General features: G+C 51.9%; 1 protein-coding gene and 1 non-coding gene across 2 annotated transcripts; both read left to right on the top strand.

Moving 5' to 3' along the window:
* Positions 1–245: 245 nt before the first annotated feature.
* Positions 246–318, top strand: TRNAF-GAA. Its single transcript has one exon. It is a non-coding gene; the product is annotated as a tRNA-Phe (tRNA).
* A 13,616-nt stretch (positions 319–13,934) lies between these two features.
* On the top strand, positions 13,935–58,031 carry LOC123358220 (polyunsaturated fatty acid lipoxygenase ALOX15B-like). The gene is made up of 14 exons (XM_045000884.1): positions 13,935–14,684; positions 37,299–37,503; positions 44,189–44,273; positions 44,451–44,573; positions 45,816–45,919; positions 46,369–46,541; positions 46,843–46,986; positions 47,514–47,717; positions 48,086–48,172; positions 52,020–52,189; positions 55,315–55,436; positions 55,939–56,039; positions 56,612–56,782; positions 57,852–58,031. Exons 1-14 carry the CDS (start codon positions 13,935–13,937, stop codon positions 58,029–58,031), a joined length of 2,619 nt encoding a protein of 872 aa, XP_044856819.1.
* The last annotated feature ends 12,934 nt before the right edge of the window (positions 58,032–70,965 follow it).

Below are 70,965 nucleotides of genomic sequence, written 5' to 3'. Positions count from 1 at the left end.
AGTCGGAGACAGACAGCGTTAGGATGTTAACCCCAGGCCCTTTGTTCAAAGGTCGCTTCTCTCGCCTTTCCCCCATGAACTGAAGCATAGCATTTGAGAGAGCCAGAGACTAGTTGATGACGTTTCCAAGGGCTAAAATAGCAAGGGAGGGCCGTCTTGCATTGGCCATTGTTGACTGGAGAGATGGTTTATGGAGAATAAACTTCAAGGTGAGAAGCAGCAGCCCAAAAAGGCCTCCTGTAGGTGCTGAAGTAGCTCAGTTGGGAGAGCATTAGACTGAAGATCTAAAGGTCCCTGGTTCCATCCCAGGCTTCAGCAGGCTGTTTCATCTCTCTTCCTGCAGCAGTGGGCTCTTTCCTGGAAGCACAGCACTGCCTTTACTCAATGCAAGTCCCTCATTTTGGGCTTCACTGCAGGAAAAGGCAGCATTGGCTTCTGCACCCAGTTGGCCCACCGGACCTTTCTTTCTTCTCTTGCTGTTTCTCAGCAATGGGAAGAAAAAGAAGCTCCCCTTCAAGCTAGAGTCACAAAGGTGATGTAAGGACGACTTCCTGATCTCTGGCTCCAGTCCTCTGTTCTTCCAGCTGACCCATCAAAGAGCTGCTGCCAGTTTCTCCAGGTTTGCCCATCAGTGTGTGCCAGGGTGAGCACCACCAAAGTGCAGGGAATTTGAGGGCAGGGCAGGGCAGGGCAGTGCACTGAAATGGAGTTTCTGTAGTGTAGTGGTTATCACATTTGCCTAACCTGCATCAAGCCGGCTAGGCAGAACTGACACCAACTTGTCTGGGGTGTTCCCTTTAAGCAGAGCACAACTTTGAAATACGGGCAGCACAGAACCAATATTCATAATGTCAACTACAAAAATGATACACATCTAGAGATAGCATCATTATAATCAGCCAATCAGAACCTCTCCATAGACCCCTTACACAACAATCTTTCTACAATATTGGCTGCAAATATAGAACAGCGGTCGCAACGGTGATCTATACAGTTAAAGATTATGTCAATAACGTCACAGGAGGTGACACGGCATCAGTGAGTCTGATACGGGAATACTGCCTCCAGTTTTGGTGTCCTTCTTTGAAAAAGATGTTGTGAAATTAGAGCTGGGGCAGCAAAGAGCCACCAAATGTTCTGAGGGCTGGAGAAAAATGCCTTCTAGTGAGCTATTGAAAGAGCTCAACCTGTCCAGCTTATCAAAAGAAGATTGAAAGGTGACTTCACTGAAGTGTTGAAGGGCCTTAATGGAGAGAAAATATTGGGTATTAAAGGGCTCTTGAATCAAGCAGAGAAAAGCATAACAAGACCCAATGGCTGGAAGGTGAAAAGAGACAAATTCATATTACAAATAAGGCTCAAATATTCAACAGGGAGGATGATTCACCACAGGAACAAGCTACCAAGGAAAGTGGTGGATTCTCCATCTCCTGATGTCATTTCATGAAGACTAGATGCCTTTCTGGAATGTGTTTGCCCCCAAAGTAGCTCTTGTGTCCTACAGGAGGCCTGTGATATGCAGGGGGTCAGATTAGATGCTCTAATGGTCTCTTCTGGCCATAAAGTCGACTAATTTCTGAAAAACTGAGTGCAGCATTGGGAGCAGCGTCTGATGTTTCCCTGTCTAGCCGGCTTGCTGCCTAGAACGAACGCTCCTTGAGTGGGGTGATCCACAGGGAGTAGCTCAAACCTCCACAGTGCCTGGCCAGGGGCAGGACATTAGCCCAGCAAGGGAGGGGTGTGGCAGTGACATCACAAAGGCCTTTTGCAGGACCTCAGACTATTGGTCCAAGGTGGTGGGGAGGTGGTGACCTCACAGAGAGATGCTGACATCAGCCAGGCAGGAGAGGGGCGAGGGGCCAGGGAAACCTCAGAGACCCCTGTGGCTTTGCTGCAGCAAGTCTCCTTCTCCAGGTCTCTCTCTGAGGACTGAGAGAGTATTCGGGTTCACGGACGTGAGCGCCAGGAGGAGCCTCTTTTGAGTTTTCTCCTTTCCTTTTAGTGATTTTGCTAGAAAACAGCCGTCCCTGTTTAGAAGGTAAGAGCCTTCTCAAGGGAAGGGGTGTCATGGGATGTCACTTTTCGGATGCCGGTGGCACCCCACACTGTAAGGAAGTTCCCGCCCCCTGCTCTGTGTTCGCAGTGCCGGAGAGCAGCATCCCACGGCAGTGATTTGCTCCTGGCTGCCGAAGCAGAGCAGCAGGCTCAGCTGCCAAAACTTCCTGGAGCTATGAAAGGGGAGAGGCCCAGCCTCTTTAGCAGGAATGCAGGGCAGGTGAGTTCACGGCGGGCATTGTGGGATACTGGCGGAGGCCAGTTATGGTGATTTAAAGACCAGCAGCATTTACACTGGCACTCTGTCACTGTAAGTTTGCTGCAAAAAGATTTAGGTCTCTCATCGAAGTGGTTTTCTTTTGTCACCAAAATAGGGCAGTTTTGTCACCAGACGTGGCATTGCAGTGTGTACACCAGCCACACCAAGCTGCCGACCGAGGGAGCGTTGTGTGTTCTTCACACACCTGAGCAATATATTTCTGCTGAAACAACTTTGTAGTGCAGACCTGGCCAAAGATTCACTCACACACACAGCTTGCAAGGAAAACGTCACCTGCTCCTCTGCTTTGCAGAATCCAAACACAAGAAAAGCTTGTCAGGTCCTGGTGGAGATGGCAGGGAGTCAGGTGTGGGCAGACACTATATCTTACACTCAGGCAGGCACCGTGGCTTAGCTGGCTAAAGCACCTACCTTGTAAACAGGTGATCCTGGGTTCAACTCCCAGTGGTGGCTTTTGGGGCACCTGGTATTGGCTACTGTCAGAGAACAAGATTCAGAGCGAGATGGGCCTTTGGTCTAGCCTAGTGTGGTTTTTCTCATGGTTTAAATTACACTCATGGGCACTGATAATAGAGTTACTGAAAGTTTGGGAGTTAGGCACTGATAGATCAGTGGTCCAAGCCCCTTGTAGACACCCCCCGCCCTCTGGGACAGGGGCAGGTCTGAGCTCTCGCACCAACTGCTCATTGTGGCTGCCAGAACCTGTGAGTGGCTCATTTCGTTTGCACCCTGGGTTGAGTCCTGCTTTGTGCACCGTGTCTGAGAATGAAAATCCTAAACCCCCCTTTGAAATGACGAATGCAGCAGGACGTGTCATTGTCCCTGCCCCAAAGCAGACAGACCAATGGAGAAATGCCGTCGAGTCCAAGGTAATACTTCACTGCGGTTTTACCATTTCCACTTGCTAAACTCCCTCCTATCTGCCCAGCCCAGGTGTCCTCTGCCTCAGCTGCTGCTCCCGGCCTGCTCTAGAGTCAAACATGCAGGGCCCCCAGGGGAACAGAGGCTGGGACAGGGCAGCAGCCTGGGCTGGACTGGGCAGATGCTGGGAGTTCTCGTTCCCTGAGAACTGGCCTGGCTCCCTTCTCAACAGCAAACAAATCAATTCCACGCCCCCTCCCCAGAAAAACCAGCCTGCAGCCAAGGGCAGCAGGGGACGATTCCCTCGAGTTCCCACCGAGGCAGGAGAGAACCCAGGGCCTTTCTAGCAGAGCTTATGGAACCGACGTGGGGAAACCAGCCTTTAATAACAGGCAGTTCACGTTTAAGCTCAGTGTTTTTAACAATTTTTACAACCTTAAATCACCCTTCAGTCGCAGTGTCACTATCCATAACATTGCTTCAGCCTTATAGGTTCCCAAGTGCAAAACTCAACATCTCTTCAAACACAAGAGAGTGCAGATCAGTCCGTGTTCAGAGTCATCCCACATAAAAGAATCATGTTGCGGTACATATTGGCCTCAGCATGTGGCCGTTGCCTTTCCCTCCGCTCTGTTAAAAGGTTTGGTATTTTGCACAGAAACTTTCTTCCCTCAGGAGAGACCTGGGAACCGAGGCTGCCAGACAAACACCTTTAAGAGGAGGCGTAACCTGTCAAAAAATGATCTCCCTCCTTCGGTTCAGTGACCGCCTCAAATGTTACTTATCCCGGCAGAGCCGGAGGATTGAAAGCAGCTACATCAAATCCCTGTGTAGCTAGCAGGAATGAACACAAACACTCCCTGGTATCTGAAGAGATGTTTAGTTTTACCCTTGGTAAACTAGAAGTCTAAAGGGAAGGAAGGTGGTGCCATAATAAAGAGTGAAACACAAAACAATTATCATAGTTATGCCCATAGTGACTGCAAAATATTTCTATATTCTTCTTCTTATCATCAGTGTATTATTTTCTCTGGCGTCTATACATTGACTATGCCTTGACCAAGAAATTTGAATCCTGATAAAATAATTGACTACCCCTGGTTAAGGCAATGGACTTGATACCCACTCGGGCGTCTCTACCCAGGTTCAGGTACTAACAACAGTGGCTGCCTTTTAGCCATAGCTTTTAATCAGGGCAATACATTGATCCCGTGAAATCATTTCCCAGCCGGAGTCCATTGCCCACATTCCTTAGTGCATTGGGCCACCATGTGGACGTTTCATTTCCCTCCTCGATTTCACACAGAGACACAATTTCCTTTGCACAGATCCATGAACAGCAAAACCTCCGTGTGTCTCTTGTCTGAGCCAGGGCATTCGATTCCATTGAAACCTTCTCTCCTGCAATGGCAATGGTCATGCAGACGGGACGAGGCCACCTTCACCTCTGACAGTGAGATATTGGATCAGCTCTTTCTTTACGCTGCTGCTGTTAGTCCATGAAACATCAGGGATGGATGCAAGGCTGAGTTCATGCACCAACCCCCTGAAACATTTCAGTGCCCCAGAGAAATCCTGACTCCGGCTATTGGCATGATCTGGTGGAGATTCGAGTAGGAACGGGACAGTCTGAATTGTCAGTGTGGGGAATGAACAACAATCTATAGCAATGTCGTTATCCACAAACACACTCTAATCATGCTCCAGCCGGAAGGGAAATGGGCAGGAACCCTTGTTGTTCAGCCATGGACACACTTACACTAATGCACAGCCAGGAGTGTGCTGGGGGAGCTGGTCTGAGCAATGTGAAGTGACAATTCAGTGAGAACAGAATCATTGTGTAGTGAAGCACCTATATACCGAGTAGTTGTGGCTGAGTGGTTAAGGCGATGGACTAGAAATCCATTGGGGTCTGCCCAGGCAAGTTTGAATCCTGCCAACTACGGAAACATCAGTGTATTGTCACTGCTCTTGTTGTAGTGCCTGAGCATCCACAGAGCCAGACCTGGTCTCACTCTGAGGCTGTCTACACTTAAAATGCTGCTGTGACACTGCTATAGCACTGTGGAGTAGACAGTTGCTACAGTGAGTGGAGGGGTTTTCCATCCCTGTAATAGCTACATTGACAGAACAATCTGTCCTTTCATTTAGCACTATCTAACCATGGTTTAGGGCAGCTTAATTATACTGATTCCAGGGTTTTTCACACCCTGAAAGACGTACTTCTTAGAGGGGTTATCCCATCACCCTCCCATTCCCTGGTCCTTCTCGCATGACCTGAGAGCAGCAATACCCGCAGTTCAAGAAGTGCAAACAATTCAATGTTTATTGGGGTGAACTTCCAGCAAGCAATGATTCCAATTTCCTTCCTCGGTATCGCCCTTCCCAGCTCTCACACCACAGGGGCTTGTCTGTGTCCCTGTTCCCATTCCCTCCTCCTATTCCCCCCCCTTAGCAAAACATAACTCCAATTCCCCTACCCCCATTCCCATTCCCCCCCTTACTTCCTGATTGACTGCAGACTATATAGTAAAACTGGAGTTCTGCTTAGCTATACCTTAACCAATCATTTTACTGAAATGTAACTAACCAATCCCAACATATTGTAACATGCTTATCTAACCAGTTATACCCCACCACCTGAATTGCTTTACACCCAACAAATTAATTATACAGCAGCCAGAAACAATCACAGAATCAGACACAGATTATACAGACAAGCAACAGGAAAGTGGAGACTACAGTGATAGAACAACAAAGAAATGAAGATTTCAGACCCCAGCTATTGATAAGTGAGTTGTTGCCAGACAGGATGCTATCATCGTAGAGGTTGTGGATGCTGGTTGCTTAACTGTCTGGCCCCCAGGGCAGGATTTTGAGGGTCTCAGAATGCCAGCACCCATCTTTTGTTCGCTTAAAACGTGAGCAGGGAGATTCCAACACTGCAGAACTCATGGAACTCCAGGAAACGTGTAACTTTAGGTCCGGATGAGTGTGCCTAAAAATCAGCTGTGCTGGAGAAGGTCTCTAGGAGTTGAAAGAGATGTGCCATCTTGGCCTCCCTAAAGAGTATCATCAAATATTAATGAAAACTAGGGTTGATAAGTCACATTCTTTGTAGCGTTAGGCTTGTGGACTGGTCCAAAGTGCCAGTTTTAAGACTCTCAGTTTTTTTTCCTCTCTCTTGGGTGTTCTGGTTTCTGCATAGAGACGTGGTTTCAAATCCCACTCCTGACATGACCATTTTCTTTTATCTGGAGAAAATGGCCTCACTTCAATCTCCTTTGCAACAATAGGACACCATTTGTTTAGCTTTTCTATTCCAGTAGTTGTGAGAGAAGTTCCAAACTAGGGGGAAACAGGGCCTTTTCTCTCGACCGATCAATTTTTGTCTTCCTTCATTCCAAGCCATTTTCTCAGATACAGCCGTATTTCCCACACTTTTTTGTTCAGCGTTCTTTGCTTTTATGAAATTTTAGGGTCATCATTTAATTGCCACACACCTGTACTTATGAAGTGAAGTGAAACACAATATTTTTTTGGATATTCTTGCAGAAGAGTTTTGCTTTCTGACCTGGAATTGAACAGGGGCTACCCAAGGGGGACAATGCAACTCCCTTTTCTTGCCTCATCCGAAAAAACATACATTCCTGATGCCCTGTTTCCTTTCCCTTTTTAGGGTAAATTGACACTTCTCAGAAGTAGAATCCTTTACAAAACCACTCAAAAGCTCAGCAGTGTCGTAAGCAATGGCTTCCGGAAACGTGCCCAGCTTTTCTTTAATTTGGTGACACGGGTCCAGGCAAGGGACTGGATACAGGCCTGGATCAGAATCTTCGTTACCAGAGCTATAATTTCTATTTAAAAAGAGCTATTTTTCTGCTGCTATTAGATTTCCAACGTTGATTTCATTTTATACACATTTTGAGCATCTATTAAGGATAAATTGAACAAAAATACCACTTCTCTTTCCTCAACATCTGCATCATGAAGGGGAGCATTCCGAATAGGAAAGATCTTCTGTGGGGCATGGGTTACAAAAATGCTTTGGGAACCAAATACATGGGCATTTTGCCAAGTTAAAAATCACTTAATGTGGAATTCTCTCCCCAAATCATCTGAGAAAATACTGACTTAAATAATTGAACTACACTGTGATCATATGCACTTCCCTCAGTTAGTTGGGGTTCTGCTGTTGTTCACCATTTCCGAATAGAGATTTTAAATCACTGCAATTCCAGAGCAGGTTGCATCTGATTATTTAGAATCAGGACAAGAGATTCTCCCATCACATTCTCCTCTGATCCATTCAAAGCAGCTTCACTCAGCACTCTCTCAATAGTCAGTTATGTTATTTACAAAATTGTAAGTATCCCAGCATCCCCATAATGGGGGACAAAACAGTCCTCTTGCCAGAAGTGGCTTTACCAATAGATGAAACCTGGAATTTAAACGCCAAATAATCACACTATGTTTGGGATCCATTCAAATTCCCCTTCCAGGTCTTTGACACTTTCAGCTCCAGTCATAGCGACTCTGATATAGGAGGAAAGAAATCAAAGCATCACCTCCAAGCACAGACAGCTGAGAACTCTTCCTCATATGACATTCTGAGAAGTGGAGGGATAGAATGTGATGAAAATAAACTCTGCACAGAGAAGCCAAAATGTAACAGTTCTGGAGTGAGGGGGAAGGAGGGAATCTCTGAACCACCCCATCTCCTTCCAGTGTCACAGAGGCTGAAATGACACTTTTTTCCCCTGCTCCTCTTTATTTAACTATAACATGAAAAATTCCCAATGTAACTGCTCTTTAGCACAACCCAGAGCAACGTGAGAACAACTGGCAAGGATTCAATCTGTATCACTGGCGACTCTAACAATAACTTTGCAATAGGAGGAAAGGTATAAATGTGACGCTCCCTGGTTCCTCATAGGAAGGGCACACTCCAGTTACTTGTGGGATAATTGAGTTGATAGAAAGGACAAATGGGCCCACCTCAAAAGAAGGCAAACTACAAAAGGCATAAATGGGCCACTCATCTGGCCAAGCTGAGGGATAACAGTGCTGCAAACAGTTCAAACAGATTAAAAAAGTTATTATGTGGGAATCAGGAAAAGTATGAAAGAAAAAAAATTGATAGCCCTAGAGGGTTTTATGGTGTTCATTGCCCTTGCAGATTCTCTGATGGCTAATATGAGCTGAGTGCCAAGAGAAGGTTTTCCCACACTCACGGCATTCGTAGGGCCTCTCCCCTGTGTGGATCCTCTGATGAACAGAAAGGGTTGATGTTTGAGTGAAGGTTTTCCCACACTCACTGCATTTGTAGGGCCGGTCCCCTGTGTGGATTCTCTGATGAACAGAAAGGGCTGATCTACGATTGAAGGTTTTCCCACACTCACGGCATTCGTAGGGCCTGTCCCCCGTGTGGATTCTCTGATGTTCAGAAAGGTTTGATCTTTGAGTGAAGCTTTTCCCACACTCACGGCATTCGTAGGGCCTTTCCCCCGTGTGGATTCTCTGATGTTGAGAAAGGGCTGAGCTGCTAGTGAAGCTTTTCCCACACTCACTGCATTCGTAGGGCCTCTCCCCTGTGTGGATTCTCTGATGTTTAGAAACGTCTGAGCTGCGACTGAAGGTTTTCCCACACTCACGGCATTCGTAGGGCCTGTCCCCTGTGTGGATTCTCTGATGAACAGAAAGGTTTGATCTGCAATTGAAGGTTTTCCCACACTCACGGCATTCGTAGGGCCTGTCCCCCATGTGGATTCTCTGATGTCTAAAAAGGGCTGAGCTGCTAGTGAAGGTTTTCCCACACTCACGGCATTCATAGGGCCTTTCCCCCGTGTGGATTCTCTGATGTTTAGAAAGGTCTGATCGGCGATTGAAGGTTTTCCCACACTCACAGCATTCGTAGGGCCTGTCCCCTGTGTGGATTCTCTGATGAACAGAAAGGGCTGATCTGCGATTGAAGGTTTTCCCACACTCACGGCATTCATAGGGCCTGTCCCCTGTGTGGATTCTCTGATGTCTAGAAAAGGCTGATATGCGATTGAAGCTTTTCCCACACTCACGGCATTCGTAGGGCCTGTCCCCTGTGTGGATTCTCTGATGTTCAGAAAGGTCTGATCTGCGATTGAAGGTTTTCCCACACTCACGGCATTCGTAGGGCCTGTCCCCTGTGTGGATTCTCTGATGAACAGAAAGGGCTGATCTGCGATTGAAGGTTTTCCCACACTCACGGCATTCGTAGGGCCTGTCCCCTGTGTGGATTCTCTGATGAACAGAAAGGGCTGATCTGCGATTGAAGGTTTTCCCACACTCACGGCATTCGTAGGGCCTGTCCCTTGTGTGGATTCTCTGATGATTAAGAAGGGCTGAGTAGTCACATAAGTTTTTTCCACACTCTGTGCATGTATTTTTTCTCTTTCCAATGATGATTTCCTGCTTTGTTGTGGTTTCCTTGAGGTCCTTCTGAGTTCCCTGAGAGGAAATACGTTTACCCATTTTCACCCCCGGCTGGTTTCCTTGTTCTCTTTCTGGTCTGTGCTGAATCTCACAGGAGTTTTCCTCCTCATGACTCCTGGACACATTGCTTTTTGATCTTTGCAATAATGCTCTGTGCTTATCCACTTGCTGAACATTTTTCTGCTGAGAATTCTGCTCCTCTTTCTCACATGCCATTGCATCACCTGCGGTGAAAAAGACAGAAACATCAAACAGGGATGAAAAGTGAAAAGCCAAAACAACCTAAGTGCTGGAGGGAGGTCAAATAAAAATCACAAACTGAACTCCCCCATACTCTTCCCCAAAATAGGAGAGAGGAGGGGATCAATTTGGCTTTCAAATCCCATCCAAATTCTCAGGGGGAAGGGAGGAAGCTACTGCCTGGTGTCTGCTAGAATCTATGTGAAGCCATGAGCTATAATTACCCTGAGAATATGACCCCTGCTGGCAACAATAATGAACTGAGAGACCTCTCAAGGGCTTGGTAGGGCATCCCAGATGTTTCCTTCAGGCACTTTCACACTCAGAGTTGGTTTAATGTTTCCTCACCTCTGCAGGAAGATCTCAGGGTCTGTTTTCCCTCTGAACCCTGCAGGTCTGAGACCCACGGCTCTTCCCCTTGTTCCAGCTGGGAGATCACATCAGGTTTGGAAAATGGAAACCCTGCTCAGATGAAAGAAAACAAAGGAGTTCCGTTGATTTCATAAAACTTTGTCATAAAAAAACATTCTATTAATTTAACTTTAATACTTAGTGTGACCCAGTGTGCCTGGGCTAGTCCTCACTGAAAATGCCAAGACCAGGGCAGGCTGAAAAAGGGAGAGCAGAGGCTCCCCAAACTGGTGGTTAACATGGAAGTTAAACTCACCAACCAGTCACCAACTGTGCTTCTGATCCCCCACACTGGTTATCGAGAAACTGAAAAAAGAAATCACACGGTCCCCTTTATTGCATTCCAGTTCTCTGACTCCCAATCAGCACCTAGGTCCAGCACAGTGAGAGGTTATTTAAAAACTCTACTCACATAAACAAAGTGTTCTTCTGACCCCAGAGTCAGCCACATTACCAGGTCAGTATAGGTTTGGATCTTACTCAAAATACTACGATGCCAGCCAATCATTGGCATCTAAACTAAAGGTTTATAAGCAAAAAAGCATCTAAACTAAAGGTTTATTATAAAAGAAAAAGAAAAAGGGAGTTGTTAAATGGGAAAGCAGTCAGACACATTCAGAAATCTATACATCTGGTTCTTAGCAGTATTGGTGAGTTTCTGGCTTGAAAGGCTCTCTGGTACACATCCACATTATTCAGTCCTTTGTTCAAGCCTTCAGTTTGTAGAGAAGTTGCTCCAGAGGTAGGAAGAGGAATTGAAGACAAAATGGAGATGATGCAGCTGCCCTTTATATTCCTTTTGCCAAGTGGCTTCTACTTCCTATGTCCCAAACACAAGCTTCACAGCACATGGCATGGAAAAGCCTTGGAGTTCTCAGTACACAGTGCGATACAGCCTGGCCAGAGGGCAGCAGGAGAGGGTTAGCAGGGAGCCTTATTCCCTGCAGAGGGAAGAAAGTTTGCTATAGATTAACTAGAGCACCTGAAGCCAATTAGAGCCCCAGCAGTCAGTCACCTGATAAAGACCCTTGCTCCAATCAGTCAGGGAAGGAGTTGGAGCAGAGGGGATTGGTATTGGAGCAGAGAACAGTTTGAAGGGAAGCAGAGGAAAGTTTGGAGAAGTGCTGCAGTGGGCTAAGAAGTCCAAGACCCTAGGTAAGGGGCACCTGGCTTGTACAGAGGGAGGGCAGGAAGCCCCCACAAGCTGAAGGGTAGGAGCGGGAAGTAGCCCAGGGGAAGGAACCATCAGTTCAAGTGGTTCACCACTATCCTCAGGGCCACTGGGCTGGGACCTGGAGTAGAGGGCGGGCCCAGGTCCCTCCCTCTCCACTCCCCTCCTCAAGGACACTACTGGGGTAATTAAAATACCGATTCACAGGCAAGCAATGGCGCCCTGAACCTTCCCCAAAGAAGAGAGAGCGCGAGACCCAGCATAACATTACCGGCAATTTGCCACACGTGGTGTCAGGAGTGGGATCTGCGCGCTGGGGACTTAGACCAGGGTTAGGCAAAACCCTCCTATCCTTAAGATGGACGACGTGGTCAAGGCCCTTATACAAGCCACCGCGGCCCAGCAGGAGACTGCCCGAGTCCAAGCAACCGCCCAACAGGAGGTGACTAGAATGCAGCAGGACCAATCATCTGTTGATGAGTCAGGCTGCTCAAGACCAAGCCCTGCTGAAAGACCTGGTGAACCAGATGAAGGCCCTTATGGAGCAGAATCGCAACTGTGAAGGGACCCGGACCTTACGGGCTAGCCATTGCCTACAGAAAATGACACGGGAGGATGATGTGGAGGCAAACCTCCTGACTTTTGAAAGAGCAGCCCTGCGGGAGGCCTGGCCCTGAGATCAGTGGTCTGGTATCCTTGCCCCATTCCTGTGTGGGAAAGCCCAGAAGGTCAATTACGATATGGCTGCAGAGGCTGCAGCAGATTATTCCCAGCTGAAGGCAGAGATCCTGGCCAGGTTCGGAGTAACGACATTGCGAGCCCAGAGGTTCCATGAGTGGCGGTATACGGAGGACAAGACACCCCGATCACAATTGTTTGACCTGATACACCTGACCCTGAGGCCCTTAGCTCTGAGAAGATGATGGAGGTTCTGGTATTGGACCGGTATATGACGGGGCTACCACCAGGTCTCAGGTTGGCCAGAATGATCCCTCTACCTATGATGAGTTGGTCTCCCTCATGGAAAGACAGCTGGCAGCCCGCGAACTGTTCCAGACCCCAGGCAGGGAGTCATGGCAATCCAGGAAGCCAACCCCAAACCCAAGGCCCCGGGCTTTCGAGAACTATAGGAGAACTGTAAATGGGAGGAAAGACACCGAGGAATGGCTCGAGGCCAGGAAGGGACCTTGGGGGTTTGGGAAGAGAGGTGGGGGGCCGGCCAAACAGTCCCAGGCAGAGGTGACAACCGGAATATGTGGGCGGTGTTATGAGTGTGGGGAATTGGGGCATATACCAGCCCAATGCCCCAACAAGGAAGAACCTATGCAGTGTAATCTGGGGAATTACGGGGAGCAATGTGGCCTAATCGGTCTGGTAGGGGTCACAATGACCTCATATGGATATACCAGACCAGTAAAAATGAATGGTATAAAGACCATAGCATTAATAGATTCCGGGAGTGCTGTCACGCTGGTCTCAGGGAAGTTGGTGGGAACAGACCAACTAACCCGGGCCAAAAACACAGGGGTAACGTGCATACATGGCACTGTGAATTTTTACCCTACAATCCCGGTGCAGATTGAGATCCAGGGGAATACTACCAGGGTTTCTGCAGGGGTGGTCCCCAAGCTCCCCTACCCTGTTTTAATTGGTAGACTTCCCCGGGTTTAAGAGCTTACTTACCCCAATAGAGCCAGGGGAGGGTAGCAACCCCCAGGCTGAGACGGAGGCACCTACAAATAGCATCAGCCCAATGTTTGCCAAATTTGCTCCAGGGTTATTCTCATCCTCTGGGAAACCCCGAAAGTCTAGGTGAGAACGAAGGGCAGATAAAAGATTAGGGACCAGGATTCTAGCAGAGAATCAAAAAACTTCCCTTGTGGGTAAGCGAACCCGCTCAGGAGAGCAGGAGATAATTCAGGCCAAGGAAGACTCGGAGGCGGTTCCTAGCCCAAGTGGGAGCACCCCAGGGGGAAGAGTAGAAATAGGCCCCCTAGAATTAGGTCAGTTGGGTACTGCACGTGAGACTTTTGGGCAGGACCAGACCGATGATCTGTTATATGCAAACGTGAGGGAGGAGGTAGCGGAAGTAAATGGTGTGCCTGTGGAAGGAAAGATCAAAGGCCCAAGGCCATATTATGTGCTCAAACGCGATCTTTTGTACAGAATAGAGCAAATTCGAGGGGAAGAAGTAGAGCAACTCTTAGTCCCACGGAAACACATAAGGGCAGTACTAGAGTTAGCTCACAGCCATCTATTTGGGGGACATCTAAGGGTAGACAAGACACTGGATAGAATCCTAAGGAGGTTTTATTGGCCAGGGATACGAGCAGAAGTCCAGCGTTATTGTGCCTCCAGCCCTGAATTCCAGTTGCATAGCCCCGACCTCACTTGCGGGCCCCATTAGTACCTTTGCCTATTATTGACGTCCCTTTCGAGAGGATAGCCATGGACATAGTGGGCCCATTAGAAAAATCGGCACGGGACCACCGAAACGCACTAGTCATCCTTGACTATGCCACGCGGTATCCAGAGGCCATTCCTTTAAGAAACCCCACATCCAAGGCAATAGCAAAGGAACTACTACAGGTATTCACCAGAGTGGGCATCCCTAAGGAGATCCTGACAGACCAAGGAACCCCGTTCATGTCAAAGCTAATGAAAGACTTATGTGCCCTGCTCCGCATCCAGGCCATACAGACCTCAGTCTACCATCCACAAACAGATGGACTGGTCGAGCGATTTAATCGTACCCTTAAAAGTATGATCCGGAAGGTGGTAGCACAGGATGGAAAAGACTGGGATACCCTTCTACCGTATTTAATGTTCGCTATACGGGAAGTCCCCCAGGCGTCCACGGGTTTTTCTCCCTTTGAACTATTATATGGACACCACCCATGCGGGATATTAGATATCGCCAAGGAAGACTGGGAGGAACAACCCAACCCAGGAAAGAATGTCATTGAGCACATGACACAGATGAGAGAGCGAATAACTCGAGTAACTCCGATAGTACGGGAACATTTGGAAAAAGCACAAGAGGCCCAGCGGACATATTACAACTGTCGGGCGAAAGAACGGAGATTTCAGCCAGGGGAACGGGTGATGGTGTTAGTGCCGACAGCAGAAAGCAAACTTCTAGTCAGCTGGCACGGACCATATGAGATAGTGGAGGCCATTGGGGAAGTGAACTATAAGGTTAGACAACCAGACCACCGAAAGCCAGAGCAAATCTACCAATTCAACTTACTGAAGCCCTGGCATGAATGAGAGACGTGTCTGGTCATTCGAGGAGCTCCACCCTCAGACAGACGACCCACGGAGACAGGTAAAGATATCTCCAGAATTAACCCCAGAACAACGAACAGAGGTCATTGAAATGATCCACCGGAACCAGGACGTATTCTGTACATAACCGGGATGAACGACACTAGTCCAACATCATATTGTCACCAGCCCCAGAGTAAGGGTGACGATAAGACCACATCGAATACCGGACGCTAAAAGGGAAGAAATTAGGATGGAAGTGAAGAAGATGCTGGAACTCGGGGTCATTGAAGAATCCCACAGTCAGTGGTCCAGTCCGATCGTCCTAGTCCCCAAGCCTGATGGCACCCTGAGGTTTTGTAACGACTTCCGGAAATTGAATGAAGTATCTCACTTCAATGCCTACCCGATACCACGCACTGACGAGCTAGTTGATCAGTTAGGCAAGGCCTGATACCTAATCACTCTGGATCTGACCAAAGGACATTGGCAAATTCCCCTGGCCAAGGATGCCAAGGAAAAGACTGCCTTCTCTACACCCGATGGCCTGTTTCAATACACTGTCCTCCCTTTTGGACTCCATGGGGCCCCTGCAACATTCCAACGACTTATGGATAAGTTACTACGACCCCGTGCCAAGTATGCCGCCGCCTAGCTAGACGACATAGTCATCCATAGCCCTGACTGGGAAATGCACCTAGGAAAAGTAGAAGCAGTGCTGGACGCCCTGCGAAAGGCTGGTCTCACTGCTAACCCTCTCAAGTGCGTGATAGGACTAGCTGAGGCCAGATACCTCGGGCATGTAGTAGGGAGAGGTTTGGTAAAACCCCAATGGAACAAAGTGGAGGCAATACAAGGTTGGCCTCGACCAATCCGCAAACAGCAGGTCAGAACGTTTTTAGGGATAGTAGGATTCTATCGGAGATTCATCCCTCATTTTGCCACAAGAGCAGGGCCACTGATGGATCTGATAAAAGCTCGAGGCCCCGAGATAGTTAAGTGGACTGATGCAACTGAAGAAGCATTTGTAGATTTACGGACAGCCCTATGCTGCCATCCAGTACTCATAGCCCCAGACTTCGAGAAGGAATTCATCCTACAAACGGATGCCTCGGAGGTGGGGCTCGGTGCCGTCCTTTCCCAGATGGTAGGGGAGGAGGAGCACCCCATCTTGTACCTCAGCCGGAAGCTCCTCCCCAGGGAACAAAAGTACGCTGTTGTCGAAAAGGAATGTCTGGCGATAAAATGGGCTATGGAGACTCTCCGCTACTATCTCCTGGGGCGGCGGTTTACCCTCGTGACAGACCATGCCCCCCTCCAGTGGATGCACAGGAACAAGGAGAGGAACGCTAGAGTGATGAGGTGGTTCCTCTCTCTGCAGCCTTTCCATTTCCGGGTCCAGCATAGGGCTGGAAGCCAACATGGCAACACTGATGGCCTATCGCGACTGCACTGCCTCTCATCCCAAGAAGCCCAACCCCTTGGTGTTCAGCTGGGGGGGGGATATGTGATACAGCATGGCCAGAGGGCAGCAGGAGAGTGTTAGCAGGGAACCTTATTCCCTACAAGGGGAGGAAGGTTTGCTATAGATTAACTAGAGCACCTGAAGCCAATTAGAGCACCAGCAGTCAGTCAGGTGATAAAAAAACCCTGCTTCAGTCAGACAGTGTGGGAGTTGGAGCAGGAAGGTTTGGTTGGAGCAGAGAGCAGTTTGAAGGAGTTGGAGCAGAGAACAGTTTTGAAGAGAGACAAAAGGAAAGTTTGGAGGAGTGCTGCGGTGGGCTGAGAAATCCAAAAACCCTAGGTAAGGGGCACCTGGCTTGTGTAGAAGGAGGGCAAGAAGCCCCTCCACAAGCTGAAGGGCAGGAGAGGGAAGTAGCCCAGGGGAAGGAACTGCCAGTTCAAGTGGTTCACCACTAACCTCAGGGCCCCTGGGTTGGGACCTGGAGAAGAGGGCGGGCCCAGGTCCCTCCCTCTCCACTCCCCTCCTCAAGGACACTAGTGGGGTAATTAAAATACCGATTCAGAGGCAAGCAATGGTGCCCTGAACCTTCCCCAAAGAAGAGAAAGCGCGAGACCCAGCATAACAGTACCGGCAATTTGCCACAGTATTTATAATAATATAATAATAATATAAAGTGTCTCTCAATTCCATACAGTGTCACTTAATAAACCAGTCAATTCCCAGGACCGGTTCCTCAGGTGTTTGAAGATGCCGAACACCTTGCTTGTGAGGGACTATAATACCCATATATATGTTGGGAACACATAGACATTTAACAAAGTTCTAGCCTTTCCATTGGCTCTTTTGCTCAGGTGCCCAATACTTTTTTCGTTTTTTTTAAACCCTGTTGGCTTGTTAACCCTTTAGAGGTAGAGCAAGCAGAGAACTCGCACCAACAGGGATTTTACAGCCAACTGGCTGGCTGGGTGTTTATAAAAGGGAGATCCCTCCCCTCCCCTCCCCTTCATTTATCACTGTATGGCTTGTTAGGTACCATTTGAAAAGACATAATCTACTGTTTATCCTCCTGTTAAACTGTGTAGCAACATTGTATGTAAAGTGATGAGATTTTACGGTATGATATTACTGAAAAAGCTGCAGCCCTAACCTTAAATTCCTCAGAGACAGCAAGGCAAACAGCTGGTCAAATAGCCATTCTCCACCATGGGGAAGGTGTGAAAAAGACATTTACATTCCATCACAGGGACACTTGAAGCTCGTATCTATGACAGCCTGTCACCATGACTCAGCTGAGAACTGAAGTGGTTTCTAGTACAAAGGACTGAATTATAAAAAGAGGTGAGGAAAATGCATGAGACTCTCTCTCTCTCTCCCCCTTTTCCCTCTGTTCATGACAACTCCTGAAGAACTGAATGTGGGCGGCAGGGGCAGGTGAGGGGGAGTCCTGGCTGAAAGGAAAACCAGCCTGTCTCAGCAGATGGTGAGAGAAACATTTGTTTTAAATCCCTTTTAGCTTGTTAAGTTAAACATTAGTTTGTGTTTTATCTTTGCATTTCTTTCATAAACAATTCTGACTTTTATGCCTCATTACTTATAGTCACTTCAAATCTTTTTTTTCAGTAGTTAATTTTGTTTCCTTTTTTTTAAATCAAACCAGTGTGTTTGGATTAAAGTGTGTTGGAAACTCCATTTGGAATAACAAGGCTGGTGCATGTCATTTTCCACTGATGAAACAACAGATTTCATATGAGCTCCCATTGTTCAGTAGTGTGCTAGACAGTGCAAGATGCACATTTCTGGGGGAAGTCTGGGACCAGAGAATTTTCTGGGGTTCTCCTGTGGGGCACTGTAATTTGTGAGTCACTGTCTAGCAGCACTCAATACTGTGTAGCTGGGAGCGAGTTACATGCTGGAGACTGAGTGTGAACTGCCCAGGAGTGGCTGCTCTCACAGTAGAGCAGTGTAAAAGGCACCCCGCCTGGGGAACTGAGGGGACACAGCTGTTAACAGTCCAGATTGTACTGTGCTTAATGTCACAGACACTCAATTTCAAAGAGTCTCCTAAAACACACAGAAAGTAAATCCATGTTCCAGAAATCGAAGTCTCCCTGGCACTGCTTCTTGCTGACAGATGTGTCCAGAGACAAAGACAGAGTCCTGGGGAAGCTGGGAACATAAGCGTGGGGCTCAGTGGAGAACGGGAACAGGAAAGGCAGGGATATTATTGAATGCAGGATCTCAGCAGTACTAGATGTCAGGATAACACATATTGCAGCCCATTGGCAAACATAATCCCAAATATACATATAAAATGATGGGGTCTAAATTAGTTATTTCCATTGATTTATACAAGGGCACTAAGATATTCTCTGTATTACCGTCTATCCCTTTCTAAATAATTCCTAACATCCTGTTTGCTTTTTTGACTTCCGCTGCACACTGCTGGATGTCTTCAGAGAACTATCCACAATGACAAAAAGATCTTTTTCCTGATGCCTCATCTCCATCTTGTTTTCAATCCTGCTTCTTACCTCTGGAGGAACTTTGCTACAAACTGAAGCTCTCAACAAAGGACTGACTGACCCATCCCTGAGGAGGATGTACTCCAGAGACTTGATTTGACCCTGCAATTTACTCCATCACTGCTACAAGCCTGAACTAAGAACTTTGCCATTACTGCATGTAATTGATTCCATTTAACCAATTCTAGCTCTCATCTCTATGTTTTTCCTTTGATGAATAAACCTTTAGATTCTAAAGGATTGGCAACAGCGTGATTTGTGGGTAAGATCTGATTTGTTCATTGACCCGGGTCTGGGGTTTGATTCTTTGGGATCGAGAGAACCTTTTTCTTTTATTGGGGTGTTGGTTCATCCCATTCATCAGTGCACTGGTGGTGATACTGGAAGACTGGAGTGTCTAAGGGAATTGCTTGTGTGACTTGTGGTTAACCAGTGGGGTGAAACCAAAGTCCTCTTTGTCTGGCTGGTTTGGTTTGCCTTAGAGGTGGAAAAATCCCAGCCTTGGGCTGTAACTGCTCTGTTTTAAGCGATTTGTCACTCTCAATTGGGTCCCACCAGAACCGCATCATCACAAGTATCATCTGCAAACTTTGCCACCTCACTGTTTACCCCTTTCTCCAGATCATTTATGAATATGTTGAATAGGATTGGTCCTAGGACTGACCCTTGGGGAACATCACTAGTTACTCCTCTCCATTCTGAAAATTTACCATTTATTCCTACCCTTTGTTCCCTGTCTTTTAACCAGATCTTCCCTCTTATCCCATAACATAATTTATGTAAGAGCCTTTGGTGAGGGACCTTCTCAAATGCTTTCTGGAAATCTAAGTACACTATGTCCACTGGATCCCCCTTGTCCACATGTTTGTTGACACCTTCAAAGAACTCTAATAGATTAGTAAGACATGATTTCCCTTTACAGAAACCATATTGACTTTTGTTCAACAATTTTTGTTCTTCTATGTGCCTGACAATTTTATTCCTTTACTACTGTTTCAACTAATTTGCCTGGTACAGACGTTAGACTTACCAGTCTGCAACTGCCAGGATCGCCTCTAGAGCCCTTTTTAAATATTGGCGTTACATTAGCAATCTTCCAGTCATTGGGTACAGAAACCGATTTAAAGGACAGGTTACAAACCATAGCTAATAGTTCCCCAATTTCACATTTGAGTTCCTTCAGAACTCTTGGTAAATACCATCTGGTTCCGGTGACTTGTTACAGTTAAGTTTATCAAGTAGTTCCAAAACCCCCTCTAGTCACACTTCAATCTGTGGCAATTTCTCAGATTTGTCACCCACAAATCTCACCAACATCCTCAGCCATGAAGACTGAAGCAAAGAATCCATTTAGTTTCTCCACAATGACTTTATCGTCTTTAAGGGCTCCTTTTGTATCTCAATCGTCCAGTGGTCCCACTGGTTGTTTAGCAGGCTTCCTGTTTTGTTATTACCTTTTGAGGTTTTTGGCTAGCCCCTTCTTCAAACTCCTCTTTGGCTTTTCTAATTACATTTTTACACTTAATTTGGTAGTGTTTATGCTCCTTTCTATGTACCTCACTAGGATTTGACTTCCACTTTTTAGAAGATGCCTTTTTATCTCTCACTGCTTCTTTTACATGGTCATTAAGCCACGGTGACTCTTTTTTAGTTCTTTTGCTGTGTTTTTTAATTTGGGGTATATATTTAAGTTGGGCCTCTCATATTGTGTTTTTGAAAAGTGTCCATGCAGCTTGCAGGGATTTCACTCTAGTCATTGTACCTTTTAATTTCTGTTTAACTAACCCCCTCATTTTTGCATAGTTCCCCTTCCTGAAATTAAATGCCAGTGTTGAGCTGTTTTTCCCACCACAGGAATGTTATATGTTGTTATATTATGGTCACTATTTCCAAGTGGTCATGTTACAGTTAGCCCTTGGACTAGATCCTGCGCTCCACTCAGCACTAAATCGAGAGTTGCTTCTCCCATTGCGGGTTCTTACCACCAGCTGCTCCAAGAAACAGTCATTTAAAGTATCCAGAAATTTTGTCTCTGCATTTTGTCCTGAGGTGACATGTACCCAGTCAATATGGGGATAATTGAAATCTCCCACTATTATGGAGTTCTTTATTTTGATAGCCTCTCTAATCTCCCTTCGCATTTCATCCTCACTGTCACTGTCTTTGACAGGTGGTCGATAACAGATCCCTATTATTATATTCTTATTAGAGCATGGAATTACTATCCATAGAGATTCTATGGAACATGCGGTTTCATTTAAGATTTTTACTTCATTTGAGTTTACATTTTCTTAAACATACAGTGCCACTCCCCCCCCCCCCCCCCCGAGGATGACCTGCTCTGTCCTTCCGATATATTTTGTACCCTGGAATGATTGTGTCCCATCGATTGTCCTCACTCCACCAGGTTTCTGTGATGCCTATTATGTCAATATCCTCCTTTGACACGAGGCACTCTAATTCACCCATCCTATTATTTAGACTTCTAGCATTTGTGTACAAGCACTTTAAAAACTCGTCACTGTTTATTTGTCTGCCCTTTTCTGATGTGTCAGATTCTTGTGTGTGTGAATGCTTCTTGTCTGATCTGGCCCCTACTTTATCCTCTTCCAGCCTCTCTGCCTGACTAGAACTAGAAAATCTCTATCACTAGACTCTCCTCTAAGACAAGTCTCTGTCCGATCCACGAGCTCCTCTGCAGCCATTGACTTTCCTCCATCTTAGTTTAAAAACTGCTCTGCAACCTTTTTAATGTTAAGTGCCAGCAGTCTGGTTCCACTTTGGTTTAGGTGGAGCCCATCCTTCCTGTATAGGCTCACCCATCCCCAAAGTTTCCCCAGTTCCTAATCAATCTAAACACCTCCTCTCTACACCATCATCTCATCCATTCATTCATTGAGACACTGAAGCTCTGCCTGCCTACCTGGCCCTGTGCATGGAACTGGAAGCATTTCTGAGAATGCCACCATAGAGGTCCCAGATTTCAGTCTCTTTCCTCGCAGACTAAATTTGGCCTCCAGTACGTCTCACCTACCGTTCCTTATGTCATTGGTGCCTACATGTACCACGACCACCGGCTCCTCCCCAGCACTACACATAAATCTATCTAGATGCCTCAAGAAATCAGCAACCTTTGCACCAGGGAGACAAGTCACCATACGGTTCTCCCGGTCATCACAAACCCAGCTATCCTTGTTTCTAATGATCAAATCTCCCATTACTAACAGCTGCCTTTTCTTAATGACTGGGGTTCCCTCCCCTGGCAAGGTAACCTCAGTGCAAGAGGTTACCCCAACACCATCTGGGAGGAGGGTCCCAACTATGGGAAGGTTTCCCTCTGCTCCCATTGACAGTTCTCCTTCCCTGGGCCTTTCATCCTCCTCATCAGCGCAGTGGCTGTCTGACCAGAGGTGGGAGAAATCTACAAGTGTCCTGGAAAGCCTCATCAACATACTTCTCTGCCTCCTTTAGCATCTCCAGTTCCATCACCCTGGCCTCCAAAGCCTCCACGCGGTCTCTGAGGGCCAGGAGCTCCTTGCACCGAATGCACACGTAAGCCACCCGCCCACAGGGCAGGTAATCATACATGCTACATTGAGAGCAATAAACAGGATAGCAATAAACAGGATAGCCCCCACTCAGCTGCTGGGCTTCTGCCTGCATTCTCTCTTACAGCTACCTAGGTTAACAACAGGGGTTTTGTTTCAACCAAGAAGTTTGTATTATAGCTTAAATGTTTTAAAGAATGGCAAGAGTACCTCGCCCCCTTCCCACTCCCCTTCCAAACTCCCTCACAAAACTCCCCATTAGCAGCCCTGTTTGAAAAGCTCCCTGGTCACTTGCTCACTGCTTTCCAAAGCACTCCCCTATCACATACCCCACTGCCCCCAGCCCCTGCTTGAGCCACTCAGGGTAGGGGGCTGGGAGCACCCCCAGTACCCCAGCCCACCCTCCCAGCCCCCAGACCTGACTCCTGCATCCCCTCCCCATAAGGAGCCCTCACACCCCATGCTCTGACTCCTGCACCACCCCCCCACATCCTCAACCGCACCCTGAGCACCAAATGGGAGCTCCTGCACACCCCCCTCTACACTGCCACCTGCACCCCTCACACCACATGGGAGCTGCCCCAAGTAAGCACTTCACACCCCAACCTCCTGCCCCAACCCTGAGCCCCCTCCTGCATCCTAAAACCTGGCCAGACCCTGCACCCCCAATCCCCAGCTGCTCCTGCACCCCAACTCCCTCCCAGACCCTGCACCCCCAGCCCTGACTCCTGCCCCCTGAACACCCTGCCCTCCCTGACTCCTGCACCCCCTCACACCCCCAGCCCTTACTCCTTCACCCCTCTCAAACACACCCCAGTTCCCTGCCCTCCCTGATTCCTGCAACCACCCATAACCACTTATCCCCCACCCCCTGCCCATCACACACCCCCAGCCCTGACTCCTGACTCCTGCCCCCCTCCCAGAAGCCTCCTGCCCACCCTGACTCCTGCCCTCCCACATCCTCACCTGCATTGCTCGAATGAAACAGGAGCTGCTCAGGTAAGTGCTCCACACCCCAACCCCCTGCCCCCTCCCACACCCTAACTCCTGGCCAGACCCTGCACGCCAACATTTTTAATTTTTAATAAAGGGCTCTTATCCAAAGCGCTTTACAATAGTTAGCTAACAGTACAAACAATATATGGAAAGATCATTAAGTGGTGCACCAAGACTCTCAGCGATTTTCAAGTGGTCTGTGGAAAAAATCGGTTAGACAACAAAAACAATCAAGGTACCTCACTTTATTTTCATTTACTTCCTATTACTTATAAGAGGAGGAGGAAGGAAAAAAAGAATGAAAAATGGGGGTGGGAGGGAAATGAGAGAATGTTCTTTTTCTTGCCTATGTCCCCAGGAGGGACCCCTAAAATGGAGCTGAGCACAGGGCCCAACTAACGCTAAATCCGCCACTGAGCTTCCTTCTCTGGATACCCCCAGCCAGCATCCAAGGACGCACGGACTGTCTGTGTGATAAGTGACCCTGGGCCAGCAGCTCTGACTCCAGCAGCCTGCTCGTTACACCCCAAGCATTATTGTGGTCTGGGTGGAGAAGGCTCAGGGTTTGAGAGGTCAGGGGTAGGAAGCTTCTGCTGATTATGCCGCACTGAACCCTCAGTTTTACTTGAGGAAACAGGAGCTATTTGACACTGTGCGATACGGCTCCTGTGCTCTGATCCCAAAGTGTTCTGCAGCAGGGGAGGGTCTCTGGTAGCGTGTGTGTCACTGGCATATTGGGGTGATGCTGAAACAGGGCAGAGTAGAGGTGGCATTGTGGGGCTGCTGTGAACCATGTCCCTTCTTTTCCTCTTCCAAGAACAGAGGGGAGAGTAACCCTTACCCAGCGAGGTCACATTCTCATAGTTCTCCTGCATGACATCCCAGTAAAGGGCTCTCTGAGTGGGGTCCAGCAGAGCCCCCTCTTCCCTGGTGAAGTACACAGCCACCTCCTCGAAGGTCACCGGCCCCTGAAAGAGCAAGAGTCCAACACTCAGTACCTGCTGCCCCACTCACAGCCCCCCTATACATGGAGGACAGGAGCCAAACAGAAACTCTGGGTGGATTGCAGTCAGAGTCCCACCCCCACCCTGCTCAGAGCATCCAGGAAACACCAGGGGGAGGGGACAAAGCGAGAGCCCCTCCTCTCTCCCAGCAGAGCCATCACCCCCCTACTAGCCACAGACTGATTCAGGAGATGGAGCCCCTAGCAGGGTCCAGGGAGAGCTCCCTGGTAGGAAGCCCAACAACCTCCCCATTCTGAAGAGCTGGATGGGAAGGGAGGGGAATCTCCCCTAAGCCTCACTGGTGGGTGCCCCCTTCATATCTCACAGCAGCCGCTGGTTAGCCAGGTCGGGCTCCAGCACTATGAGTCTGGTCAGTTTTCCCAGCCCCACGCAGCTGGGTTATTTTCTGCTCCACAAACTAGAGCATTTCCACCGCCGAACCTCCTGGGTCTGTTCCTAGAATCTAGGCCGCATATTAAATAACTCCCAGCAGGTTCCGCACACCCCTGTCCTCCTCCCTTTCTCCACCCTGTGCATTTCCTGCAAACCAGACTGCAACCTCCAAACCAGCCTGTGCAAACTTTCCATCTCCCACGGATTTGCTGACCCTCTCCCCCCCTGGAGGAACCCACCAGCAACCCCCTGATAATACCTACCTGAACTGGCTCCTCTGCAGCCATTTCTCTCCCCTGTCCAACAAGAGGACGGGATGAACTGGAGCGAAACATGGACATTATTCCGCAGCCTGGCAGGGCGAGAAGGGCAGTTGTGAAGGTTTCAGAACAGGCTTTAATTCATTTCACAGCATGATTCCCCCAGGCCCTTTCCCTGCAGACAGACACCCTAGAGTCTGCCATGCTGAGAAAGGCTTGATCTCTTTGTACAGTGTAGACCTGGCCTCTCCTGCCAGGCTAAGCCCACAGAGACATTTTCAACCTCCCATCTCCCTCCCATCACCCCGTAACAAAGTCTCTGAACACAAGGCTAGAAAAAAGCAGAACCAAAGGAGTCACTGGGGGGGATTCCCTCGGACACTGACCCCATGGCAGCCACACTCCAGCAGGAGGGATATGGAGTCAGGAACTGGATTTTCCTCTGTCTGATTCTCATCTTTTCCACAGGAAAGTGACTCTACCCAGGGTGCAGTAATACATCTGTCTGGGCAGATTAGAGATCTGGAAATCTCTCTCCAAACTCTTCTCTCCCACAGCCCCTTTCAGTCTCTCTTTCTCCTTCTATCTCCTTTTCCCCTCTCCCTGCCCGTCTGGTAGGAAAGTCCCATTCCTGGGTAGTTTGCTCCCCCAGGGCTGGATTTGCTCCTGCAATTGTTAATTGGATGAGAAATGAGAGGGGGGAGTCTGTTTGTGTAGAGTCATTTTAAGGCCAGACCCCAGCATTTTCCTTTTGTTTCTTTCAGTTACTTGGAATGTCTGGCTCAGAATTTAGTATTAACAGGGCCCAGGGCTGCCCTAGGGGGCTAGGACCAGCTGGAGAAAGTCATCCCCTGGGCCAGGCAGAGAAGCAGCTTTAATTCAGGTCACTTCCCAGCACAGAACCCCACTGGGGGAGCAGCAGCTGCTAAGCCTGGTCTCCCAGATCACAATGGAGGCTGCAGCGTCTGACCCAGGAAGCTGAACCCCAATATCCTGAGCAGAGAGGGACAGCGCGTCTGAGCAGCTTCCCTCCTTTAGCTCTCTGGGGAGAGCAGCTAATGAGAGCCCCTCCTCACAGGGAGAATTGCTGGTCTCATTAGCCCCACTGTCGATCCAGAGTCACTCCTTGTCTTTCCATGCAGTGACTCTGGATTAACAATGGTCTCAATGAAACCAGAGTTCAGAAAGAATGAGTCCAGAACGCTGTGGAAGAGACCACTGTGTGGCAGTGCTGACCCCCTGCCCACCTCCCTCACCCCCCAGATCGAGGACAAGGATTGGGGGGCACAAATTTTCCAAACAGAACCGAAAGTTCCTGCAGTTTTCAAAAGAGGAGAAAAGCAAAATCTGTGATTTCACACTCACAGTGTCTGATAAGTGGACAGAAAGTTATCACAGTGACAGGGACGGTGACTGGGGAATGCCGGGCAGTGCTTGGAGCCAGGACTCTGACACGAGTTGATCAGAGAGAAGGATCATGGTTAGTAGAAGTTCCCACAGCCAGGGGCCCAGCAGCTATTCCCTGGGACGCAGACCCCAGAGTCCCCAGCCAGGGACCCCAGATACCCCTCAAAGCCCCACCGGCCAGGGAAGCCCCACCAGACCATAACTGTCAGGTTGGGAATCCCAAAGGGTTCCCCCGACCAAGAGCCCCCAGCAGCCAGAGACTCGCCTACTGGGAACTCAGTTCCTCACTGCCTGCCTAGGACCCGCCCCGCACACCACCACCAGCAGGATCTGCCCTGCCGTTTGTCTGGGACCCCCTCCTCCACCCAGCGGGACCCCCCGATGCTTTTCAGTGGGACCCCTCACTCTGCTTCCCTGGCATCCCCTGACCTAGTGCCAGGGATCCCCTCCCCCAGCTCTGTGCACTGGGCACGGCAGCGATGCCAGGAGCCAGCCAGGGAAGCCCAGACGGAGCCCCTGGCACAGCACCAGGCTCCCTCTAACCCCCTGTCCCACCTCCCCAAGAGACACCCACCCCGGCTGTTCTGCAGCCAACGGCCCCCAGCGATACCCACCTCCAGGACCCACAGCCTCAGGGCTGGGCACATCCACCCTTGAGATGTGCAGAGAAAACGTGTCACGACCTGCAACTGAAGGTGGAGAATCAGACTCCTGGAGAGACCAGGGGGAAATGGGGGAGACGGGAGAGCGGCTCCTTGGAGGGGAAAGGGGCGAATCGCCCCGGATTTTACAGCCCGGGTGAGACACTGAGCGAGAAAAGGGGCAGAACTGGAGAGAATTTGTATCGGGGGCGAGAGGCAAGTGGCACAAACAGGGACAGGATCCAATTAACCCCCCTCCCCCCTTCGCCCGCCCGCCACTTCCCCCCCCGCGTCCCACCGACCTTCCCCCCACCGCTCCAGCTTCTCCCCCCCCGCCCGACACCCCCCCCGCCGGGCCCCCCCCATCCCAGCGGGGGGGGGGGGGGCGGATCCTGCTGCGGCTCCGCTGGAGCCGAGGCGGCTCCGAGGCTTCTCCCGGGTTCCCCGGGGCAGAGTCACGTGCTCGCCCCCCCCCGGGGTCTCTCACTCCCCGGGGGCTCCGGGCGGGGCTGGGGCGGGCAGAGCCCGGGGCTGCCCGGGGGGCGGGGCCCAGCTGGAGAAACCCCTCCGGCCGGGCCCCCCCGCACAGACCCGCCCCCCCCGGGAGCAGCAGCGGCGGCTCAGCCCGGGCCCGGCTCACGCGGAGGCGGCAGCAGCAGCTTTGTTCTCCCGCCCCCAGCGGGGCTCGCACGGAGCATGCGCGATTTTACCTGCTGAAACCCTCCCTTACCTGGGCTGGGGAGAGCGGAAGCGCCCCCGGGGCAGGCTGGGAGATGTAGTTCCTGACTCTCCCTGGAACGGAAGTGACGTTGGGGGGAGAGACCAAGCCGAGTTGTTGCAAACGCGCGCGGGCCCCTGCGGCTCTGCCTGGCTCGCGCGGGGCCGTTGGAGCTTCTCTGCCCGCCCCAGCCCGCTGGGATATGGGGGGCGGGGCGGGGCGGGGCGGGGGGTCTGTGGGGGGGGTGTCGGGCGGGGGGGGGGGGGGAGAAGGTGGAGCGGGGGGGGGCGGGCGGGCGAAGGGGGGAGGGGGGTGTCGGGCAGGGAGGGGAGAAGCCGGAGCTGGGGGGGGGGGAAGGTCAGTGGGACGCGGGCGGGCGAAGGGGGGAGGGGGGTTAATTGGCTCCTGTCCCTGTTGGTGCCACTTGCCTCTCGCCCCCGATACAAATTCTCTCCAGTTCTGCCCCTTTTCTCGCTCAGTGTCTCACCCGGGCTGTAAAATCCGGGGCGATTCGCCCCTTTCCCCGCCAACGAGCCGCTCTCCCGCCTCCCCCATTTCCCCCTGGTCTCTCCAGGAGTCTGATTCTCCACCTCCAGTTGCATAGTTTGTGACACGTTTTTTCTGCAAATCTCAAGGGTTGATATAAAATACCCTAAACATTTGCTCCACTTCTCTCTAGTTGTTTGTTTCTCATTGAATATGCCCTGAGATTTCCCCCTGTCTCTCTAATTATAAAATACTAAGAAAATCTCAGATTTACCCCTTTTCTCAGCTTCAGTGTCTCAATCCCAGCAACTTCTCCTTTCTTGGAGGAAACCTGTTGCCCTGAATCACTGTCCATCCTGGAGGTTGCAGGGGGTTAAATTTCCCAGTGTTGATCTTTCCCCTCTCCTTTGAGAACCATTTCTTCCCCCCTTTACCTCTGTTAAAATGTTTGCTGATGAAAGAGACCAGCCACATCTTTAATACACATCAAAGCTCGAGGCCTCCCCCTGTTTGGGGCTCAGTGGTTCCCAGCTGGTAATGGGAGAGTTGGCTGGACCCTTTTTTTTTTCTCCAGCTGGCACAGGTTGAGGAGGTCTCTGTGAGTGCAGTGTGAGTTGAGAAGTATCCCAAACCCCATAGCAAATGGCCTCTGTCAGGGGTTGATTCCCCCTGTGCTAAGATGTGAGTGAGAGACCCCGGGGGGGGCACTGGGGCTGGGCAGGAAAGTGACTCTGCCCCGGGGAACCTGGGAGAAGCCTCGGAGCCGCCTCAGCCCCAGTGGGATTTGGGGGGCAGAGACTGGGGCCTGGTGGGGGGGGGGATCCCCTGTGGTGTGGGGGGAGATGGGGGGTGTCAGGCAGGGAGGGGAGAAGCTGGAGTTGTAGGGGGGGGAAGGTCAGTGGGACGCGGGGGGGGTGTTGAACTGTCTCTGTGCAGCCAGGAAATTCCCCGGGGGGGGAAGTGGCGGGCGGGCGAAGGGGGGAGGGGGGTTAATTGGATCCTGTCCCTGTTTGTGCCACTTGCCTCTCACCCCCGATACAAATTCTCTCTAGTTCTGCCCCTTTTCTCGCTCAGTGTCTCACACGGGGCTATAAAATCTGGGGCGATTCCCCCCCATCCCCTCCAATGATCAGCTCTCCCGTCTCCCCCGATTTCCCCCGTTCTCCCCATGAGTCTCAAACGTCAGTTTAAAATCTTCTCTAGTGAGGGGCATTTTCCCACCCATTTTATCTGCAGCGATTTGTCCTTGTTTAGGTGGGAAATTGTTGCCCTGAGTCATTCCCCAGCACATGGGTGCCCCTGGAGTGGGGGTGGGAGGGCTCAGTGGTTGGAGCACTGGCCTGCTAAACCCAGGGCTGGGAGCTGACTCCTTGCGGGGGCCATTTGGGGATTTAGTTGGGGATTGGTCCTGCTTCGAGCAGGGGGTTGGACTAGACACCTCCTGAGGTCCCTTCCAACCCTGATATTCTATGAGATGCCGGGTCTCTGCCAGGGCAGGGAAGGGAGGCGCACGTGTCCCCCATGGGGACTGCCCAGACCCCCGTTTCTCAATCCCAGTTGCTGCCCCCTAACTACCAACACAGTTACCCCCAACCATCAGTTGCCAGTCACCCGCCCGCCCCCCCACTGCTGCCCCCTTCTTTTATCCAGGGACCTTCCAGCTCCCCCTCCCTTGCCCTTTTAATCAGCTCCTCAAAGGGCTCCCTGCTGCCCATGGGAATGGTGGGGGTGGGGGAACCATCACTTTGTGTTTATGTATTGGACAGTCGTATAAAATCCAGTCCAACAGTCCCCGTTTTCATAAAATCATAGAATCATAGAATCTCAAGGTTGGAAGGGACCTCAGGAGGTATCTAGTCCAACCCCCTGCTCAAAGCAGGACCAAACCCAACTAAATCATCCCAGCCAGGGCTTTGTGAAACCTGACCTCAAAAATCTCTAAGGAAGGAGATTCCACCACCTCCCTAGGTAACCCATTCCCATGCTTCACCACCCTACTAGTGAAAAAGTTTTTCCTAATGTCCAACCTAAACCTCCCCCTCTGCAACCTGAGACCATTACTCCTTGTTCTGTCATCTTCTACCACTAGTTCGTTAACAGCAATATAAAATCCCCTCAGATCTTGGTGTTTTTCTCTCATGTTATCAAATACTCAGTTTGTGACACATTTTCTGTGCAAATCTCAAAGGTTCATATAAAATACCCTAAACGTTTGCCCCACTGCTCTCTAGTTGTCTGTTTCTAATTGAATATGCCCTGAGATTTTCCTCTGTCTCTCTAATTATAAAATACCAAGAAAATCTCAGGTTTACACCTTTGCTCAGATTCTTGAACCTGGATATAAAATGTTTGCAAATGTTGCCCATTTCCTCTTTATTCATTTATCAGATATTCATGTGAAACACTCAGATTTTACCTCCTATCAACAACTGATATAAAATCCCTCTGATTTTCCACTTTCCTCTCTATAATTTGCAAAGTGGATCCAAAATGTCTCAGATTGGGAACTCTTTCATTTCTGAACATTGCTCTCAAAGCTCAAGTTTTGCCTCTTTCTATGTCATTATCAAATGTCAGTTAAAAATCCTCTGGGGTTTGAGGCTGTTCCCCATGTTTCTAAATCCCAGCAATTTCTTCCTTCGAGGGAACCTGTTGCCCTGAGTTCTTCTCCATCCTGGATGTTGTAGGGGGTTAAATTGCCAGAGATCATCTTTCCCGTCTCCTTTGTGAATCATTTGTTCCCTCCTTTATCTCTGTTAAAATGTTTGCCGAAGAAAGAGACCAGCCACATATTTAATACCCATCAAAGTCAGAGGCCTCCCCATGTTTGGGGATCAGTGGTTCCCAGCTATTAATGGGAGAGTTGGCTGGACTCTTTTCTTTTCTCCAGCTGGCACAGGATGAGGAGGTCTCTCTGAGTGCAGTGTGGGTCCAGAAGTTTCCCAAATCCCATGACAAATGCTCTTCAGGAGGGGTTGCTTCCCGCAGTGCTAAGATGCAGCCACCTCTGGGGTGGATCCATGGTGGCCATTATTTGCTAGTGACAGGCCATGGACATTTCTTACCTATATTGTCCCTCCAGGCCTTCCATACTCCAGTTCAAGAGACATCCCCCAGGGCTCCCTCTGCCTGTGTGACTGGCCAGCAGGGGGCGGTGGTCACTTTCTATCCACTTCTCAGGCACTGTGAGGTAACAGTGTTGCTGGGTGGGGGTGGGGCTGTGTGGGGAGATAGCAGCTGAAGGGGGATTGTGGTGGCGGGAGGCCTCTGGGTGGCTGGGCAGGGGGTACCCTAGTGAGGTTGGTGGGTTCTGGAGATTTGGGGTTTCAAGGGGTGGTTGTGATGTGCCCAGCCCTGAAGCTGTGGGTCCTGGAGGTGGGTATCGCTGGGGGCCTGGTGGCTGCAGAACAGCCGGGGTGGGCGTCTCTTGGGGAGGCGGGACAGGGGGGTTAGAGGGAGCCTGGTGCTGAGCCAGGGGCTCGGTCTGGGCTTCCCCGGCTGGCTCCTGGGATCGCTGCCGTGCCCAGTGCACAGAGCTGGGGGAGGGGATCCCTGGCACTAGGTCAGGGGATGCCAGGGAAGCAGAGTGAGGGGTCCCACTGAAAAGCATCAGGGGGTCCCGCTGGGTGTAGGAGGGGGTCCCAGGCAAATGGCAGGGTAGATCCTCCTGTGGGGGAGTCCTAGGCAGGCAGTGAGGAACTTCTACTAACCATGATCTTTCTCTCTGATCAACTTGTGCCAGAGTCCTGGCTCCAAGCACTGCCTGGGATTCCCCATTCACAGGCCCTGTCACTGTGATAACTTTCTATCCACTTATCAGTCACTGTTCGTGTAAAATCACAGATTTTGATTTTCTCCTCTTTTGAAAACTGCAGGAACTTTTGGTTCCGTTTGGAAAATTTGTGCCCCCCAGTCCTTGTTCTCGATCTGGGGGGTGAGGGAGGTGGGAAGCGGGTCAGCACTGCCACACAATGGTCTCTTCCACAGTGTTCTGGACTCATTCTTTCTGAAATCTGGTTTCATTGAGACCAATGTTAATCCAGTGTCACTGTATGGAAAGAGAAGGAGTGACTCCGGATGGACAGTGGGGCAAATGAGGTCAGCAATTCTCCCTGTGAGGAGGGGATCTCATTAGCTGCTCTCCCCAGAGAGCTAAAGGAGGGAAGCTGCTCAAACGCTCTGTCCCTCTCTGCTCAGGATACTGGGGTTCAGCTTCCTGGGTCAGAGGCTGCAGCCTCCATTGTGATCTGGGAGACCAGGCTTAGCAGCTGCTGCTCCCCCAGTGGGGTTCTGTGCTGGGATGTGACCTGAATTAAAGCTGCTTCTCTGCCTGGCCCAGGGGATGACTTTCTCCAGCTGGTCCTAGCCCCCTAGGGCAGCCCTGGGCCCTGTTAATACTAAATTCTGATCCAGACATTTCAAGTAACTGAAAGAAACGAAGGGAAAATCCTGGGGTCTGGCCTTAAAATTACTCCACACAAACAGACCCCCCTCATTTCTCGTCCAATTAACAATTGCAGGAGCAAATCCAGCCATGGGGGAGCAAACTACCCAGGAATGGGACTTTCCTACCAGATGGGCAGGGAGAGGGGAAAAGGAGAAAGAGACTGAAAGGGGCTGTGGGAGAGAAGAGTTTGGAGAGAGATTTCCAGATCTCTAATCTGCCCAGACAGATGTATTGCTGCACCCTGGGTAGAGTCACTTTCCTGTGGAAAAGATGAGAAACAGACAGAGGAAAATCCAGTTCCTGACTCCATATCCCTCCTGCTGGGGTGTGGCTGCCGTGGGGTCAGTCTCTGAGGGAATCCCCCACAGTGACTCCTTTGGTTCTGCTTTTTTCTAGCCTTGTGTTCAGAGACTTTGTTACGGGGTGAGGGGAGGGAGAAGGGAGGTTAAAAATGTCTCTGTGGGCTTAGCCTGGCAGGAGAGGCCAGGTCTACACTGTACAAAGAGATCCAGCCTTTCTCATCATGGCAGACTCTAGGGTGTCTGTGTGCGGGAAAAGGGCCTGGGGGAATCATGCTGTGAAATGAATTAAAGCCTGTTCTGAAACCTCCACAACTGCCCTTCTCGCCCTGCCAGGCTGCAGAATAACGTCCATGTTTCACTCCAGTTCATCCCGTCTTCTCGTTGGACAGGGGAGAGAAATGGCTGCAGAGGAGCCAGTTCAGGTAGGTATTATCAGGGGGTTGCTGGTGGGTTCCTCCAGCGGGGGAGAGGGACAGCAAATACGTGGGAGATGGGAAGGTTTGCACAGGCTGGTTTGGAGGTGGAATCTGGTTTGCAGGAAATGCACAGGGTGGAGAAAGGGAGGAGGACAGGGGTGTGCTAAACCTGCTGGGAGTTATTTAATATGTGGCCTAGATTCTAGGAACAGACCCAGGAGGTTCGGCGGTGGAAATGCTCTAGTTTGTGGAGCAGAAAATAACCCAGCTGCATGGGGCTGGGAAAACTGACCAGACTCATAGTGCTGGAGCCTGAGCTCACTAACCAGCGGCTGCTGTGAGATATGAAGGGGGCACCCACCAGTGAGGCTTGGGGGAGATTCCCCTCCCTTCCCATCCAGCTCTTCAGAATGGGGAGGTTGTTGGGCTTCCTACCAGGGAGCTGTCCCTGGACCCTGCTAGGGGCTCCATCTCCTGTGTCAGTCAGTGGCTAGTAGGTGTGTGATGGATCTGCTGGGAGACAGGAGGGGCTCTCGCTTCGTCCCCTCCCCCTGGTATTTCCTGGATGCGCTGAGCGGAGTGGGGATGGGACTCTGACTGCAATCCACCCAGAGTTTCTGTTTGGCTCCTGTCCCCCATGTATAGGGGGGCTGTGAGTGGAGCAGCAGATACTGAGTGTTGGACTCTCGCTCTTTCAGGGGCCGGTGACCTTCGAGGAGGTGGCTGTGTATTTCACCAGGGAAGAGTGGGCTCTGCTGGACCCCACTCAGAGAGCCCTCTACAGGGATGTCATGCAGGAGAACTATGAGAATGTGACCTCGCTGGGTAAGGGTTCCTGTCCCCTCGGTTCTTGGAAGGGGAAAAGAAGAAAGATGGTTCATGCCACCCCCCAATGCCACCTCTACTCTGCCCTGTTTCAGCATCACCCCAATATGCCAGTAACACACAAGCTACCAGAGACCCTCCCCTGCTGCAGAACACTTTGGGAACAGAGCACAGGAGCCATATCGCACAGTGTCAAATATCTCCTGTTTGTTCAAGTAAAACTGAGGGTTCGGTGCGGCATAATCAGCAGAAGCTTCCTACTCCTGATCTCTCAAACCGTGAGCCTTCTCCACCCAGACCACAATAATGCTTGGGGTGTAACGAGCAGGCTGCTGGAGTCAGCTGCTGATCCAGGGTGCTGATCCAGGGTCACTTATCACACAGACAGTCTGTGCATCCTTGAATGCTGGCTGGGGGTATCCAGAGACGGAAGCTCAGTGGCGGATTTAGCGTTAGTGGGGCCCTGTGCTCAGCTCCATTTTAGGGGTCCCTCCTTGGGACATAAGCAACAAAAAGATCACCCTCTCTTATTTCCCTCCCACCCCCATTTTTCATTCTTTTTTTTCCCCTCCTTCTCCTATAAGTAATAGGAAGTAAATGAAAATAAAGTGAGGTACATTGATTGTTTTTGTCGTCTAACCGATTTTTCCACAGACCACTTGAAAATGACTGAGAGTCTTGGTGCACCACTTAATGATCTTTCCATATATTGTTTGTGCCGTTAGCTAACTATTTTAAAGTGCTTTGGATAAGAGCCCTTTATTAAAAATTAAAAATGTTGGAGTGCAGGGTCTGGCCAGGAGTTAGGGTGTGGGAGGGGGCTGAGGTTTGGGGCAGGGGGTTGGAGAGTGGAGCACTTACCTGGAGCAGCTCCTGTTTCATGCGAGCAATGCAGGTGGGGATGTGGGGGGGCAGGAGTCAGGGCTGGGGGTGCAGGGTCTGGGAGGGAGTTAGGGCTCAGGAGCAGCTGGAGATTGGGGTGCAGGGTCTGGCCAGGTTTTAGGATGCAGGAGGGGGCTCAGGGTTGGGGCAGGAGGTTGGGGGGTGAAGTGCTTACCTGGGGCAGCTCCCATTTGGTGTGAGGGGTGCAGGTGGCAATGTAGAGGGGGGGGTGCAGGAGCTCCCATTTGGTGCTCAGGGAGCGGTTGAGGATGTAGGGGGGGGTGCAGAAGTCAGAGCAGGGGGTGTGAGGGCTCGTTATGTGGGAGGGGATGCAGGAATCAGATCTAGGGCTGGGAGGGTGGGCTGGGGTACTCCCAGCCCCCTATCCTGAGTGGCTCAAGCAGGGGCTGGGGGCAGGGGGGTATGTGACAGGGGAGTGCTTTGTAAAGCAGGGAGCAAGTGACCAGGGAGCTTTTCAAACAGGGCTGCAAACGGGGAGTTTTGTTAGGGAGTTTGGAAGGGGAGTGGGAAGGGGGCGAGGTACTCTTGCCATTCTTTAAAACACTTAAGCTGTAATACAAACTTCTTGATTGAAACAAAAACCCTGTTAACCTAGGTGGCTGTAAGAGAGAATGCAGGCAGAAGCCCAGCAGCTGAGTGGGGGCTATCCTGTTTATTGCTATCCTGTTTATTGCTCTCAATGTAGCATGTATGATTACCTGCCCTGTGGGTGGGTGGCTTACGTGTGCATTCGGTGCAAGGAGCTCCTGGCCCTCAGAGACCGCGTGGAGGCTTTGGAGGCCAGGGTGATGGAACTGGAGACGCTAAGGGAGGCAGAGAAGTATGTTGATGAGGCTTTCCGGGACACTTGTAGATTTCTCCCACCTCTGGTCAGACAGCCACTGCGCTGTTGAGGAGGATGAAAGGCCCAGGGAAGGAGAGCTGTCAATGGGAGCAGAGGGAAACCTTCCCATAGTTGGGACCCTCCTCCCAGATGGTGTTGGGGTAACCTCTTGCACTGAGGTTACCTCTCTGGGGAGGGAACCCCAGTCATTAAGAAAAGGCAGCTGTTAGTAATGGGAGATTTGATCATTAGAAACAAGGATAGCTGGGTTTGTGATGACTGGGAGAACCATATGGTGACTTGTCTGCCTGGTGCAAAGGTTGCTGATTTCTTGAGGCATCTAGATAGATTTATGTGTAGTGCTGGGGAGGAGCCGGTGGTCGTGGTACATGTAGGCACCAATGACATAAGGAACGGTAGGTGAGACGTCCTGGAGGCCAAATTTAGTCTGCAAGGAAAGAGGCTGAAATCTGGGACCTCTATGGTGGCATTCTCAGAAATGCTTCCAGTTCCACGCACAGGGCCAGGTAGGCAGGCAGAGCTTCAGAGACTCAATGGGTGGATGAGATGATGGTATAGAGAGGAGGCATTTAGATTGATTAGGAACTGGGGAAACTTTGGGGATGGGCTCCACCTAAACCAAAGTGGAACCAGACTGCTGGCATTTAACATTAAAAAGGTTGTAGAGCAGTTTTTAAACTAAGAGATGGGGGAAAGCCGACTGCTGCAGAAGAGCTCGTGGATCGGACAGAGACTTGTCTTAGAGGAGAGACTAGTGATAGAGATTTTCTAGTTCTAGTCAGGAAGAGAGGCTGGAAGAGGATAAAGTAGGAGCCAGATCATTCACACACACAAGAATCTGACACATCAGAAAAGGGCAGACAAATAAACAGTGACAAGTTTTTCAAGTGCTTGTACACAAATGCCAGAAGTCTAAATAATAAGATGGGTGAATTAGAGTGCCTCGCGTTAAAGGAGGATATTGACATAATAGGCATCACAGAAACCAAGTTTAGATGCACACGGCTGCTCTGACCTGTTTCTGGCAGCTTCTAAAACATGGTGGGTGCCGCTAGAGGGCTCACAAAAGCTTTAAAGGGATTGGGCCCTTCTCCTATACACGGCTCGGCTACGCTGAGGTACCTCAAGCTGCAGTGAAATCGGAAAACCTTGGCCTCTCCCTCCAGGCTAATGAAAGGCAGGTGCTGAGTAGAACAGTAGTTGCAACAGTGCCCTGGCCGAGCTGTGTTTCCTTGGAGACTTTCACACCATGGAGGCACAGGAGGCCAACAAGTATTTTATTTGTGGGGGGGGGGTGGAGATAGATGCTGCTGGATTAATCCCTGAGTCACACCCTCATGCTCTGGTTCTTCTCTCACCCCGCTGCAGGTGGAGGAGTTCAAGCTGTGCTGCCAGCGCTGGCTGGGGGACATCGTCCTGGTGCGGCTCCACAAGGAGCCCTACTCCTTCTACCCCACCGACAACTGGTACTGCAGCTTCGTGGAGGTCGTCTCCCCCCACGGCCAGACCTACCGCTTCCCCTGCTACCAGTGGGTCGAGGGCTACCGCACGCTGGAGCTGCGGGAGGGCAAAGGTAGGGGGCTGCGGGCTGGGGGCCAGCCTGGGGCCACTTGGGCTCATAGGCAGTGGGGCAGGATAGCTCAGTGGTTTGAGCATTGGCCTGCTAAACCCAGGGTTGTGAGTTCAGTCCTTGAGGGGGCCACTTAGGGATCTGGGGCACAATCAGTACTTGGTCCTGCTAGTGAAGGCAGGGGCTGGACTCAATGACCTTTCAAGGTCCCTTCCAGTTCTAGGAGATAGGATATCTCCATTAATTTAATAGCTAGCTATTTATCCCAGCAAACACCCCCCTCTATCTTTCCATCCATCCCTATACACCCCCTCTAGCTACCCATCCCCATTTACCCCCCTATTTATTCATCCCTGTACACACCCCTGTATCTATGTATTCCTGTACACACCTCTGTCTGTCCAACCCCAACCACCCCTCTATCTATGGCCTGGTCTACACTTGGACTTTAAGTCGAATTTAGCAGCGTTATTTCGAACTAACCACTCAACCGTCCACACCAGGAAGCCATTTAATTCGAACTAGAGGGCTCTTTAGTTCGAATTTGGTACTCCACCCCGACTGGTGGAGTAACGCTAAATTCGACATGGCTAGCTCGAATTAGGCTTGGTGTGGATGCTAATCGAACTTAGTAGCTCCGGGAGCCATCCCACACTGCACCACTCTGTTGACGCTCTGGACAGCAGTCCGACCTTGGATTCTCTGGCCAGCCACACAGGAAATGACCCGGGAAAATTTGAATTCATTTTCCTGTCTGGGCACTTTGAATCTGACGTCCTGGTTGGACATCGGGGCGAGCTCCGCAGCACCTGCAACGATGCAGAGCTCTCCAGCAGAGGAGTCCGGGCAATCCCAGAATAGAAAGAGGTCCCCAGCATGGACTGACCGGGAAGTCATGGATCTGATCGCTGTGTGGGGCGAGGAGTCTGTGCTCTCGGAGCTGCACTCCAGCAAGCGGAACGCAAAGACCTTCGAGAAGGTCTCGAAAGCCATGAAAGACAAAGGATACAGCCGGGATGCGATGCAGTGCCGCGTGAAAGTCAAGGACCTAAGACAAGGGTATCAAAAAGTCAGAGCTGCAAACGGACGCTCCGGAGCCAAGCCCCAGACATGCCGCTTCTACGAGGCACTGCATGCCATTCTAGGTGGGTCTGCCACCACTGCCCCACCAGTGACGGTGGACTCCGAGGACGGAATAGTGTACCGGGACAGTTCCTCCTCGATGTTCGCCGATGGGGAAGATGAGGAAGGGTCTTTGGAGGACGGCGCAGGTGACAGCGAACCCACTCCCGCTTTCCCTGACAGCCAGGATCTCTTCATCACCCTCACAGAGATCCCCTACCAACCGTCCCCGCCTGTTAACCCGGACTCAGAATCAGGGGAAGGATCAGGCGGTAAGTGCTACAAACAGGGAAACATTTATTTTTTAAAAAACAGGTATATAAAAAATAGAAATACTATATAAAATTTTTTAAATCTCAAACTATACAAAAAGTAGGTCAACACATATAGGAATAGAGCAATAATCCTCTTGGGACAGTTCAAAAAAGCTCTCAGAGAGCAGCTCGAAAAGCCTCAGCAGGAGGTTCCTGGGGAGAGGTGCCTTATTGGGTGCTCCGTGGAAGCACACTCTTCCGCGCCAGGCCATCCTAATGTAAAGGGGAATCATCGCCTCGACAAGCATGGCAGCATATGGTCCTGGTCTGTGCAGGGCTTCTCTTAGCATCCGCTCTCTCTGACTCCGAGTGACACGCCTCAGGGTAATGTCGTTCTGGAAGTGCTGCATCTAATTAGGGGAATTAGTGTACTGTTACTATTGTGAATGGTAGACTTTTACTTTGCATAAGAATGACCCTCGCTTAACAGCCACGTGTTGGAGGCCACAGAGGAAAAGCATACAGTGATCTTTCCCGTGCACTGCCGGGAGGGGCTGGAAAAGGCTCAGACTTTATGCTTTCCAGATTGCCTTTAGCGGGAGGGCACAGCTATCCATTAACTGTTAAGCAGACTCTACTGTAAGGCTTACCAGGACTGGCTGCTAGACGGATTCAGCTGTCCCTCCCCGCTTGGCGTCTCTCCTGTGCAAGACCGCAACCACTGAAAGCGTATTCTGAAATCTCGAACTTGGCCTGAGATCTCGTGAGACTAGGTGCCCTGTATGGTCTTGTTCACAGAAACTGACTAGACTGCGTTCACTGTTCGCAAACATGTATCTGTTCAAGGAAATCACTTACTTTTTCCCATCACACAGCTTCGGCTCTTTCCCGGACTGCCCCGTCATCCACCTCGCAGAGGCTGGCAAACATTAGGCGGCGAAAGAAAAAGACTAGGGATGACATGTTCGCGGAACTGATGGCCTGCTCCACAGCCGAGGCCGCAGAGCAGAGACAGTGGAGGGAGACCCTGTGTCAGCAGCATCGCACACACATCGAACGGGAGGATAGGTGGCGGCAGGAAGACCAGCAGGCGACTCAAACGCTGCTTGGTCTAATGAGGGAGCAAACGGACATGCTCCGGCGCCTTGTAGATGTTCTGCAGGACCGCAGGCAGGAGAAGAGAGCCCCCCTGCACTGCATCTGCAACCGCCCTCCAACGCCAAGAAGTCCTGTCCCCCCCTCACCCAAAGTTACAAGAAGGAGGGGCGGTAGGGGCCGTGAGAACTGTCACTGCACCGCAGCAGAGCGCTAATGTACAAGACACCTCTCGCGCTCTAAATTTGTAGAAGTTCTTCCCTTACAGGATCACCCAGTCCCAAATCCAAGTTTCAACCCCCCACTGTGTATAACATTATTAAAAGCGGTTTGCTGTTACTCTCTGTTTCCGTCACGTTTCTCGTGTCAGAAGACTTTGTGTGTGTGTGTGGGGGGGATTTTTAATTGCAGTGCATAGCCCACATTACCAGGGTACAGACTTGGGGGCAGGGTCAACTGCAGGGCACACACAGACTGCAGTCACTAGGCACCAGGGTCAGTCTGTGTGGTGTATGCTGCCCCGGGTCATTCGTTGATGTGTATGCTTGTCCAAGGTCCTGGCGCCTGCCATCCCTGAATGTAAAGGCAGGCTTCCCTTACCATGCACTTCGACTGTAGCCACGAGCCTCTCCGCTGCCCTGAGCCTCAAAAAGAGCCCTCATCCAGGGACAGATACTCACCCGTCCCCCACACCCCTCACCCCTTCCAACGCCCAAACCCACAGCCCACAGCCATCATGCAAACCCCTATCCAAAGACGGCACCCCTCGCCCCTTCCTGCAAACCCACCCATTCCTGCAAACCCACCCCTACATGCACAATCACTGTAAACCGTCCCCCACCCCACAGACCTATGTAGGAGCAGGAGGCTGTCCGTCCTGTATTGGACAAGCGGTCTGTACATCAGTGCACACCGAACCCAGCACAGTATGCTTCCATGTTTCAACCCAGGAACAGAAATGCAAAGTCAACGAAAGATTTATTATTAATTACTGTTACATGTCATTAGTTTTAAACCGTGCTTTGGAAGTGGGGGAAACTTGGAGAACCGGGTTTGTGAGCTCAGATCTAACTCGACACATACAGACACAGGCCCATGATCAGGCTCTCTTAAAATCAAGTGGACAGTCACAGGTTACCCTGCTCTGCGAGGAAACTAGCTTTCAAAGCCTCCCGGATGCACAGCGCTTCCCGCTGGGATATTCTCTCGGCACGGGTGTCTGGCTGATCGTAAACAGCAGCCAGGCGATTTGCCTCAACCTCCCATCCGGCCAAAAAGGTCTCGCCCTTGCTCTCACAGAGATTGTGGAGCACACAGCAAGCAGCAATAACTACGGGGATATTCTTTTCGCTGATGTCCGAGCGAGTCAGTAAGCTCCGCCATCTCCCCTTGAGACGTCCGAAAGCACACTCCACGACCATTCTGCACTTGCTCAGCCGGTAGTTGAAGAGTTCCTTCTCACTGTCCAAGGCGCCTGTATAGGGCTTCATGAGCCAGGGCATTAGCGGGTAGGCCGGGTCCCCGAGGATCACTGTAGGCATCTGCACATCCCCAACCGTTATTTTGTGGTCCGGGAAGAAAGTACCTGCCTGGAGGCGTTTGAAGAGACCAGAGTTCCTGAACACATGCGCGTCATGAACCTTGCCCACCCACCCGACGAAGATGTTGGTAAAACGTCCCCTATGGTCCACCAGTGCTTGCAGCACCATTGAAAAGTAGCCCTTTCGGTTAATGTACTCACTGGCCTGGTGGGCTGGTGCCAGGATAGGGATGTGAGTCCCATCTATAGCCCCACCGCAGTTTGGGAATCCCATCGCGGCGAAGCCATCTATGATGACCTGGACGTTTCCGAGAGTCACTACCTTTGAGAGCAGTTGCTCAACGATTGCGTGGGCTACTTGAATCACAGCAACCCCCACGGTAGATTTGCCCACGCCAAAGTGGTTCGCTACTGACCGGTAGCTGTCTGGCGTGGCAAGTTTCCAGAGGGCTATGGCCACTCGCTTCTGCACACTCAGGGCTGCTTGCATCCGTGTGTCCTGGCGCTTCAGGGCAGGGGACAGCAAGTCACACAGTTCAAGGAAAGTGCCCTTACGCATCCTGAAGTTTCGCAGCCACTCTGTTTCATCCCAGACCTGCAGCACTATGCGGTCCCACCAGTCCGTGCTTGTTTCCCGGGCCCAGAATCGCCGTTCCACACCATGAACTTGACCCATTGCCACCATGATCTCCACGGCGCGGCGTACCCTGCTTTGTGAGAGGCCTGCGCCACTCTCCTCACCATGCTGCCGGAGCCTCCTCGCCCGATTTCTCAGCATCTGACTGTGGAAGAGGTGGACGATAAGGTGCGAGGAGTTGACAACGGCCATAAGTGCAGCAATGATCGCAGCGGGCTCTATGCTCGCAGTGCTGTGGCGTCTGCGCTGTAACCGACAAGAGAAGGGCGCGATCAGATTTCCTGCCGGCGCTTTCAGGGAGGGAGGGCGTGATTGACGGTTCAATGACGACAGTATCCCAAAACCGCCCTCGACACATTTTTTCCCCCAGCAGGCATTGCGAGCTCTACCCAGCATTCCAATGGGCAGCGGGGACTGCGGGAACTGTGGGATAGCTTCCCACAGTGCACCGCTTCGAAAGTCGACGCCGGCCCCGTTAATGTGGACTCAGAAGTTCTAATTAGTGTATTTAGTGTGGATACACAAATTCGACTTCATAAGGTCGAATCCACAAATTCGACTTAAGTAGATTCGAAATAGTCTTGTAGTGTAGACAAGGCCTATGCATCCCCATACACACCCCTGTATCTATCCATCCATCCTCATACTACTTCTGTATCTATCCATCCCCATACACACCCATTAATCTAGCCAACCCCATACACTCTCTCTATCCTTCCCCAAAAACAGCCTTTTGTCTATCCGTCCCCGTACACCTCATCTATCCATCCATCCCCATACACAACCTTCTGTCTATCCATCCCCCACACACCCCTGTCTATCCATCCCCATACACCTCCTATATCCATTCATCCCCATCCACATCCTTCTATCCATTCATCCCCATACACGCCCCTCTACCTATCCATCCCCGTACACACCCTTCAGTCTATCCAGCCATGTCCACCCCTCTATCTCTCCATCTCCATACATGCCCTCTATGTATCCCTCCCCGTACACGCCCCTTCTATCTGTCCATCCCCGTACACCCCCTATATTTATCCATCCCCGTATAACCCCTTTATCTATCCATTCCTGTCTATACCCCTCTATCTAGCTATCCTCGTACACACCTCTCTATCTACCCATCCATCCCCATACACCCCCTCTGTCTATCCATCCCTGTCCACACCCCTGGATCTATCCCTCCCAATGAACCCCCTCTAGCTATCCATCCCTCCCCATACACCCAGTCCATTTATCCATCCCCATGCAACCCCTCTATCTATGCATCCATGTCCATACCGCTCCATCCATCCATCCCCATCCCCACCCACACCCCTCTACCTATATATCCCCATACACACCCCCTCTGCCTATCCATCCCCATCCACACCCCTCTATCTATCCATCCCCATACATCTCCTCTATCTAGCAATCCCTATACATCCCCTCTATCTATCCATCCCTGTACACACCTTCTGTCTATCCAACCCCGTCCATCCCTCTATCTATCCATCCTTGTACACACCCCTCTAGCTATCCATCAATACCCATACACTCCCGGTATTTATCCATCCCTCTACACCCCCTCTATTTATCCATTCCTGTACACACCTTTCTGTCTATCCAACCCCGTCTGCCTCCTATCTATCCATACAAATATACCCCCTCTACCTATCCAACCCCGTACACACACCCCTATCTATCGAACCCATACCCACCTGTCTATCTAGCCATCCCCGTACACCCCCTCCATCTAGCAATCCTGATACACCCCCTTTATCTATCGATCCCCATACATGCCCTTCTGCTATCCAGCCCCGGATACACACCCATATCTAGCCATCCCTGTACACACCCCCATCTATCCAGTCCCGTACATACTTTTCTAGCTATTTAGCCCCATGCATCCCCTCTATCTATCCATCCCTGTACAATCCCTCTATCTGTCCATCCTCATCTACACCCCTCTATCTATCCATCCCGATACACCCCCTCTGTCTATCCATCCCCATACAAACCCTTCTATCTATCGATCTATCCCTGTCTCTCGCCCAGGCCAGGTGATTTGCAACGATGCCGATTCCCCGTTGCTGCTGGAGCAGCGGCAGGCTGAGCTGACGCACCGACGCGAGTGCTATGGGTGAGTGAGAACCCAGTGGGGGTTGAGGGAGATCCCTGGGGCTCAGGGCTGCGCAGGGTCCCAGGGCTGGAGGTGGTGGTAGAAACCACAAAACAGGTGGGCCCGGGACTGTGGCTGAGTGATTGTCGGGGCAGCGGCAGGCCAGGGCTAATATCCCCTGGGTCTCTCCCTGCCCAGGTGGAAGGAGTTTGCTCCTGGAGTGCCCCGGTGCCTGGACGTGGACAACATCAGTGACCTGGACTCTAACTCCACGTACTCCTTAACCAAGAGAACCAACTTCCTGCTGCGCGGGGTGATCGCGTAAGTGCGGCTTCCCCACGGCCCAGATGTGTTCCCAGCGGCTGCCCCTAGGCCTGCCCCTAGAAACTACCCCCAACCCTGTACAGTAACCGTAACCCTGTACACCACCCTGTACACTAACCCTAACCCTGTACAGTAACTGTAACCCTGTACACAACCCTCCACACTAACCCTAACCCTGTACACTAACCCTAACCCCTATTCACAACCCTATAAACTAACCCTAACTCTATACACTAACCTGACACAGTAAACCGAACCCTTCATCAAGACCTCCCCCTTCCTCGAGCACGGGGTCAATGTGTGACTGCCGGCCCCCACAGCCCAGGTGATTCCTGAGACTAAACCCAAACCCTAGCCCTAACCCTAACTCTGTACTATCTCCTTTCCCTAATCCCAGGGGCGGCTCTAGCGATTTCGCTGCCCCAAGCAGGGCGGCACGCCGCGGGGGGGGGGGGCTCTGCCGGTCGTTGGTCCCGCGGCTCCGGTGGACCTCCCGCAGGCACACCTGTGAGAGGTCCACCGGAGCCACCTGCCGCCCTCCCGGCGACCGGCAGAGCGCCCCCGCGGCATGCCGCCCCAAGCACGCGCTTGGCGTGCTGGGGTCTGGAGCCGGCCCTGCCTAATCCTACCCTAACCCATATCCTATACCCTTTCTCTCACTCTACCTGTGCCCTATAGTCCTTCCCTAGCCCTAACCCGACCGTGTAGCCTGACGCCTTTCCATAACCTTAACTCTGACCCTTCTCCATGACACTCACCTTCCCGCAGTGTGGGAGGGATGTGTGTGTGCAGCCCAGCCCCTGAGGCCTAGCCCTAGGGACTAACCCCTAGCCCTACTCTATACCCTAACTTTATCTATTCCCATACACATTCATTCTCTCTCTCCCTCTCTTGCTCTCTCTCATTCTCTCTATCCCCACCCATCAACCTATCTGTCTGTCTATCCATCCCCAGACACCCCCCCATCCCATATTACTCACTCTAGTCCTTGTTGTAGGGGAGAAGAGCTTGAAAACTCAGGTGTAACCAACCCAGCCATGCTGCCTGAGTCTGCTGAGAGCCTGAGCCCATCGCTCTGACAGAGGGAAGCTTCCCCGAGTGTGGCTCCACTTTGCCACCAGTGCATATCTGGGGGGGGGGAAAGGGGGGCCCTATTTGTTATTGTCGGGGGCAGAAAGGGCCATCCCCATCTCACCCCGCCAAGGGGCTCTCACATGTCTCTCTGCCCCCCACCCCCAGGAAGGTGGAGCTGCAGCTGAAGGGTTTCCTGAGCTGCACCAACTCGTGGGCGAAGCTGGACGACATCAACAAGGTTTTCTGCTTCAACAAGACCCCGATCACAGGTGGGAGATCCCCCAATGCCTCCCCTGAGTCCTGCTCGCCTGGGCCCACCGTAGCCCCCCCACACAGAGCAGGGTGATTGGGACGGGTGTGACGCAAGCGGCTAGAGACAGCAGTGCTGCTTGTGCCAGGCCCTGACAAGACCACCCCGACCCCCGGGTGCCGGGCACTGCCCAGACCCCTCTGAACGCACTCTGGGACCACCTTGTGCCGGGTGCTGCCCAGACCCCCCTCCCCTAACCGGGGACCCCATTGTGCCGGGTGCTGCCCAGACTCTCACTGAGATCAGGCCCCCCTCATGCTGGACCGTTAGCCCCGTTCTCCAGCAGGGGGAGGCCATGGCCCCGAGAGACGCCGCAAGCTGCTCCAGGCACCCAGGGTAGGACTCGAACCCAGCTCCCCTGAGTCCCGGCCCATTAACCCCACGGCTGCCCTACCCGTGTCCCCCCAGAGTACGTGCGGGCGCACTGGCGAGAGGACACATTCTTCGGGTACCAGTTCCTGAACGGGGTCCACCCCATGGTGATCCGGCGCTGCACGGAGCTCCCCTGCAACTTCCCCATCACGCCGGCCATGGTGGCCTCCTCCCTGGGGGAGAGCAGCAGCCTGCAGGACGAGCTGGAGGTAAGTGGGGCGCCGGGGACACCCCTGGGGGGACTCGGTCACGGTCTGAGCTCTTGGCTCCCTCCCCAGCATCACTCCAGGCACGAGCAGCCACGGGTCAGCGATGTCCAGCGGGCCCAATTCCAGCCCCAGTGGCTGCGCTCGCACTGGCCACTCAGCTCCAGGGGCTAGTCCCAGGGCACTGCTGTGGGGAAGCTCACAGCACTGGCATCCCAGCTTTCCCCTGTGCCCTGGGGCCCCCACTCTGCACCCCCAGATGCACTGGCCCCCGACTCTGCTCTGCTCCCTCTGTGCCTTGCAGAAGGGGAACATCTTCCTCGCTGACTATAAAATCCTGGAGGGCGTCCCGGCCAACACGATCAACGGCTACCAGCAGTACATCGCCGCGCCCCTCTGCCTGCTGCACCTGCAGCCCTCCGGGGAGCTCGTCCCCATAGCCATTCAGGTAACAGCCCCCACACGCTGCCTGGCGGGGCCCCGACGCAGCCCTGACACCTACACAGTCCCAGGGCTGGGCATTGCCATCTAAGGGACTGGCCCAGGGAGAGAACCCAGGAGTCCTGGCTCCCAGCCCTCCCTGTGCTAACCCACTAGACCCCTTTCCCCTCCCAGAGCCGGGGAGAGAACCCAGGAGTCCTGCAACTCAGCCCCCGCCCTCCCCTGCGGTAACCACTAGACCTCCCCACTTCTTCCCTTACAGAGCCAGGGAGAGAAACCAGGAGTCCTGGTTCTATGTGTGCGTGCGTGTGCCCACTTGCTTGTATATGCACACTCCAGCTCTGCGTGTGTGTACACACACCCCAGCTCTGTGGGTCGCCTCTTCCTAACACTGGATTTGTGGCACTGTCATGTCCCCTCATCCTGGCAGCCGGGTTCCAGCCCCTGGGCTCCCCTGGGGAAAGCAGCAGGATTCACACCCCCGGCTTGCGCCAACCCGCCCCCCACACCCCTCCTGTGTCTCTTCCCCCGCAGCTCAGCCAGTGCCCAGGCCCCGACAGCCCCATCTTCCTGCCCAGCGACTCCGAGTGGGACTGGATCCTGGCCAAGACCTGGGTGCGCTACGCCGAGTTCCTGGTGCACGAGGCCGTCAGCCACCTGCTGCTCACCCACCTGATCGACGAGGCCTTCGCCCTGGCCACCCTGCGCCAGCTGCCCATGTGCCACCCGCTCTTCAAGGTGAGAGAGGGGCCGGGCTGCCCCCGCCAGCCCCCAGCCAGCTGTGCCCAGATGTGCGGGAGAGAAGAGCCCAGCAGGGGGAGCCTGCCAGACGGGCCCCACTGCCGGCATCCAGCTGTGCCCAGCCGCACGTGGGTGTGCCTGGTGGGTGCTTGTGCCTGGCGTGCCAGGCTGGGCGTGCCCCACGCTGGCCGTGTTCTACCCATCGCGGTCCGGCACCTTCCTGACCTCGTGGAAGAAGAGGGAGAAGGAGCTGCTGCTGGTTTCTTGGAGGGGCCAGGTCCTTGCCCCCGCCCCAGATACAGGGGTGAGGGTGGGGAGTGGCTCCCTGCTTGCCCTCACCCACCCCTGTCTCTTCCCCTCCCTAGCTGCTGCTGCCCCACACCCGCTACACGCTGCACACCAATGTCATGGGCAGGACCCTGCTACTCAGACGCGGAGAGATCATCGAAAGGGTGAGAGGACCCCACGGTCAGGGGCACTGGACCCCGCTCCCCTTCCATATCTGGGGAGAGAACTCAGGAGTCCTGGCTCCCAATCCCCGCTCCTGGGCCCCAGCGCCTCCTGCTCTAACCACTAGGCCCCCACTCCTGTCCCAGAGCCGGGGAGACAACCCAGGAGTCCTGGCTCCCAGCCCCTTCTTCTCTAACCATTAGATCCCACTCACCTCCCATAGCTGGGGACCGAACTCGGGAGTCCTGGCTCCCAGCTCCCCCAGCTCTAACCACCAGCCCCCACTCCCCTCCCAGAGCCATGTACTTGGAGTAAAATGTGCCTGTTTCCGAGGTCCCAGCCTCATCTGGAACCCCTGAAGCTCTCTTCCCGTCTTGTCTTGCAATGAAAACCACATTGGGAACCTCCTGGAGAGCATTTCCAGCCTCCATCTCAGTTGGTCCTGGTGTGTGCACCATACGGCTCTGCGGGCACAACCTCTGCTTTCAGCTCATCGGTACTGTTAGTAATTAACTTCCAGAACTCCTGGAGGACGGGTGAGGTCCCAGCGGGCTGAAGGGCAAACACGGCATCTGCCTTCGAAAAAAAGCACAAAGAGGACCCAGGGAATTATAAACCAGTCAGTCTAACTGGAAGATACTGGATCAAATTATTAAACAATCAATTTGTGCCCAGAGGATCATAGGATTAGAAATGGCCCGCATAGATTTGTCAAGAACAAATCAAGCCAAACCAACCTAATTTCCTTCTTGGACAGCGTTGCTGGCCTTGTGGCTGGGGAGAAGCAGTAGATGTGTGTAACAGGCGGGTCCGGGGCTCAACCCTCTGAGGGGAGGAGGGGAGCCACACCGGCCCGCTGGTCTCACGGGGGTTCTGTCCTGTCCCTTTAAGGCTAGATGACAAAGACAGAGTCAGTGGGGGCTCAGGCCTTTTCTGCAAGGCTGAGCTGCAAACAGTACCAATAGTCTAGGAAAGGCCCAGGCCCTCTGGTGCAGGGGCTGGGCGGCAAACAGTACAAGGAGAGCTCAGGCCTCTTGCGGCAGGCTGAGCCGTAAACAGTACAGGGGCTCAGGCCTCTTGCGGCAGGCTGAGCAGGGAACAGTACAGGGGCTCAGGCCTCTTGCGGCAGGCTGAGCAGGGAACAGTACAGGGGCTCAGGCCTCTTGCGGCAGGCTGAGCCGGGAACAGTACAGGGGCTCAGGCCTCTTGCGGCAGGCTGAGCAGGGAACAGTACAGGAGCTCAGGCCTCTTGCGGCAGGCTGAGCAGGGAACAGTACAGGGGCTCAGGCCTCTTGCGGCAGGCTGAGCAGGGAACAGTACAGGGGCTCAGGCCTCTTGCGGCAGGCTGAGCAGGGAACAGTACAGGGGCTCAGGCCTCTTGCAGCAGGCTGAGCAGGGAACAGTCCAGGGGCTCAGGCCTCTTGCGGCAGGCTGAGCAGGGAACAGTACAGGGGCTCAGGCCTCTTGCGGCAGGCTGAGCCGTGAACAGTACAGGGGCTCAGGCCTCTTGCGGCAGGCTGAGCAGGGAACAGTACAGGGGCTCAGGCCTCTAGCGGCAGGCTGAGCAGGGAACAGTACAGGGGCTCAGGCCTCTTGCAGCAGGCTGAGCAGGGAACAGTACAGGGGCTCAGGCCTCTAGCGGCAGGCTGAGCAGTGAACAGTACAGGGGCTCAGGCCTCTTGCGGCAGGCTGAGCAGGGAACAGTACAGGGGCTCAGGCCTCTTGCGGCAGGCTGAGCAGGGAACAGTACAGGGGCTCAGGCCTCTGGTTGCAGGGGCTGAGCAGTAACGAGAGGGGGATAACTGCCACCCGTGAGTGGGGTGGCAGGGGGGACACAGGCCCACCCACTCCACTGTGTCCCAGCCCGGGGCCCTAGGCAGAGGTCGTCACCGCTGACGGTCAGTGGGGATCCTGACCGCAACACACTGACATGGGCTCGGTCTGGTCAGCAGCCTGACTGAGGTCGGCTGCCCCCGGGCCACTTCCAATATCCCCCTCTTGTCCTACCTGGTCCATGGCATCTGGTCCGGGAAGTCCCACTGCATGGGTTCCTCACAACCCGGGCTGGGGTGTAGATCGGGTAGTTCCCCGGGGAAGTCCGGACAATCACGCTCCGGGGGTTCCTCGGGGTAACAGCACGGTAGCGGGGAAGCTCCTACGGGCTCCTCGTCGTAGGTGGCGCGGGGAAGCTCCGGCAGGTCTTCCCAGTAGCGGGGTAGGGTGCTCTCCGGCCAGTCCAGGCAGCTGCCCGGGGCTCCAGCAGTTCCTCCGTCAGGAGCTCCCTCCGACAGGTCTGCTCTCCCCAGTGGCTGGGCACTGACTGGGCTGGAAGGCCCGGCTTTTATCCTTCCGGGTCGCCTTCTGACCCTCTGAGGGGCGGGCTCACCACGCTGTAGCCCCGCCCCTTCCTGTGTCCGGGCTCAACCCTCCCCGGGGAGGAGGGGAGCCACACCGGCCCGCTACAATGTGATATATCTTGATTTCAAGTATCAGAGGGGTAGCCGTGTTAGTCTGGATCTGTAAAAGCAGCAAAGAATCCTGTGGCACCTTATAGACTAACAGACGTTTTGCAGCATGAGCTTTCGTGGGTGAATACCCACTTCGTCGGATGCAAGTAAGTATCCGACGAAGTGGGTATTCACCCACGAAAGCTCATGCTGCAAAACGTCTGTTAGTCTATAAGGTGCCACAGGATTCTTTGCATCTTGATTTGAGTCTTTTGACACATGCCAGGGAAATTTGGGCTGAATGGAATTACTATGGGTGGTTGAAAGACCAGACACCAAGAGTGGGTTCTCAATGGTCAGCTGTCAAACAGGGAATCTAGTGGGGTCCCACAAGAGGTCAGGCCTGGTTCGGCAATATTCATTATTGTCATGAATGACTTGGACTACGGAGAGGAGAGTTTGTTGATATAATTTGAGGCTGACATCAAGCCAGGAGGGGTTGCAAGCACTTCAACGGGCAGGATTAGAACTCAAAGCGACTGTGACAGCTTGGAAAATTGGGCTGAAATCAACAAGCTGAAATTCCATGAAGACAAGTGGGAAGTGCACCACTGAGGAAGGAAAAATCCAATGCCCACCTGGGACATAATTGGCTGCTGGGGGGGTCTTACTGCTCAAAAGGATCTGGAAATTATAGTGGAATATAAGGCAACAATTAGACACACTTGGGGAAAAGGATAATATCATTCTAGTCTGTATTAACGAGAGTGTTTTGAGTAAAACCCAGGAGGTCATTGTCTGGCCCTGGTGAGACCTCAGTTGGAGAACTGGGTGGGGAAAGGGCATCACACTTTAGGAGAGAAGTGGCCAAATTGGAGAGAATCCAGAAAAGAACAACAAACATGATAAAAGGTTTAGAAACCCTGATCTATGTGGCCAGGTTAAAAAAAATAAGGGGCACATTTAGTCCTGAGAGAAGAAGACCGAGAGTGGGGGACCTGATAGTCTTCAAATATGTTACAAAGAGGATGATGATTAATTGCTTTCTGGTCCTGCTGAAGGCAGGAGAAGAAGAAATGGGATTAATCTTCAACAAGGGAGATTGGGGTTAGATGTTAGGAAAAGCTTTCTCTCTCTAAAGATAGTTAACTCTGGAGCAAGCACAGAGGTTGTGGAATCTCCATCATTGGAGGTTTCTAAGAACTGGTTGGACAAACACCGGAGGTTGCGAGTGATTGGTCATTTCCGGGGTACAACGCAAAGCGAAACATCGGGGAGGCACATTTGTCACAGGGGTGTATTGTCAGTTGTCTCGTTGTGCTGAAATAGGTCGTGATGATATTTCATTCTAACCCGCCCGCTGGCTCAGAGGTTGAAGGCTCTGTCTCTGGTCCCTTCCCAGGGCATGGGCTCGGGGATCGAGGGGACCAAGGTGCTGATGGCCAAGGGCATGTCCTGCCTGACCTACAACTCCCTCTGCTTCCCTGATGACATCCACGAGCGCGGGGTTGACTGCATCCCCAACTACTACTACAGGGATGATGGGCTGAAGATCTGGTCGGCCATTGAGAGGTAAGGAGCAGGAGCCGGGGCAGAGGGTGGCGAGGAAGCAGATGGCATGTGGAACATTCCCACCGGCTCAGAGTTGCTTGGAAACACGGCTTTCCTGCCCAGGGCCGCCCAGAGGATTCAGGGGGCCTGGGGTCTTCGGCAGCAGGGGGCCCCCGCTTTGGCGGTAATTCGGCGGTGGGGGGATCCTACCGCTCCAGGACCCGCCGCCGATGAGCCCCGAAGACCCGTGGCGGGAGGCCCCCACCACTGAATTTCCGCCGAAGACCTAGTACTTCGGTGGCGGGTCCCGCTTTGGCGGTAATTTCACGGCGAGGGGTCCTTCCGCCCCCGCCCCCCCACTGCCAAAGACCTGGAGCGGAAGGAGCTCGGGGGACCTGGGTCTTGCAAGAGTTTTCCGGTGCCCCTGGAGCGAGTGAAGGACCTGGGGCCTGGGGCAAATTGCCCCTGGGCGGCCCTATTCCTGCCACATAAAGAATTCTGAGTTAAAAAAAACTGGAATTCCCCAAAAGTCTCTTTTTCAGACACCTGCCCCCACGCACCCAGCTACATTGCATGAAAGCTCCTTGAGCCACTCATGACTCACACAGAGAAGGGCACCAGCTAGTACTCCCCAGCTTTGCACACCAGGACTATACCATCTCACCCTGGTCAGAAGCCTGGCCAGTTTCCCAGTCTGCCCCTCCCTCACTGTGGGACTAAATCGGGGGGGGGGGCCCAGATAATCTTCATCCAAGAATATTAAAGGAACTGGCACATGAAATTGCAAGCCCATTAGCAAGAATTTTTAATGAATCAGTAAACTCAGGGGTTGTACCGTACGACTGGGGAATTGCTAACATAGGTCCTATTATTAAGAAAGGGGAAAAATGTGATTTGAGTAAGTATAGGCCTGTTAGTTTGACATCTGCAGCATGCAAGGTCTTGGAAAAATTTCTGAAGGAGAAAGTAGTTAAGGACATTGAGGTCAATGGTAATTGGGACAAAATACAACATGGTTTTACAAAAGGTAGATCGTGCCAAAGCAACCTGATCTCCTTCTTTGAGAAGGTAACAGATTTTTTTAGACAAAGGAAACGCGGTGGATCTAATTTACCTCAATTTCAGTAAGGCATTTGATACAGTTCCACATGGGGAATTATTAGTTAAATTGGAAAAGATGGGGATCAATATGAAAATGGAAAGGTGGATAAGGAACTGGTTAAAGGGAGACTACAATGGCTCTTACTGAAAGGTGAACTGTCAGGCTGGAAGGAGGTTACCAGTGGAGTTCCTCAGGGATCGGTTTTGGGACCAATCTTATTTAATCTTACTGACCGTGGCACAAAAAGTGGGAATGTGCTAATAAACTTTGCAGATGACACAAAGCTGGGAGGTATTGCTAACATAGAGAAGGACCGGGATATCATACAGGAAGATCTGGATGACCTTGTAAACTGGAGTAATAGTAATAGGATGAAATTTAATAGTGAAAAGTGCAAGGTCATGCATTTAGGGATTAATAACAAGAATTTTGGTTATAAATTGGGGACGCATCAGTTGGAAGTAACAGAGGAGGAGAAGGACCTCGGAGTATTGGTTGATCACAGGATGACTATGAGCCGCCAATGTGATATGGCCGTTAAAAAAGCTAATGCGGTCTTGGGATGCATCAGGCGAGGTATTTCCAGCAAAGATAAGGAGGTGTTAGTACCATTATATAAGGCACTGGTGAGACCTCATCTGGAATACTGTGTGCAGTTCTGGTCTCCCATATTTAAGAAGGATAAATTCAAACTGGAACAGGTACAGAGAAGGGTTACTAGCATGATCTGAGAAATGGAAAACCTGTCTTATGAAAGGAGACTCAAAGAGCTTGGCTTGTTTAGCCTAACCAAAAGGAGGCTGAGAGGGGATATGATTGCTCTTTATAAATAGATCAGAGGGATAAATATCAGGGAGGGAGAGGAATTATTCAAGCTCAGTACCAATGTGGACACAAGAACAAATGGATATAAACTAGTGAGTCTTGCCCACATGCTCAGGGTTTAGCTGATCGCCATATTTGGGGTCGGGAAGAAATTTTCCTCCAGGGCAGATTGCCAGAGGCCCTGGAGGTTTTTCGCCTTCCTCTGCAGTGTGGGGCACGGGTCACTTGCTGGAGGATTCTCTGCAGCTTGAGGTCTTCAAACCACGATTTGAGGACTTCAGTAACTCAGACATAGGATAGGGGTTTGATACAGGGATGGGTGGGTGAGATTCTGTGACCTGCGTTGTGCAGGAGGTCAGACTAGGTGATCATAATGGTCCCTTCTGATGAATGACGCATATGGGTTTTCCAGGGAGCTATTTTGAGGTACAGTGTGTCACAGATTCTATTCCTGATATCTGGAGGTTCCCTAGTAACAAGGCAGTGTGGTGCCAATGGGCAGCTTTGGGCACTAAAAAAGTAACCCTACCACAATGGAAAAGTCAATCCCCATCAAATATTGATGCCTGGCTTGGTGATCTGGCTTATCACACAGCTAACGAATGGCTGGCATTGCAGAGAAAGGGAATGCATGAAAAATTCAAAGCAATTTGGACTGATTTATTAGAGGTCTATGATCAATGTAGACACTGAAGATAGCTATGTCACATCCCCTCCTCTGCCTTTATCCTAACCCCCGTCACTTACTTTGTGTGGTAGATTGGTTGGCTTAGGAAAAATGAATGAAAACTTGTAAATACACAAGAATGGAGAGGAAAAGTCAAACTTTTGGGAATTTTGCCCCAAATCAAATTCCGGGAAAAGGTCTCATTGGGGGTGAATGGAAACACTTGGTTTCAGTCAAGCCAAGATGTTTTGTGTCAATGGCGATGCTTATTTAATGAATTAACTTCCACAAGAGCAAGTCTAATTTGAAATGAAAACTTCAACTCTGCTGTAGACGAGATCCAGGATCACCTGGAGGTCAGGCCGGCGGCTTAGCCACCAGGCCATGCTCCCACAGCTAGGAAAGGGCGAAGTGGAGGGGACACTAGGTAACGGCCAGGGTGCACAGTACCACTGGGCTGTTTGGTGATGCTGGCTGAGTGACGCTGGTGCACTGGGGAGTGATGTGGCCTGCATCGACCCATCCAGGCCGACACATCTCTGTTCTTTCCAGCTTCGTCTCCGGCATCGTCAGACACTATTACCGCAGCGACGCCCATGTCCTGGCCGACTGCGAGCTGCAGGCCTGGGCAGACGAGATCTTCCATGAAGGCTTCCTGGGGAACGAGGCATCTGGTAAGGGCCATGTGAACCCAGAGCTCTGCAGCCGCTGGTCACCGGGCTCCATGCAGGGGTGGCTGGGGGACATCTCCAGACTGCGTGTCTGTCAGCCAGATCCCAGCTGATGTCAATGGGCGTCTCTCCATTGGAGTCAATGGGGCCAGATCCCAGCTGGTGTCAATGGGTGTCTCTCCATTGGCGTCAATGGGGCCAGATCCCAGCTGGTGTCAATTGGTGTCTCTCCATCGGAGTCAATGGGGCCAGCGACCCTGCAGGGACAGGGTGGCCTGGATCACAGTGGTGGGATGGGGCTGTGGGGTGACTGGGAACGGCCCCGCCGTGGGAACAGGCAGGGCAGGGAGATGGCGCGTGGCTGAGCTGAGACCTGGAGCAGGGGAGCGACTCACTGGGGGAGGCTCCGGCAGAGGGAGGCATCAAACCCGACTCTAGGGGTCCCAGCCCAAGGCCACAGAGCAGGGCTGGGCCAGGTCAGTGACACCCGTTCTCCATCCCGCAGGCTTCCCCTCATCCCTGCAGAGCATCCCCGAGCTCATCAAGTACCTGACCATGTGGATCTACTGCTGCTCGGCCCGGCACGCCGCCCTCAGCAACGGGCAGGTAGGGAGAGGCCAGCCAGGTGCTCGGAGGGGGGGGCTCATTCCCTACCCCCCACAGGGACCTGGGGTGCAGCCACCGACACCCCCACCCTGCACCCCCCACACAGGGCCCTGGGGTCCAGCCACCAACACCCCCACCCTGCACCCCCCACACGGGGCCCTGGGGTCCAGCCACTGACATCCTGGCACCCAGCATGGGGACCTGGCATCCCGCCACCAACACCCGCACCCTGCACCCCACCCCAATGACACCTCAATCCCCAGGACCCTGCTCTAGCGGCCAATCCCCCACCCAGCACCCAACCCCAGTGAGATCCTGGACACCTCAGGACCCTGCCCCAGCCCCCCAGGACCCTCCCCCACTGCCGCACTCAGTAGCCCAACCCCCCTCCCCCTTGATTCTCCCACCCGTTGGCCGTGGGAGAGATTCCGACCAAGCCCCGGGTGCCCAGGCCTCTTGGTTGAGCCAGACCTTCCCTGTACTGGTGCCCCCTGGGCGGGGTGAGGAGGGGATCCCTGGCTGGGCTGGGGGGTCCCCGGCTGCTCTGACTGGGGGGTCTCTCTGGGCCGCAGTACGAGCTCGGCGCTTGGATGCCCAACTTCCCGTCCTCCATGAGGAACCCCCCGCCCCAGGCTAAGGGCACCTCCTCCCTGGAGAGCTACCTGGACACCATCCCGGAGGTCAACAGCACCAGCATCACCATCTACACCCTCTGGGTCCTCTGCTGCGAGCTGGGGGACTCGGTGAGGACACGGGAGCTATGGGGGGCCGTGGGGCAGGGGCAGCAGGGGGCGCTCTCCCCTGGCAGGCGGGGCTGGCCCCAGGGTGGCGCTAGGGGGCGCTTTGGGGAAGGGAGCGGAGCAGGGGCAACAGGGGGCGTTATCCTCTGGCAGGCGGGGCTGGCCCCCGGGCGGCAGAGGGGCGCTGTGGGGCAGGGCGGGGGGCTCGGCAGGGGGCGCTCTCCCCTGGCAGGCGGGGCTGGCCCCAGGGTGGCGCTAGGGGGCGCTGGGCTGTGGCTGGGGATGTCTCTTTAATGAGCCGTTCAGCTGAGTTCTCCCCCCCCCTTGTGGTAACAATAAAGGACCTGCTGACATTTCCCATGAGCCGGGGCATGAACCCAGGTGTCCCGGCCCAGCTGCACTTTGGGGGATTCCGTTCAAACACCCATAAATTCCACCGTGTTGTTTCAACCGGCCACAGGATTCTCCTTCCCTCCCTGGCGTGAACTCTTCCCAGTGTTGCTACACAGCTGTTAAACACCTTCCCTGCGCTCTAGGGCACATGAGGGATCCTTGTGTAACCAGCCGCCCCGCCCCAGAGGTGGCTGCATCTCAGCGCCGGGCGAGGGGTCCCCGGATAACCAGCCACCCCACCCCAGAGGTGGCTGAATCTCAGCGCCGGGCGAGGGGTCCCTGGGTAACCGGCCGCCCCACCCCAGAGGTGGCTGCATCTCAGCGCCGGGCGAGGGGTCCCTGGGTAACCAGCCGCCCCACCCCAGAGGTGGCTGCATCTCAGCGCCGGGCGAGGGGTCCCTGGGTAACCGGCCGCACCGCCCCAGAGGTGGCTGCATCTCAGCGCCGGGCGAGGGGTCCCTGGGTAACCGGCCGCACCGCCCCAGAGGTGGCTGCATCTCAGCGCCGGGCGAGGGGTCCCCGGATAACCAGCCACCCCACCCCAGAGGTGGCTGAATCTCAGCGCCGGGCGAGGGGTCCCTGGGTAACCAGCTGCCCCACCCCAGAGGTGGCTGCATCTCAGCACCAGGTGAGGGAGCCCTTCCGTGTTGTCCCTCACTGCTCTCCCGTTCCCTTGCAGAGATCCCTGGGCACGTACCCCGACGAGCACTTCACAGAGGAGGAGCCCAAGCGGCTGATCGCAGCCTTCCAGGGGCGCCTGGCCCAGCTCTCCCAGGAGATCCAAGAGAGGAACAAATCCCTGCCAATCCCCTACCGCTACCTGGATCCCCAACAAATCGAGAACAGCACGTCCATCTGAGCCCGACCGGCGAGCCCCAGGGTTGCGCCCCACACGGCCGCTGGCAACGCTGTCCCTGCGATCTTGTCCGGGGGCAATAAACCACAGACTAGTTCCACTCTGAATGGCTGATTCTGTCTAGTGGGGTACAGCCCAGGGGGCTGAGAGCCAGGACTCCTGGGTTCTCTCCCTGGCTCTGGGAGGCGCTGGTGGGTTAAAGCAGGGGGGTTGGGAGCCAAGGACTCCTGGGTTCTATACCTGACTCGAGGAGGGGAGGGGAGTCTAGTGGGTAAAGCAGGGGGGTGCTGGGACCCAGGACTCCTTAGTTCTATACCTGGATCTGGGGGGTGTGAGGGGGCTGGTGGTTAGAGCAGAGGGGGTGTGATGTTACTGACATAACCTGTAACTGTATAGATCGTTTTTGCAACCACTGCTATATATTTGCAGCAAAGATTGTTGTGTAAGGTGTCTGTGAAAAGGTTATGATTTGCTGATTATGATTATGCTATCTGGATGCATGTATCATTTTTCTAGTTTCAGTTATGAATATTGGCTATGTACTTGTATCTCAATGTGTTTTAATTCTGAAGTAGCCTTGGTAAAGCATTTGGTCAGCTTCTTGAGAAAGGAATTTGCAAGTTAAGTGCCCAATCAAGAAACACTTAACTCACAATGGACTTTGGAAGACTCCAATCCACATAAGAAATCTTCCTGGCTACTGTCGGTACAGATCTGAATCATGCATGGATATGTGACTTGCCCATGTGACTCCAAACTCCATTTTGCTGTAATTTTCCACAGTAAGAACAAAGAGGTGTCCTTACACCTGGAGGAGACTATAAAAGGCAGCTGCCTTATCTCCATCTTGTCTTCAATCCTGCTTCATACCTCTGGAGGGACTTTGCTATAAACTGAAGTTCTGAACAAAGGACTGACTGACCCATCCCAGCTGTGGATGGACTCCAGAGACTTGATTTGAGCCTGATTTATTCCATCACTGCTACAAGCCTGAACCAAGAACTTTGCCATTACTGTCTGTAAGTGATTCCTTTAACCAGTTTTAGCTCTCATCTAGATTTCTTTCTTTTATGAATAAACCTTTAGATTTTAGATTCTAAAGGACTGGAAACTGTGATTTGTGGGTAAGATCTGATTTGTATATTGACCTGGGTCTGGGCCTTGGTCCTTTGGGATCGAGGCAACCTTTTTTCTTTTACTGGGGTCTTGGTTTTCATAACCATTCATCCCCATAACGAGCGGCACTGGTGGGGATACTGGAGTGTCTGAGGGAATTGCTTGTGTGACTTGTGGTCAGCCAGTGGGGTGAGACCGAAGTCATCTCCATTTGGCGGGTTTGGTTTCCCTTGGTGTGCAAAGGAACCCCAGCCTAGGGCTGTGACTGCCCTGCTCTAAACAATCTGTCCTGAATTGATATTCTCATAAATATCCCACAAAAGGCAGCATCGTTACAGGGGGGCTGGTGGTTAGAGCAGGGGGAGCTGGGAGCCAGGACTCCTGGGTTCTCTCCCCGGCTCTGGGAGGGGAGTGGGAGCTGGTGGTTAGAGTGGGGGGGCTGGGAGCCAGGACTCCTGGGTTCTCTCCCTGGCTCTGGGAGGGCAGTGGGGGCTGGTGGTTAGAGCAGGGAGGGCTGGGAGCCAGGAGTCTTGTGGGTTAAAGCAGGGAGGCACAAGGCTCAAGTGAAATCACCCATCCAACACCAAGTCCTGTGTCTATGGGTAGCAAAATACCTGTCCCCAAACCCTGCCCTGGACAGGAGGGCGTTACAGGACAGCTGTGGCTTTAATTAACCCTGAGCAGCAATTAAGGCCTGGAAAAGCCAGAACAGAGGCTAGGACAGGCCTGCACAACATGCAGCCCGCGTGGGCTCGCGGTGCGGCCCGCAGGCAAGCGGCGGGGAGGGGCTGTCGGGTTTGCCCAGGGCCGGTGCAACTGTCTGGGATTTTTCCTCCTTCCCGTCATGGGTGCGGCGTGTGGAGCGGCTGATTGGGCACCTGGGCCTGATTTAGCTGCTCCCATTGGCTTCCAGCAGGCAGAGTCTCGCCCCCTCCCCCTGCCTCAGTGTCATGTTGCAGCACTTTGTGTGTGACATGCGGCTTCTATGATGAGCTGCATGCAATGCGAGGGGGGGCTCCCCACCACTACCCTACCCCTGTGCATGGACACTTGCAAGGGGGCAGTCTCACGCAATAGGGATGAGGAGGAGGAGGAGGAGGCTAGCGAGCCGAGAAACCATTCTCCCCGACCGCCAGGAACTGTTTATCACGCTGGAGCCAATACCCGCCCAACCCAAGCTCATGGACCATGAAGCCGGAGGAGGCACCTCTGGTGAGTGCATCTGTGTAAATATAATGCATGGTTTAAAAGCAAGCGCGTTTAATGATATGGCAGCAGAATTAAAAGCAGGGTAAATGTTTCAGTCAATTTAAGGACAGAATGAAAGGCAGCCCTAACCCTAACCCTAACAATGCAAGAGTTGTAAGAGGTGCCGTTTATCGCCTCGCTTTTAGTTGATAAGGATGGAATGCGGATTTAAGCAGAAACCTTGAGATAAGGTCGTGTCTAAAGGGAGCTTGTATTAACAAAGGATAACCGTTAGCCATTGATGTATGTAACGGGAAAGTGTAAATACTTGTCTTATACTGCCTGTAGGGGGAAGATCTGCCTAAGGATTAATTTGCCCTGAAGACTTGGGATGCATTCGCGGCCAGTACAGCCCCTCCTCTTAAATGGCCAACCCAACAGGTGCTTGGTATGGGAAAAGAGGGTGCTGCGTGTGTGATCTCTCACACCAAACCAGCAGGGTCTCAATGTAAGAGGCAAAATGTGACCTTGTACTGAAAGTACATGTGCTATGTAATGTTAACAGCTTGGTTCACTGTGAAAGAGTCTACCCATTGTTCTCTAAAATGTGTCTTTTTAAATACTATTCTCCCATTTTTTCCTCCCACAGCTGCAAATGTTTCAACCCTCCCCCTATCATCTCCACCCCAGAGGCTAGCGCAGATAAGAAGGTGAAAAAAACGCGCTTGCAATTAAATGTTCTCTGAGCTCATGCAGTCCTCCCGCACTGAAAGTGCTCAGCAGACTGCATGGAGGCAAACAATGTCAGAGTCCAGGAAAGCAGAAAATGAACACGAGGACAGGAGGGACGAGCAAGAGGAGAGGTGGCGGGAGCAAGAGGAGAGATGGTGGCAGCACAATGAGAGGAGACAGGATTCAATGCTGAGGCTACTGATATGCTCCGGTGTCTGGTGGAGCTGCAGGAAATGCAGCAGGAGCACAGACGGCCGCTGCAGCTCCTGTGTAACTGCCTGCCCTCCTCCCCAAGCTCCATAGCCTCCTCTCCCAGAGGCCCAAGAACTTGGTGGGGGGGCCCTCCGGGCACCCAAATACTCCACCCCAGAAGACTGCCCAAGCAACAGAAGGCTGGCATTCAATAAGTTTTGAAGTGCAATGTGGCCTTGTCCTTCCCTCTTCCCCTCCTCCACCACCCCACCCCTCCTGGGCTACGTTGGCAGTTATCCCCTTGTTTGTGTGATGAATTAATAAAGAATGCATGATTTTGAAACAATAATGACTTTATTGCCTCTTCAAGAGGTGATCGAAGGAGGGGAGGGTGGTTGGCTTACAGGGAAGTAGAGTGAACCAAGGGGGTGGATTTTCATCAAGGAGAAACAAACAGAACTTTCACACCGTAGCCTGGCCAGTCATGAAACTGGTTTTCAAAGCTACTCTGATGCACAGCGTGCCCTACTGTGCTCTTCTAGTCGCCCTGGTGTATGGCTGTGGGTAATCAGCGGCCAGGCGATATGCCTCAACATCCCAGCCCACCATAAATGTCTCCCCCTTACTTTCACAGATATTGTGGAGCACACCGCAAGCGGCAATGACAATGGGAATATTGGTTTTGTTGAGGTCTAACCGAGTCAGTAAACTGCGCCAGCGTCCTTTTAAACATCCAAAGGCACATTCTACCACCATTCTGCACTTGCTCAGCCTATAGTTGAACAGCTCCTTAATGCTGTCCAGGGTGCCTGTGTATGGCTTCATGAGCCATGGCATTAAGGGGTATTTTCTGGTCTGGGAAGTAAGTCTCTTCCTGCAGCTGTTCAAACAGACCAGAGTTCCTGAAGATGCGCGCCTCATGTACCTTTGCCGGCCATCCCACGTTGATGTCGGTGAAATGTCCCTTGTGATCCACCAGTGCTTACAGCACCATTGAAAACTACCCCTTTCCGTTTATGTACTGGCTGTCTTGGTGCTCCGGTGCCAAGATAGGGATATGGGTTCTGTCTATCGCCCCATCACAGTTAGGGAATCCCATTGCAGCAAAGCCATTCACTATGACCTGCACATTTCCCAGAGTCACTACGCTTGAGATCAGCAGCTCAGTGAGTGCGTTGGCTACTTGGATCACAGCACTTACCCACTCCAAATTGATTCCCGACTGACCGGTAGCTGTCTGGCGTTGCAAGCTTCCAGAGGGCTATCAACACTCACTTCTCAACTGCGAGGGCTGCTCTCATCTTGGTATTCTTGCGCTTCAGGGTAGGGGAAAGCAAGTCACAAAGTTCTATGAAAGTGCCCTTACGCATGAGAAAGTTTGGCAGCCACTGGGAATCATCCCAGACCCGCAACACTATGCAGTCCCACCAGTCTGTGCTTGTTTCTTAGACCCAGAATCAGTGTTCCATGGCATGAACCTGGCCCATTACCACCATGATCTCCAAATTGCCAGGGCCCTTGCTTTGAGAAAATCTGTGTCCATTGTCTATTGTGAGGTATTTACAATGCTCACCGCAGCAGCGGTGAGCTGAGTGGGCTCCATGCTTGCCGTGGTATGGCATCTGAAGGAGAGCAGGAAAGCAGACTTGCAGCAGAATCGATGGATGACGACGGATGCCACGAGAATAAATATTTATACTGAACGATGAGACGACCTGTGAGGTGGATTCATGGCACCAGGAGAGCAGAGTTGCAGTGGAAGCGGTGGAGGACGGTGGTTAGCACCGCGCACATTTCCCGAGTACCCAGGAGCCCATGACAGACAACATGGAGAAATTGGCTGTCAGCAGAGCAAAGTCGCAGTGGAAGCGGTGTATGACGATGGTTTGCAGTCCTACACCCAGGACACAACAGCCTTTACCAGCCTCTTTTCATCAATAACTTCCCTCTCTTCTTTCAAATTTCCTTTTTTCTCTAAACTTTACTCAAACTTTCTTTTTTCATCTTTAAACTCTCTCACGCTCTTCTTTCAACATTTTTCTCTCCATGTACCCAAGCACAAACATACACAACACTTCCCCTAGTCAAACACATACACATACACATTTTTCCAAAATGGCCGACGGCGCCACACTTCAGCGCCAACGGAAACGGGGTGGGAAGGCGGGACATAAGCCCTAAAAGGGGCGTGGAAACCTATCAAAAATGCATGGTGATGAATACTATTGAGTTCTATACTACTGATCTGATCCAGGAGAAGGATTTGTTGCCAGGTAAAATGGCAGAATTAGAACTGGTGGGAGATTACTGGTGGGAGATCTGCAGAAAAGGACCTAGGGGTTACAGAGGAAGAGAAGCTGGATATGAGTCAACAGTGTGTCCTTGTTGCCAAGAAGGCTAACAGCATTTTGGGTTGTATAAGTAGGGGTATTGCCAGCAGATCGAGGGATGTGATCATTCCCCTCTATTTGATATTGGTGAGGCCTCATCTGGAGTACTGTGTTTTGGGCCCCCCACTACAAGAAGGATGTGGAAAAATTGGAAAGAGTCCAGCAGAGGGCAACAAAAATGATTAGGGGGTTGGAGCACATGACTTATGAGGAGAGGCTGAGGGAACTGGGATTGTTTAGTCTGTAGAAGAGAAGAATGAGGGGGGATTTGATAGCTGCTTTCAACTACCTGAAGGGGGATCCAAAGAGGATGGATCTAGACTGTTCTCAGGGGTGGCAGATGACAGAACAAGGAGCAATGGTCTCAAGTTGCAGTAGGGGAGGTTTAGGTTGGATATTAGGAAAAACTTTTTCATTAGGAGGGTGGTGAAGTACTGGAATGGGTTCCCTAGGGAGGTGGTGGAATCTCCGTCCTTAGAGGGTTTTAAGGTCAGGCTTGACAAAGCCCTGGCTGGGATGATTTAGTTGGGAATTGGTCCTGCTTTGAGCAGGGGATTGGACTAGATACCTCCTGAGGTCCCTTCCAACCCTGATATTCTATGATTCTATGATTACAAAGTCCTTGCACCTTTAGCCAAAGTACACATGCAAACTAGGGATTTGAATGCTGAACTGACTGTTGCAATGGTGGCACACACTTTTGCATGGTTTCTATTGGGGAATGATTTCTTTAATGGGATAGCATCTGTCCCAGGGTGGGTCAGCAGTGAGAAGGAATCTTGTGCTAAAAGCCCTGGGGGTGGGGGTGGGGTGAAGACACATGGGGAATAGGAGGGTGTCTCTTAGATTTCTCTGCAGCAGTAAAGGATGCAGTTTTGGGGGCAGGGATGGTTGTGGCCAGTTCCTGTAGCCCTGGGGCTCAAGGCAAGCTCCAGAGGGAGGGGCTGGACAACGAAGCCAGCTCCTGTCCCGTAATCTCCTCCCTGGGGAAAGGGAATGTACCACCTTGGAACAGGGGGACCACCCCAGCTGCTGACTGCCGGGAAGTTGCAGGTCAGCAGGGTGCAGGGCCTGCCCTGGTGTTCACGGAGACCTGTGTCCTGAAGGTGAAAGTTGGGGTCCTGGTGAGCAGTGCGGTGGGAACAGACCCCAGGGACTCTGTAGCTGGAAGTGAAAGGGGGGGAATTTTGCTGGCTAGTGACGAGTCTGCTATAGCTGGTAGCTGGGAGCCCACAGCTGGGCCAGAGTCACCATCCCATTTGGGGGACACAGGGGTGTCTGACCCAGAGGGGAGCCCAGATAGGGAAGCCCAGACAGAAGTTGAGTGGGGGGCGGAGAGTCCGTTTCCCAGGAGGAGGGGGGAAAGTCTGCATTTAAAATGCCAAACCCCTCGCCTGTAGATCCGGTTTGAAGGGAGAACTGGGGGTCAGATCTCCCGGAGGGGGAGTCCATCCGGCTGACCTGTTGGGAACAGAAAGTGGGGTCTCCAAAGGGGTCCAGAGCACCCCATTGAAAGATGTTGTTCTTGCTACTCTTGTAAGCGAGAAGACTGTCTCGTCAAGGTGACAGGGAGAAAACATCTCTGCATGGGTGAAACTTCACAAGGGAGTGGGGTCCAGCCCAGAGAAATGCCAGAGGGAGGGGCGGAGGCCAGGCATGGTTGCGGTGCACCCTTTCCTTGCCAAAGCCCCGAACACCTGCCTGAATTAAAAGCCTTCTACAAAGAGGCAGGAGAATGGGCATCAGAGTGCCTACCAGGGGGCACAACGAACTGGGAATATGCCGTAGATACTAAACAAGTTAAATTGTGTGGGGGAAAAAAGCCTGGCCACTGTAGCTTTGCTGTTAATCTTGTGTCTTTTACTACTTCATCTATGGGTCAAGACAAAGGAGTTAATACTAGTGGTTAACCCTTTAAAGATCTGGGACCTACCGGATTGGTGGAAGAAACTGTTGTACGTGCTAGCGATGGTGACAAGCCAGCCCCACCAGCACGTTACTTTTCAGCAGACTGGAAGCTTGGCACAGCAGCAAAAGCAGAACAGGCCCCCGCTGCTGTGTAGAAGGGGAAACTGAGGCAGGCCACCTCATGGCATTGGTGGCTAAATGCCAAGACACCTACGCGTTGACAGATATTGCTGTCTGCGTTCTGTTAGCAATACTACACCCAGGACTGGACTTACCATGAGGCGAACTGACGCGGCTGCCTCAGGTGCCAGACTCGGCGGGGGGGGGGTGCACCCGGAGTGTAGAAAATTGTGTCTGCTGCTGGTGCATATGTATTCTCTCTGCTCGAGATGCACAGAGATGGTGGCGTGCTGTGCTGGAGGAAGGAGGTCACAGGAGACAAAACAGGCAGGCAGGAGAAAAGGTGAGAGAATAACAGAAAGCAGCTGGAGCTGCAGGCAGAGGAGCTTCTTATGTACCTCTCCAGCACCCCCAGGAGCCTGGACTGATTCACACCAGCTTCTTAGGGAGCTTCCTGTCTCCCGCTGCTTCCTTGAACCCACTTGAGGAGAACAGGCCGTCAATTGACGTAGTAGGAGCCAGTTAGGCCCTTAAGATGCTGATATCAGGCCCTGCTACCAGCCTGCTTATCTGTCCCCTTCAACTGAGTGTTGAGAGCCTCTCTAGCTGGCACAGAGCCGCATTCATGAGTGAAAGAAGAAAACGCCCCTCTGGGGCAGCATTCAGAAAAAGAAAGAAAGGAGCTCTCTTGAGCTACACAGACACAAATGTTCACGGTGAGCCTTCTGGCCCCAGTGAGGATGTGAGTGGCGAGGAGATGCCTGATCTCCCAGTTAGTCAGAGTGCAGGTGACCTGGCAGCTACTGCAGCATCCATAGCTCCATCTCAAATGGAGGTAACCATGCACATTCCTGAAGAAAAGTGTAGATCAGAGAAGAGTGTGGTGGAGGCACAAGAAACAGCTGCTGCTGAATTTAGTTCCTTAAGTCTAGATGATCCCGGACTGTGGACCCACTTGAGCAGTAGCCGGAGGGACTTCCTTGTAGTGCCTGGGCCACAGCAAGTGAAAAACTTCATGTTCCCCAAAGACAATGAAAATAGAAGTTTCCATCCAACACATTACTGGTGTGTAATCCCCAATGGTGACAAAGTGGAGAGGCCATGGCTTATGTACTCAAAAACCCAGAAGGCTGCATATTATTTTTGTTTCAAACTCTTCCAGTCTAATGTTCCAGCCACATTCAGTTCTACAGGAACAAAGGACTGGAAAAATCTGGCTAGAAATCTGGTATGCCATGAAGGCAGCAAATCACCAGAGAGCATTCCATAGGTGGAAAGAGCTTGAGATGAGACTAAGGCTAACTGCCACCATAAATGATCAGCATCAAGAGAAGATTGCATCAGAGTCTCTTTACTGGCAAAATGTTCTGAAAAGGCTCATTGTCACTGTGAGAATGTTTGCTACCCAAAACCTAGCACCGCATGGCACTTCAGATCAGCTGTATGTGCCAAACAATGGAAACTTCCTTAAAATTGTGGAGCTGATGGCTGAGTTTGATGCTGTACTCCAGGAGTATTTATGAAGAGTCACCACCCGAGAAATGTACACACACCACAACCTTGGAAAAACAATTCAAAATGAGATCATACAGTTACCGGCAACAAAACTCAAACAGAAGATTGTGGCAGATCTGAAGTCAGCAAAATATTACTCTGTTATTCTGGACTGCACACCTGACATCAGCCATATGGAACAAATGACTTTAATGGTGCATTTTGAACAACAACAGAACCTAGTGAAAATGTCCCTGCAATGGTGACTGTCAGAAAGCATTTTCTATAATTTATTGACATTGATGATACCACAGGAGCTGGTATGACAAATGTGCTTCTTAAAAAGCTGGAAGGTACGGGAATTGCGATAGCTGACATGAGAGGTCAGGGCTGCGATAATGGTGCCAACATGAGAGGAAGGAACAGAGGAGTGCAGACACGTATCCGAGAGTTAAACCCTCAAGCTTTTTTTGTCCCATGCAGTTCTCATTCATTGAACTTGGTGGTCAGTGAAGTAGCATCAGCTTCTAGTGAGGCTGCTGAATTTTTTAATGTAATTCAAATCACCTTTGTATTTTTCTCTGCATCAACTCATCGATTGCAAATTTTGAAGCAGCATCTGGGAACATCCTCTCTGACACTGAAACCACTGAGTGCCACACAATGGGAAAGTCGAGTGGAGGCGATAAAGCCTATCAAACACCAAATTGGGAAGATAGATGATGCCATGGTTGCCATTATGGAGGATAATGCTATGTCAGGAACTGTTCGTGGGAGAACAGTGGCAGAGGGAAATGGAATCACAAGAAACATACATAACTTCAAATTTCTGTGTGGCTTAGTGTTGTGGCATGACATACTGTTTGAAATAAATGTTGTAAGCAAGAGACTTCAAGGTGTTGACCTTGATATATCTGCTGCACAAAGCAAAGTCACGCCTACAGTCTTACCAGTCAAAGAAGGGATTTCAAAACGTTCTGAAGAGTGCACAGAAGTTGGCAGAGGAACTTCACACTGAAGCTATTTTCCCACCCATTCAAGAATACAAGAGTCACCGAAGAAGAAGACATTTTGATTACGAGACACGGGATAATCCCATAAGAGACCCCCAAACAACACTACAAAGTTGAATTCTTTAACCAGGTGCTAGATTGTGCAATACAGTCAGGAGAAGAACGTTTCATGCAGCTCAAGGAACACAGCAGCATATTTGGGATGTTGTGTGATATTCCAAAACTCCTCCCTATACCTGAAGAAGACCCACACCAGCAATGCCGGGCACTAGAGACAGTGTTGACACATGATGACATGCGCGATATTGGTGCGAGTGATTTAGGTGATGAACTGAAAGCCCTTTCAGCAGGATCAACTCCAAAGGCTGTTCTGGAATAGATGTGCACAGATAAGATGACCACCCTCTTTCCAAAGGCTTTTGTTGCTCTGCACATACTTCTAACACTTCCTGTAAGAGTTGCCAGTGGAGAACGCAGCTTCTCCAAGCCGAAGTTAATAAAAACACATCTACGCTCCACAATGACACAGGAGAGGCTGGTCAGCCTTGCAACCATCTCAAGAGAGCATGAGCTGGCCCAGACTGTGGACCTTCAGCAGGAAGCAGTTCAAATCTTTGCAACCAAGAAGGCACGGAAAGCACCACTTTGATTATTCAAATAGAGAAAAATGCCAGTGTTTACTATGCAGACAAGAAAAGTTACGGTTCCTGTTCAGGCGTTTGAAAGTTAAGTGTTACTTCAAATTTTTGAACCAGGCATTTTAAGTTGTTAGTTCTCCTTTATTGGGGTGGGCAGCCGAGCAGTACCATGAGAGGAGCAGAACAGGAAGAAGGCAGAATTGAGACCTTCCAAAGTTTTGGCCAAATTGAGGGGAGTATGGGGGCATCATTTGAGCTCCTCACCTCAGGTGCCAAAATGTTGTAGGCCGGCCTTGACTACACCCCAACCTTTTTTCAGGCACCCAGGGATCTAGAGCCTCAAAACTTACTAGAACACTTCTGAATGACATCATATGGTTTAAAGGTACCGAAAGGGAGTGTGACCAAAGACAAACAGGGATTTTACATGTACTGCCTCCACCGTGGACAGTGTCCAAGTCTCTGGCAGTAAGTGCAGGAGGATGGTGTACACCATAAGGCTTCATGGGAATATGCTTGTGAATGTATATATGCTATAACTGGCATTTCTCCCAGGTAGTACGCAGCCCCCACTGCCTCTTTGTGTTGGCTCAAGAGGGTCTATGCTGCGTCCATAGAACCTAAACCACACCCATGAATTTGAGATGGAGCCCGACCGCTGGTAGTTTCAGACAATGTGTGTTGTGCTTTTTTCTTGCATTCTGTAGAAGTTCCTGTTGGAAGTTTTCCCCTCTGATTACAAAATATGTGGGTTCCGAGTCCTATTTTAAAGTGCTCTAAAGTCCACATGCAGAGTCTTGCCCAGTCTGTACTCACAAGTTTTGCCAGCATAGCACTGGCAATTAGAGGTGTAAAAAATCACACCACTAACCATCAGAGCTGGGCCGGGAAAAGCTGTAAGGTAGACCCAGTTATTGTGGCAAAAAGTCCATTAAAAAAAATCAGCGTAAAATACCCATAAAGTACATTTATGGTTGCCCAGTGCTGCCTCATGTACTCCCAGCATGTGGATGGGAGCTAAACCTAAACCTCTGAAAACTAGAAAACGATGCCATATACCTGCAACACAACCTTAACTCTGCCCTTCTCTAATCCTTGAGTTGGCACTAGCCACTGGAAACAGTTCAGTAAGGCTGGTGCAAAGGTTTACAAGCTACGAAGGTAAGTGGCATCTTCTCCATCTCAGGAAGTCTTCAGGCCAAGACTGGATGCCTTTTCGGAAGATGATTTAGTCAAACAGAAGGTATTCAGCTCAATTTGGCAGTATCTGGGTGAAAATCTGTAGGCCTTGTTATACAGCAGGACAAATTAGACGAACACAGAGCCGCTGACTTTCCAATGTGCTGGGGGGTGCTCGACCCCCGGCTCTGCCCCAGGCCCCGCCCCCTCCACTCCTTCCCCCAGGGCCCCACCCAGTCCCCGCCCCACCTCTTTCTGCCCCATTCTGTCCCCTCTCCTGAGCGTGCCCAGTCCTCACTCCTCCCCATTTCCCCCCCGCCAGAGACTCTTGCACTCTGCAAAACAGCTGATTGTGATGGGTGGGAGGTGCGGGGAGGTAGGTGGAGGCGCTGATCAGTGGGGACCACCGGTGCGCAGGTGGCACTCGGGGGAGGGGGAGATGCTTATAGGGGGCCTGCGGGTGGGTGCTCAGCACCCACTGTTTTTTCCCCGTGAGTGCTCCAGGCCCAGAGCACCCACGAAGTCGGCGCATATGAGCGTAACTATGTCACTTATGTGTTTGGATTTTTCACACCCCTGACTGAAAGCGCTGGTCGAGCTAATTCCAGTGTCGACCAGGCCTCACAAATTCATTGCACTGGTTGTGTATATTCTCCATGCATCTGAAGAAGTGGGGGTTTTTACCCACGAAAGCTTATGCCCAAATAAATCTGTTAGTCTTTAAGGTGCCACCAGACTCCTTATTGTCTTTCTGGATACAGACTAACACGGCTACCCCCTGATACTTGTGCATATTCTGTCACCTTTTCATCAGTGACTTGACCGTGTAATGCCTATGGGGTTTCACTTCTCTTCAGGTACAAAAACATGTACAAAGGACATCTGTGACAGAGCAGAGCGGAGAACTGATCCGGTAGCTCCAAAGTCCTAGAGGGGTGGTAGCCTTCTTCTCTTCTTCTGGAATTTT

Source organism: Mauremys mutica, unplaced genomic scaffold (genome assembly GCF_020497125.1).
Source record: "Mauremys mutica isolate MM-2020 ecotype Southern unplaced genomic scaffold, ASM2049712v1 Super-Scaffold_100033, whole genome shotgun sequence".
Taxonomy (NCBI): domain Eukaryota; kingdom Metazoa; phylum Chordata; order Testudines; family Geoemydidae; genus Mauremys; species Mauremys mutica.
This window is presented reverse-complemented; position numbering and strand designations above follow the sequence as displayed.

Excerpts from the sequence above, each read along its gene's own strand:
- LOC123358220 (XM_045000884.1), top strand. The coding sequence starts at position 13,935 with ATGGACATAGTGGGCCCATTAGAAAAATCGGCACGGGACCACCGAAAC. Across the intron at positions 52,190-55,314 it reads ATCTGGTCGGCCATTGAGAG|CTTCGTCTCCGGCATCGTCA; the intron begins GTAAGGAGCAGG and ends TGTTCTTTCCAG. Across the intron at positions 56,040-56,611 it reads CCGCCCTCAGCAACGGGCAG|TACGAGCTCGGCGCTTGGAT; the intron begins GTAGGGAGAGGC and ends TCTGGGCCGCAG.